Source organism: Herpailurus yagouaroundi, unplaced genomic scaffold (genome assembly GCF_014898765.1).
Source record: "Herpailurus yagouaroundi ecotype Mexico unplaced genomic scaffold, PumYag 164, whole genome shotgun sequence".
NCBI lineage: Eukaryota > Metazoa > Chordata > Mammalia > Carnivora > Felidae > Herpailurus > Herpailurus yagouaroundi.
The window spans coordinates 4523907-4595995 of record NW_024412405.1 but is presented as its reverse complement, the minus strand read 5'-3'; the positions used below and the strand labels follow the sequence as shown (position 1 = coordinate 4595995).

Here is a 72089-nt window from a genome sequence, read left to right as displayed (position 1 = left end):
TAAACTCTATTTTGTTTTCGGCGAGAAGTGAAATCAAGGCCTGTGTGCCGGCTGCCATTGCATTTTGCTCTGGTGAATGCTGAGATCCAGCTTTTTCTTACAAGTAAATGGGACCCCATTTTCCAATATAAATGTACCGTGTTTTGTTAGGTACAGTCTGGATCATAGCATGTAAAAATAGAAATTTAGAATTTTACTGCAGCTTTGATGTGCACATTTGAACTTTTTAACATTTGTAATTTTGGTGGCAAAGAGAATTTTAGCTTCTGTCGATTTTGTAAGTCTACAGCTCAACCACTAATAGCGATCATAATGACAATTAGAACTTGTTTAAGAAATAAATTGGCGAGGCTTATCATTACATGATTGTACAGACTATTTTACAGAAATTCCCACACTTGAGTTTTAAGTCCAGTATCTAGATATATCTAGCCCACAACAGCCAAGATATCATTTATTGGACTTTCTGAAAATAAAAGTTACAAAATCAAAAGCAAAAAACCTGTTCTTTGGTTTAATGTTTCAGTTGTTCTTATATAGAGCATTAAAAGACAGTTTCAGGAAGTTTTCTTTCTTTTTCTCCTCCACATCGGAGTGTGGGAATGAAGGAACTCAAGAAGTTTTTCTTACAGAACCTATTACCACATTTAACAATTGCGTGGCTAGAAGTGAGTAGTATTTAGACTTAGAGAAGAGTAAGAAAAAAAAAAGAGCCCCGTAAAACTTGCAGAACATACCTTAAAAAATATAAGCTATGGGGTATAATTGTGCTACGTTGTTTCAGGCTGTCCTCAAAAATTAGATGTAATTGAGCTCTGTACATTATGTCAGCTTTAACATAGAATATTTTGAATATTTAGCTATATTTATTGGCTTTGTGCAAGCGGCTAGAGCAGAGAAATCATGGGTCAATATTCTTGACCTTAATTTTAGAATCTTTCCATGGAGATAGGGCTAGAGATACTTTTGCCAAATAACATTCGTATTCACTTTATGTCAGTATTTAGAAAAAAATTCTAGCAAGTATGATTTCCTGTTTTTCTATAAATTATTGTTTAAAAGTCATGCTTTAAAAAAAAAGTTGGTAATGCATATCATGGAAGGCGTATTTTTATGTATAAATTCACCACAATTAAAGGATACTTTTCATCTTATTGGTCATTGCGATGTAGAATGACTCTCCTAAATAGTAGTGTATTCAAAAGAAAAAAGTTAATACAACAATCGTAGTGTACTTAGACATGAGCTTACTTGGTGCACCTTAGCTTGTATCATCTTTAAGGTTTGGAGTACCTTTGTATGTTTCCCTGTAACCATTTAGCGTAGTACTTGTGAAGGGGTTTATCCACTTTAGTTGTAATGAGTATTATGCTGATGAAGTATAAAAGCTTTTTCTTCATCAGTGTTTTGTTCTTATGCTGCTTTTTTTTTTTTTTTTAAGGTTTATAAACAAATTTTTTCCCCCCTCTAAAGCCAGGCTTTCAAAAGTTGCACAGTACTCGTGTATTCACCCCCACCTTCATTCTCTTCGGATTAAGGGGCATTTGTTCCTGCAGCAGAGGGAAGGGACTGTGTTTAGGGTGGTAGGACATCTTTCTTTCCTGGCTTCTGTATCTGAGATTTCCTTAGATGGGAAGAGGGCAGAAAACAAACTCTTGTGGTCAGAGGTCCATGAAGCCTGTGACATCGTTTTTTCACAACATGTCTAATTTTGTGGCCAAAGCAGTTGGTCTTAATAAAATGTGAATTCTTCATGAGTCACTCCTTCATTGGGACCCAGGTTTTAGTGGGAATAGAAGTGTGTCCACCTCGTGTATTAATTTCTGGCTCATTTTGCAAGAGCAGCTGTAATAAGAGTTTATGAATGAATTTTAAGTTTTTAAGCTACTGTAAACTTGGAAATCCTAGAATGATTTTAAATCTGTCAAGATACAATTCATTTAGAGAAAGTTCCGATATTTTAAAAGGGGATTATTGGGGCGGGGCGAGTGGGGGATGGCAAAAAGGACACTCAAAAGGAGATTGTAGAATATGGGGAGAAATAGTTTGTGATGCATAAAAGGTGCTAAATGAAGAGAAATGGCTGGAAAGGGATACGTGACGTGGTTCTTCAGTGTTGATCCAGGAAATGACAAAATGACTAACCGATAAGGTTGGGCGAAAAGGCTGCCTAACTGTGCAGAACAAAACGTTCGAATGCATGTCGCCTCTAACCAAGAAAGTGACTAGAGCACCTGACATTGCAAATACCTTGACTGTAAAATTGGCATTTTTATCAAAATGGTATTTTCAATTTTGTTACAGGGCAGCTTAAACTGATTTTTTTTTTTTTTTCATGATGAGCTGTAGACACTTGGTAATCACCCAAGTTCCAGCTTTGGTGATGTGTCAGTTGCATTGTGGTTCTCATTGAGAATTCATACCACCCGATGCATTTATATTCATTTCTTATTTTTGTAAGATTTGGTTTGAGGTGGGAATAGGTTTGTTTGGTCCAATACGGAATGAAGGCCATATTCAATTTTATATAAATTATCTCCCAATGTCAGTTTAAGAGAAATTTCATTGTTGAGTCCCTTTCTTCCTTAAGGTTAGGAAAAAATAGGGTAAACTTTTTAAAGGATGTCACAGAAGTCACTTTTAAAATTAGGTCATGATTGAGATGTATTGAACTCCTCCAGTGACCACTCCCCTCCATGTTTCCTATTAAGTTTGACAACAATTATGAAGAAAAAAAACTGTGAAAAATACTAGTTACAATGCTTTTGGATTATCCACTTAAGTTTGTGTATTTTCATATCACTCAGGTAAAGTTGGAAATGACAGAGCACAGACATCTATTTTTTAAATCAATAGGGTAGAAAATGAAAAGCACTTCTGTTTATTTATATTACCATATATGCAATCATCTTAGCTAATCAGACATAATATATTCATTTGTATAGCAAAATAAATGCATTCATCCTAATTATAGTCAACACGTTTTTGCCAAATGGTGCAAATATACCTCCATTTATATTTTGTATCTTAAAATTGTAGTTTAAAAATAGGACTATGTATAAGAGACACTTTTTACAAAAAGTGCCATATATACATATGTAACAGGGATGAGTGTGTGTTGTTTCATATAATTTATAACAATTTCTGTCAGTACAGTGAATACTGAAAATGTGTTTTCAACACATCTAGGTACATTCAGGATAAGAGAAGTTAACCCAGTCTCATGATGTAAATCATATTTTTGTTATTTGCCATATTTTATTTGAAGCAGTAATACAATTTTATAACAAATTTGAATGTTACAGTACACAGACAGTGTACTAGCCATAGCAAGCAAACATTTACATTGGGTTTTTCATTTACAATAGATTTCTTTTAGAATATACTTTCTATTTTTCTGTACTGACATATGCAATAAATTGATAACATTAAAAGTTTGATTAATGTCTTAAGATAGTTTGTATTTAGTCTCCCCCCCCCCCCCCAATTTTCTATTAGCCTAAATTATATGGTAGAACATTAAGGTTTCCTTAATGGTTAAATAAAATTTCTGAATTTGTGCGGAAATTAATGAATTTTTATTGTAGTAATGGTGTGGATGATAAGTGTAAGTTAGATTTATATTCTCTTTTTTCATATTATTCTCCCACAGACATTTAATTTAATAGTAAATGTTTTCTGTATATGAGCTGCTGGTGAATGAATAGGCCCCAAAGCATTTGATGAGTTAAATGAATCTGGGAATGAATAAATTTTAACTGTTCACAGTCCTGTTGTGTTCAGATTTCATAAGTGCCTTTTCACAAAATTCTGGTCTTTTATTTTTCTCCCATTACTATTGAGTTGATGGTTGAAGATGATTAAAAATTGCCTGATGCTCATTCAGTCTTCAAGAGTCTGTAGCTTGCTTTCCCTGACAAGAAACTCACATGCTTCAGTAGTGTCAGAACCAGTTGGATGATAGGAAATGTATTACAATTACAATACAATACAAAATGTCACAAACCTAAATGGCTGTCTGCCGGTGGAGATGAAGAGCACCTATTTGAGACCACCCTTCATGAACAGATGTAGGGGGAGATAGGATCTCCTGTAGATTTCCCTGAAAGACTGCCAACCTGAATCCCAAGAGGAAGTAGTTTTGAGATTCCTCAGTTCTTATTCTCCAAAAAAAAGTTTTCACATTCCCATTTCACTCTCCAACTCTTGTTTTACATTCTGTTGCATGCTAAAAGTCATCAACAGTTGGGTCTGTTCAGAGAAGAGACCAGTTACCTTGTTAAGGACAAGGGAGGGAAAGACATTTTTTGAATACCTACAAGTGTTCAGACCCGAGTGTAGAGCATGCTAGTGACCATTGAAGCCCCACAACAAACCTTTGAGTAATTTGCTCAGGAGTAATTTACTCTTTAGGAGCACTTCCAAAAAAATTGGCTGTCAATCAAAAATTAGAAATATTACGCAGCAAACCACACTTTCCCCAAAATATTTGTTTTTCTGTAGGAAAAGCTAGAAGTTAGCCTTGAAATACTTCTCATTCTCTTTTTTCAGCCCTTGATAGATAATAGATAACCAAAGCTCAAAAAAATAGGGGAGTTCTCTTCCTCGTGTACTGAAATAGATACTTTGGAAACTGATTCTTTTTCCAGTCCGATTTCTTTTGCATCCTTAACCACCACTGCCCTGAAATGATTTCACAGTAGGTAGGTCTTCTGTTGAATGCTTGTGACATGCCAGGGACTGTCCTGACTCCTTTTTGTTCTTTATTCCTGATCACTGACTAGTTTGTAGAACTGGTTTCCAACTTCACTGATCTCACTCCTTGATCTTTGTCCTGTTCTAACTTGCCAAAACAACACACCTTTCCCTCACAAAGGGCACTTAGTGACTGCCATCTCTCTTTAGAGTCAGACTTCTTGGTCCCTAGGGTCCTTCACAGAGTAAACCTAGCCATGTTCTAAAAGGTGGCGACTCTTTCAGGAGTCCGACTCCTTTCTCTTCTATGTAGTTGAGCATGCCAGGGGCTTTCACCTCTAAATCGAATGCCGTTTCACCTCGTTAGGCTCCCACACCCATAACCCAAATTCCTGGTAGTTCTAGGAATAGTTTCTCCTTTCTGTAGAGCAGTTGCCCTCACTACCTTTTATGGTTTGATACTTCGTTATATTCACTTCAGTTCTTTGTTACTCACTGTCTGATTTCCCTTTTGTATGTCATTCTTCTGCAATAAACCAAGATCTGACAGGCTGCAGTGTGATTTCTTTGTGTCTGACCTAGCACCTAGCACCATGCTGAGCCCTTTCTGGTGCTTAGTAGGTGTCCCATGTGGAATGTGTTCACCAAAGTTAGCCCACATTTTTCCTTCTCTAAGAACGAAGATGCACGAATATTTTGTATTTCTTTAAGGTTTAGACAAAACTTGTAAGGGAAAGGAAACACACCCACACACACATACCTAGCTGGTGATTAAAGTAGAAACATCAGAAGTTGCCCGGGTGATTAAATCACCCTTCAGAGGGGGGAGAAAAAGCAATAATTATGCAGGATGCATGCCACTTGCAGGCTGTAACTTAAGCTGAGCAGAGGAGGGAGACAAAGGTGAAAATACACTTAAAAAGAGACAAGGAGCAGGGAGGGTGGGTATGGAACAGAGAAGAGATGTGATCACTAAGCCTGGCAGTGACTAGTAGAAGTGGTATAGGGTAAGACAAGAAGGACCACAAAGCTAGCAGGCATGCTGGCAAAAAGCCAAAGAACCCCTTGTCTTGAGATTTCTACTCTGGTTGGTAGTGATTATGCCCCAGTTTTGTTATCTTCCATTATAATCATGTACCTGTAGTTCCCTATAAAATTTTTTTATTGTGATCCCTATTATTATTTTTTAAAACCAATAAGATATGCATCTCATGTGGCATATTGGTATGTTTGTGGCCTTTATTCCCGGGACATATTCCCTGGGGTATAAGTGAGTTCAAGGCTCCTCTAGAGACCATGCAAGCCTCTAAACCCAGAACAGACTGGGTTAGGGAGAGGGAAGCTCAAAATCTCTGGAGACCATTGGTAAACAATTGTAGCGGTTCTCCCATTGCCTTGGACACAGAGTTGACATCCAAGAAATACTGGGTGAATGAAAAATATCCCGTGGAAATAGCAAGTACTCCAATTACAATGATATTGATGGAAAATGGATGTAAATACCTCTGCGCTCCAGAAACATCTGCAAGAGCAGGCCTCAAAAGGCTGCACTACGCATTACAGGGTTCATCTAAGTATTGAAGTTAGGGTGATTATGAAGGTCATGGGGCCAGTGTAAGTGACGTTTTCATCATTGAAACAGAGAAAGGTTAGCTTGCGTGACATACTGTGTTTACCAGAATACCAAGTAGTTGGGGTAGGTGGCTAATAATGCTTTACACTGTCTTGCCATTAAAAGAAATAGAAATTCTTGAGGGGCAATTTAAACATTTTCATATACTCTTGATGAATTGTAAGTTCTAGACCATCGTCCTACAGGTCCTACTAGAACTGTCCCATGAAGACCAGTTTTCTCGGGTCGACCTCATATTTGGCATATGTATATTGCATATCTTAATTATTTGTCTTTAATTTTTCAAGGGGGAGCTAATCCAAAATACAAACCATTTGTGTTCTAATAGCGTCATGTGTTTCCCTTATTTGAATGATTGTTGCTTAGAGCCTAAAATTTAAGAAAATAGATATTTTAAAAAATTTTTTTAACGTTCATTTATTTTTGAGACAGAGACAGAGCGTGAACGGGGGAAGGTCAGAGAGAGGGAGACACAGAATCAGAAACAGGCTCCAGGCTCCGAGCTGTCAGCACAGAGCCCGACGCGGGGCTCGAACTCACGGACCGCGAGATCATGACCTGAGCCGAAGTCGGCCGCTCAACCGACTGAGCCACCCAGGCGCCCCAAGAAAATAGATATTAATGGGGAGTAACTCACTGCCCTTTAATTCTTATTGTTAGTAGAACTGGAGGAGAAGAAAGGACGAGGGGCCAATCTACCTGAGAAATAGGTCATTTTAGCGAATGGTGTTCTTATCTCATCCTGAGCTTTGGGAGAATGCAAAGGAGTGATGATCCTGGCATGTGAAAAAAGTGCAGGCCTAGATTATAATAGGGCACAGAAAATAGCCCTCTTTTTTACTTCCCTCAAGATTAAAGAGCCCTGTGGCATCTTGTTGGATTCCGCTTTCCTGCTTAAACTTCTCACTTCTTCCTCTGGAGACATTAGTCTTTCAATTCTCGTCCCACCCCCACTTGTTCATTCTCTACCCACCCTTTCATTATGTCATTCTTGTTGTTTTCAACAATCCAAAGCTTACAGAAAAGGTAAAGGTAAGGTAAAAACTTTTAAGGAAGCATTTGAAAGTAAATTCCCAAGGGAATGCCCCATCCTCTCTGAATACTTCAACATGTTTTTAGTGAACATTCTCCTGCATGTGTACTGGTAATGCAACCTATAAAACCAGGAAACTAACACAAGTCCGTTACTACACCTACTTCTCAGATCTCATTCATACTTGGCCAGTTATTCCAATATCATTTGTGGGAAAAGGGTCTCCTTATTGAGTGTAGGTGCAGAACCCCTCAACAGAATACTGTTAAACCGAATCCAGCAAAATAGAAAAAGATTACGGACCCTGATCAAGACCATGTGATCCTTATCATAGGAATGTAAGATTGGTTTAGAACCTGAGTTAATGCTATACATTAGTCAGCTTGGGCTGCTTCAACAGAATACCACAGACTGGTGGTTTAAACAACAGACATTTATTTTCTCACAGTTCTGGAAGGTAGAGGTTCATGATCAAGGAGCCAGCAAATTTGATTTCTGGAAAGAGCTCTCTTACTGGCTTGTAGATGGTCTTCTTGATGTGTCCTACATGGCCTTTCGTCTGTGAGTTGATGTAAAGAGATCTCTTCCTTTTCTTATGAGGATCCCAGCTATCAAGTTAGGGTACCACGATTATGACCATATTTAACTTTATCCCTTTAAAGGCCATATCTCCCAAAGCAGTCACACTGAGGGTTAGGGCTTCAACATAGGAATTTCTGGAGGACACAATTCAGTCCCTGATACCATATGAACAGGGAAAAGCACTTGACAACATCCAACACACTTTCTTCATGAAAAACACTCAACAAACTAGGAATTGAAGGAAAATTAAGCTCATAATGAACATTTATAAAATGCAGCTAACATTGTATTTTAAGGTAAAAGACTGAAAGCCTTCCTCCTTAAGATCAGGAACAAGACAAGGATAGATACTCTTGCCACTTCTATTCAACATTATACTGGAGGTTCTGTGCAGAGCGATTAGGTGAGAAAATAAAAAGTATCCAGATCAGAAGGGAAGAAGTAAAACTATACTTGTAGGTGAAATGATTTGTATATAGAAAATCCTAAGGAGTCCACTAAAATCAGAAGTAATAAATGAGTTCATTGAGGTTTCAGGATTCAAGATTAAGGTGCACAAATATTTATATCTATGTACCATTAATAAATAGCCCAAACATGACAGTGTTGTGGGTTGAATTGTGCACCCCCCCAAACGGATTTTTGACAAAAGTGCCAAGACAGTTCATTATAGAAAGGACAATCTTTTCAACAGATGGTGATGCGTCAACTGGATGTTCACATGCAAATGAATAATTTGGATTCCTACACCACACCGTACAAAAAGTAACTCCAAATGGAACAAAGACCTAGAAGAAAATGTAGCCACAATCTTTGTGACCTTGGTTACATTAGGCAATGGTTTCTTAGGTATGACACCAAAACAAGCAGCAAAAGAGAAAAAAAAATAGGTAAATTGAGCTTGCTAAAAATTTTTTAAAATGTGCCTCCAAGAACATTATCAAAATAACCTACACAATGACAGAAAATATGTAGGCATCACATATCTGATAAGGGACTTGTTTCTAGAATATGCAAACATTACAACACAACAATATAAACACAACCCAATTTAAAAATGGACAAAAGGATTTGAATACATTGTCCAAAGAAGATACACACATGGCCAATAAGCACGTAAAAAGATACTCAGTGTCATTAGTAATAAGGGCAGTGTGAATCAAAACCACAATGAGATAGCGCTTCACACCCACAAGGATGGATATAATCAAAAAGAAAACAATAAGTGTCAGCGAGAATGTGGAGAAAGTTTCAACACTTACATTGCTTGTGGTTATGTAAGAGGGAGGAGACGTTTTGGAAAACAGTCTAGCAGTTCATATAATGTTAAAAATGGAGTTAACATATGACCCAGGACTTCTACTCTTGGGTATATATCCAAGAGAACTGAAAATCTGGTCACAAAAAACTTGATTGTGCACAATTATTCATAGCAGCATTATTCATAATAGCAAAAAAAGTGGAACCAATCCAAATGTCCATTAAGTAATGGTGGAATAAACAAAATGTCGTGTGCCCATACATGAATGTAATGTTAGTCTGCAATAAAAAGAAATGAAATACTACTAGATGCTATAACATGAATGAACCTTGAAAACATTATACAAAGTGAAAGAAGCCAGTCACAAAAGACTGTGTATAGCTGGCCCTTGGACAACACAGGTTTGAACTGCACAGACCCACTTACACACGGATCTTTTAAATAGAAATACAGTATGTATTTTTCTCTTATGATTTTCTTAACACCTAGTTTCCTCTAGCTTTATTATAAGCATACGGTGTATAATACATATACAAAGTATACTTCAGTCAACTGTTATTGGTAAGGCTTTTGGTCAGCAGTAGGCTATCAGTAGTTAAGTTTTGGGGGAGTCACAAGTTATATATGCATTTACAGCTGTGTGGGGGTTCAGCCCCCTAACTTCCGTTGTTCAACGTTCAACTGTACCATATGATTCCATTCATTTGCAGTGTCCAAAATGGGTGCCTCTGTTGAGACAAAAAAGATGAATGGCTGTCTAAAAGAGGCACTGAGGGGAAATGGGGAGTGACTACTGATGGATACAGAGTTTCTTTTCGGGGTGATGAAAATGTTCTGAAATAGATATTATCTACCTGTATTCACTATATGAAAATGCTTCACCTTTAAACCCGTGAAGAGCGTTGCAGGTAAATTACATCTCAATAAAGCTGTTATAATAGGTGAGACCATTTAGGAATATCCTAAGTAAAAAAAAAAAAAAAAAAAAACTTGGATTCAAATGATGGTGTTGGATCTGTATAAAAGTGGCTGGATTCAAGATATACTTGGGATGTAGCTGATGGGGAGGAGTGTGGAAGAATACAGAATGAATAGTTCTGTATCTCTGCCTTTAATACTTGGATGATTAGGAGAACACAAGAAGGTCTTGAGAGAAACACCAGGAGTTCCAGTTGATTTTATAATGAGTTGGAAGTGCCTGTAAAACAAAATAATGAGCATTTTTCATTCTTTTGACTGCACAGCACCCATCCTTTGCTCTGGCAGTTCTACTGGATGAGTCAGAGCTGGTCTCCCAGTGTGGGATGCTCCTCTCACAGCAAAGGTGCAGGTTCTGTCTGTGACCCAGACTTTGTCAACCAGACACACTTGCCCCAGACTTTGAAGTGGAGGGTGGTAACATGGAAAAGGAAGGCCATACAAAATGCACACTAGGGCGGCGGTAGCCATGAGCAGCCGCCCAGAGCCTCCAGAGCCTGTGGCTCTGACGGTTTCCCAGATACAGGAATGCACATGGCGGTGTAGGCTCAAGGGCCTGTGCTAATGGCAGCAGCAGAGGTATTCCTGTGGGCCCAATTCCGCAGTGTGATCAGGAGGGGATATATAGATACAGAGCCTCCATGCATGATTCCCTAGTTCTTTACAAAGATTCTGGAAGTTACCCCAAATCCATTCAGTGCAATCCTCTTCTGTTTAGTTAGCTAGAGACGATTTTTGTCATTTGCAAAAACAAGAGAAGCCTGAGGGACACGACATCCAACAGGTCATTAGGTTCTGGGACAGAGATCTAAAGCTAGGCATTGGCGTAGCCATCAATGACCCCCCCCCCCCCACAAGAATGGGTAGTGCATGACCATGTGTGCTTAATGCACCGAGCTGTATATTTAAAAAACAGATAAAGTGGTAAACTTTATGTTATGTATGTTTTACCGCAGTGTAAAAAAAAAAAAAAAAAAAAAAAAAGAGAGAGAGAGAAAGAGAAAGAGAGACAGAAAGAGAATGTTGAGGGCAAATGTCTAAAAGGAAGGGTAGGACCTACCCTGAGGAACTTGAACATTTAAACGATAGGAGAGGAGAAGATCTCCCTAGAGGAGAAAGAGAATGAGACGTCTTGTTGGACTCTTTGCATAGCTGGCACTTGATGGTTCAGAACAGGGCTTGCTCACCATGTGAATGAATGAATGAGCTTAATGCTCAACTAGAGGGCTTCTGAGGTTGTGGATTATTGATTGCTTATGCAAATACGCATGAGTTATAAAAGTTGGTGGGTAGTATCCTGGTGAAAAAGATTAGCAAATTGGTGTCGCAGGAAAGAACGGCTTCTTTTATCACAGGGCAGAGTCCACAGGAACTAAAGTGGGGCAGGCGGCTCTCAGCCCCATCCTACTGACTCTGCATGTGACAAGAAGCAAGGCGCCACCTCTGAAGCACTTACTTGGGTTAACAGTCTTAACCCATAACCACGTTCTCAACGCACACTTTGATTCGATGGGTTGCTTGTCTATTAAGTAAGGTTTATGCATGGATTTAGGTCATTATCAATAACCTTCATTACTACTGGAATACCACACCTTTATTTAATTAATAACATCAACTTCTTTAGGTTGACAATAAAAATGATGGCAAAGTTATCTCTTTTCTTCTTTTCCTTAGCTGGATACTTAGAGGTTCCAGAAACAAACGTATTCACAAGCAAGTGTAGAAAGAGAGTGGCATTTATGTTTAGACTTTCGGTTACCTTGAAATTTTTTGGGTTTTTTTTTAGTGTTTTATTTATTTTTTGAGAAAGAGAGAGAAAGAGAAAGAGAGCGTGAGCAGGGGAGGGGCAGAGAGAGGGGGAGACACAGAATCGGAAGCAGGCTCCAGGCTCTGAGCTGTCAGCACAGAGCCCAATGAGGGACTCGAACCCACGAACTGCGAGATGAAGTTTTTGTTTGTTTGTTTGTTTGTTTGTTTTGACTTATAACCAGTCACTAACCAAGAGCAGAAGATCAAGGCAGTCTATTCCAGTATTGACTCTCTGTGCTGCCATTGTAGGGGGGCAGGGCAGGGAGGTTGGTTAGTTGAGAAAGACTATCTCTGGCCTTTTTATTTTGTTCCATTGACTTCTCTATCTTTATTTCAGTACTACTCTCTTATTGAATCTTTATAGAAAGTTTTGAAATCATTTAGTGCAAATCCTCAATATTTATTTTTTTTCAAGATTTTTTGACTGTTAGGAATCATTTGCATTTCCATACACATACTGAAATCAGCATGTTACTTTGTAAAAAGGGAAAGCCTGCAAATTGATGAACTATTTATCAATTTCAGTCAAATTAATATCCTAAAAATGTTCATCTTTAGGCTTTAAGTTCTCTCAGCATCCTTTTTAAATTTATAATTTATCTTCAAATAGTACTTACATTTTTCCTTCTCTTGCCTTTGTGCTATTTTAGTCAGCTATTTTGCTTCTATGAGGCTTATACATTTCATAATTATTATTTTGTCATCAGTTATTTATCTTTTTTGTGCTAAAAGTCACATAGCAAAATATACAATCTTAATCCTTTTTAAATGAACAGTAGTGTTAGCAATATGCACCTTGTGCTTCGGATCTCTAGGACATTTTTATCTTACAGAACTGGAGCTCTGTCCCCACTCAGTGACTCCCCTCTCCCTTTCCCCCAGCCCCTGACAACTGTCTTTCACCCTTTCGTTCCTATAAATTTGGCTGCTTCAGATTTTTCACTTAAGTGGGAGTAGGCAATGTTTTTCTTTTTGTCACTGACATTCGCATAGCACAATGTCCTCAAGATTCATCCGTGTTGCAACTGATGACAGGGTTTCCTTCTATTTTAAGGCTGAATAGTATTTATTCCATTGTATGTAGACGCCACATTTTCTTTCTCCACTCATCGGTCGATGGACATTAAGGTTCCACGTCTTGGCTATTGTGAATAATGTTTCAATGAACATAGGTGTGCACATATCTCTTTGAGATCCTGTTGTCAATCATTTTGGATGTATACTAGGAAGTGAGAGTTGCTGGATTATAGGCTAGTTCTATTTTTAACTTCTTGAGGGTCCTTCAAACTGCTTTCCATAGCAGCTATAGTATTTTGCATTCCCACCAACAGAGCACGAGGGTACCGCTTTTTACACATCCTCGCCAACATTTCGTTTTCTGCTTTGTGACCATCCTAGTGAGTATGAGGTGCTATCTCACTGTGGTTTTGATTTGCATCTCTCCGATGATTAGTGATGTTGAACATCTTTTTCATGTGCGTGTTGACCATCTGTATATCTTCTTTGGAGAAATGTCTATTCAAGTCTTTTGCCCATTGTTAACTCAGGTTGTTTGGGGTTTGCTGGGCTGTAGTTCTTTATATATCCTGGATATTGCTGCCTTATCAGATATGTGGCTAGCAATATTTTCTCATTCTGTCAGTTGCCTTTTCATTTTGCTGTTTCCTTGGCTGTGAAAAAGTTTTTAAGCTTGATATAGTCTCAGTTGTCTATTTTTATTTTTTAATGCCTGCTCCTTTGGTGTCATATCTAAGAAATCCTTGTCAAATCCAGCATCTTGAGGTTTTTCCTATATGCTTTCTTCTACGAGTTTATAGTTTCAGGTCTTAAGTTTAGGTCTTTATTTTGAGATCGTTTTGGTATATGGAATTGATGTAAGGGTCCCACTTCATGTGGGTGTCCAGTTTTCCCAGCACCCTTTGTTGAAGAGAGTCCTCTCCCCACTGTGTGCCTCTGGCAACTTTGTCAAAGATCCTTTGATCATATTCATGGCCATACGCTTATTTCTGGGCTCTCGATTCTGTTCTTAGTCTATATATCTATTTTCATACCAGTAACATGCTGTTTTAACTACTGTCACTTTATGCTATGTTTTGAATTTAAGAAGTGTGAGGTGAAGCTTTGTTGTCTTTTCCTCTTAAGATTGTGTTGGCTATTAGGAGCCCATGGAAATTCCATATGAATTTTAATATGATTATTTCTATTCCTGCAAAAAAAAATGCCATTGATATTTTGACAGGGATTGCATTGAATCTGTAGGTCACTTTGAGTATTATGGTGATTTGAAAGATATTAAGTCTTCCAGTCTGTGAATACAGAATGTATTTCTATTTATTTGTGTCTTGTTTGATTACTTTCAGCATTGGTTTGTAGTTTTTAGTGTTCACGTCTTCTGCTTGCTTGGTTCACTTTAACCCTCATTATTTCATTCTTTTTAAATACTATAGTAGGTGGGATTATATTCGTAATTTCCTTCGGATTGTTCATTGTTATTGTACAGAAGCACAACTGATTTTTGTGTGTGCATTTTATATTGTACAACTTTACTGAATTTATTTATTGGTTCTGTTTAGGGTTTTTATGGAATCTTACTGTTTTCTACACATTAGATCATGTCATCTGTAAACAGGGACAATTTTACTACTTCTTTCCAATTCTGGATCCCTTTTATTTCTTATTCTTGCCTAATTGCTCTAAGGAACATAGGAAAAGGGAAGAGGACGTGATAAGCTTTTTTCTTTTTTATAGCATTTTTAGCACAAATATAGTTGTTTTGGAATATAGGAGTTCTAGAAAGATTTGTTGGAAATTATATTTTAAAACCATAAGAATTTGGGGTGCCTGGATGGCTCAGTTGGTTAAGCATCTGACTCTTAGTTTTGGCTCAGGTCATGATCTCACAGTTCATGAGTTCGAGCCCCATATTGGGTTCCTTGCTGGGCGTGGAGCCTGCTTGGGACTCTCCCTCTCGCTGTCCCTTCCACACTTGTGCTCATGCTCTCTCTCTCTCTCTCTCTCTCTCCCTCCCTCCCTCCCTCCCTCCCTCTTTCAAAATACATAGATAAACTTTTAACAGCATAAGAATTTAATTTTTAGTAAAATTAATGTAGGATTAGGACATTTCAATATGGAGGTAGTTGGAGTAACAATTTAATTTGGTGTCAGTGTATGAACGATACACTGTTTTGTTTTCCAGGGTTAACAGGAACAAAATGTAAATGGTCGATAAGCCCCCATGCTGACAAGGGTACAAGGCAGTGTTGCTGGCGCTGTTGTGAACTGTTACATTTTGGAGACCAAATTGCATCTATGTATTCAACTTGAAGATTCATTTGATCACTTTCAACCAAGTGTTTTCACTCTGGAGTCTGTCCCCAAAATATAATTAGATGAAGGCCTGTGTAAAATTATATTTTCATGTGGCATTTTTGTAGCAGCCAGAACACACAAGTAAACAAAAAACCTGCAAAACGGCTTGAACCTCCATCAGTGGGAAATAATAGAATACATTACAGAAGGACTTAACTCTATACTTTTTGATCTGCAAAAGTACCCATATATTTACTGGAGAAAATGCAGTGCAACATGAATAGTAATAGTCTATTAGAGAATATATATATATATGCACACACACACACATATATATACATATATATGTACAGATATACACATATATATGTATATGTACAGATATAAAGATATATGTGTGTGTGTGTGTGTGTATATATATATATATATATATATATATATATATATATATATATGATGTGTGTGTGTGTGTGTATACCCACTCTTGGCCCAGTGATATACCTCACAGTGTCCTTGAGCTCAGTATATTTTTTTCTCATTAAAAGTTCAAAACAGAAATACACACATACATACACACAGAGGGGAGTGTTGGTATAGAATTCGTGTTATCTGACACACATATAATATACACAGTAGACACATTAAGCTGTTGATACTAATTACATGTCAGGGAAATAGATTGCTGTAGGTAGGAGAAAGAAGAAAGATCAGTAACTGGCATAGAATTCAAAATTGTACTGACCTAAAGTGTAAATGAAATAATGTTTAATAAAAGGGATCTTCAGACACGGGCTGAGGCTGGGTGGCTCAATCAGTTGAGCTTCTGACTTCGGCTCAGGTTCCTTAATTTGAGCCCCGCATTGGGCTTTGTGCTGACAGCTCGGAGCCTGGAACCTACTTCGGATTCTGTGTCTCCCTCTCTCCCTGCCCTGCCCCCACCTCAAAAATGAATAAACATTAAAATTTTTTTAAATAAGAAAAAGGATCTTTACACAAAAATACAGGTTTTGTTGTACTTAGTATTTAAAAGATAATGTAGGAGGGTTTTTGTGTGTGATTGCTTTAATAATTTTCCCCTCCCCTACTTTACAGAAGTCTTTTCTAGGAATACGGTGTTAGAGTTTGGGGCATTGTGGCTTGTAAAATTGCCTGAAATAAAGGAAAGTTATTTTAAATATTTCAGTTGTGATTTACCATTCTAACAACTGTCATTATACGTACACATACATCTGTATTTATAATATATTCCATGTATCCCCTATCTATCCACCCACACTGATCTCTTCTTAGAGAAATGGTAGCATTCTATACATGATTTATTCTACCATGTATTTTTCACTTAAAATACTTAGGAGTATTTAAAAAATGTAAGAGAAGCACTTTCATATGGTTGAACATTTGAGGATCTAAATATAATTTGGGTACGCAAAAGTTTATATTGAACTTCAAACTTCAAGTCCCTTCAACAGACCTGTGAAATTTATTTGCTAGATCACCAGCTTTAGATTATCATCACCTTATATCTGTGAGTGTCTATGTTGTCTAGCTGTTCAAGGCAGAAGTTCATGAGCACCAACCCCTCCACCTAGCAACCAGATAGGAAGTTAGATGAGAACGTCAGACTGACGTCTTCCAAGTGCACAGACTCTAATTATCAAGCAGGCATGGCCACATTGGATAGAGGTGCTGGGAGAGTGTTATTCCTGGAGGGGGTGTGGAAACTCCAGACCCTTTCCCACATACCTTGCCATATGCACCTCTCCCATGTGGATGTTTACATGTATGCTTCATCATATCCTTCTAGAACAAACCGGTAAACAGTAAGTAAACTGTCATCCTGAATTCTGTGAGCTGCTCTCACTAATTAATCGAACCAGAGGAAGGGGCGTTAGGGACCTCTGATTTACAGCACATCTAACAGAAGCACAGGTGACAATGCAGACTTATGATGGCATCAGAAGAGGGGTGGAGGCAATCTTGTTGGACTGAGTCCTTCCCCTGTGGGATCTGACCCTCTCTCCAGGTAGATGGTGTCAGTCAGAACTGAGTTAAGTTGTAGGACACCCAGCTGGTTTTGCAGAGAATTGCTGATGGGGGGAAACACACACATGTCTGTTATCAGAAATGTTGTGAGTGTGGTAGTCATGTGAGAGCCAAAGAGATACACGGGGCGGAGGACAGTTTTCTTTACAAGCATATTTGAGAAAATTTGCCGATCAATGAGCAAGAACTATGTGTCTGTCCATAGCTTTATTTTACAGTGTAAACCAGTTAGCATGTGTGCTATTTTTTAAGGAGATTTTTAAAAGAGCTTTAAAAATAGTCAATGGTTCTTCACTAATCAGGGACATGGAAATCAAAATCACAATGACCTATAACTTATAAAGTGATATGCTAACTTTTCTATGCTAATTTACAATGTGAATTAGAGCTAAGCCATTAGGGTGGCTTCTGACAAAAATTAGAAAGTAACAAGTGTTGGCAGGGATGTGGAGAAATTGAAACCACTTTGCACTGTTCATGGGACTGAAAAGTGGTTCAGCCACTACAGAAAACAGTATGGAGCTTCCTCAAAAGGTTAAAAATAGAAGTACCATAAGATTGAGAATTCCACTACTGTGTATGTAGCTAAAAGGATTGAAAACAGAATCTCCGGGAAGTATTTGCACACAAACATTCTAGCAGCATTACCCACAATAGCCCAAATGTGAAGCAGTCCGAGTCGATCATCATCCCTCCCTGATGGATGATTGGATAAACAACGTGGTACTACTGCCTTCACCGGGGCTCTCCAGAGAGACAGGAACAATGAGATATGTGTATATACGTACGTTGTCTGCTACAAATCCAATGACCTGAGATCCAGGAAAGCTGGTGCGGTAAGTTCCAGTCCGAAAGTTCGCAGGCTCAAGACCCCAGAAGAGCCGATGTTTTTGTTCACGTGCGAAGGCAGGAAAAGGAAGGAAATTCTGACGCAAGCCATCACAGGGATGAACCTTGAGGACATTATACTAAGTGAAATAAGCCAGTCACAAAAAGACCAAGACTCCTGTAGGAGTCCGCTTATAGGAGTATCTAGAGTCGTCAGCATCCTAGAGACAGGAAGGATCATGATGGTTATCGGGGGCTGGAGCAGCGTGGTTGTTTAGTGAGAATAGAGGTTTGGTTTTGCAGGATGAAAAAGTTCTGGACACGGATGGTGGTGACGGCTGCCTGCCAGTGGGAATGTACATAACACTACTAAACAGTAACTGAAAAGTTGTTAAGATGGTCAGTTTTATGTTGTATGTTTTTTCCCACCATTAAAACAAAAAACAAAACAATCTAGGACCAGAGGGGGCATTAGAGGCAGAGGATATTCCTGGGAATCAGAACACATTTCTCTTAACCACATAGAGTGGCATGGTCCACCATCGTTGCCAGCCTTCTAGAGCCCGAGATGATGTATAAATCCTCTTTGTGCCACAAAATCCATGACATCCAGAGGTTTCCCAAAGTACAATAGGTTTCCCTGTCTGCATTTGGGTGACAGTTATAAATTCGGAAGCCACCTGTGTTAAAGAAAAATTGAAGAGTGACTTTATAAAGGTGGTAAATTTTATGTTTTGTGTGTGTTTTTAAAGAAAAAAATTTTAATGGTTATTTTTGAAAGAGAGGGAGAGAGAGTATGAGCAGGAGATGGGCAGAGAGAGAGGGAGACACACAATTTTTTTTAATGTTTTTTAACATTTATTCATTTTTGAGAGACAGAGTGTGAGCAGGGGAGGGGCAGGGAGAGAGGGAGACATGGAATCTGAAGCAGGCTCCAGGCTCGGAGCTGTCAGCACAGAGCCCGACTCGGGGCTCGAACTCATGAACCGTGAGATCATGACCTGAGCCGAAGTTGGATGCTTAACTGTCTGAGCTACCCAGGAGCCCCCACCTTTTTTTAATTTTTTTTTTTTGAGGGAGACACAGAATCCTTAGCAGACTCCAGGCTCCGAGCCCCCGTTAGCACAGAGCCTGATGTGGGGCTCAAACCCACGAACCGCAAGATCATGACTTGAGCTGCCTTCAGACACTTAACCGACTAAGCCTCCCAGGCGCCCCTTATGTTATGAATATGTTAATGCAATTTTATAAAAAGTCAAAAAATGTCTACAGTTCATGATTTAAGATTAGTGTTCTGAAATGGTGAAGGATTATTTTTTAACTTTTATTTATTAAGTTATCCGGACTCCCAGTGTGGGGCTCAAGCTCACCACCCTAACGTCAAGATCAAGAGTCACATGCTCTACCGGCTAAGCCAGCCAGGTGTCCCTATAGAGGGGAAGGATTTTAATAGTCACTAGCAGATACAATTTATACTTTATTCGATTTTCCTTGTTATCCTTGGTTAATTATTAGTACTGCTGGTTGATAAGTGATAATGAAAATTTCACAGGACTTTTGCACTGCCTCACGACTGTTTGTCCTGAGTGTGGAAACACCAACTTGGGTCTGGATTGTGTTTAATTTTTGAAAGTATTAGAAGCTCGTTATTCAGTTTAAAATATGTAAACAGCTAAAGCTGTGGGATAACAGATTATGCTTTTGGTTAAAATTCTGGAAATCACCCTCTTTTTTAAACTAGGATAAAGAGACTTATTTTTAAGACGAATAGACAAAAAAAAATCAGTTCATTTTAAATGCAGGAAATTCAAAAGTAATTGACAATAAGACTTATGAATTCTTACTAACATATTAGATGAGTCTTAGGAGTCTCCGCGATTATCTAATACGGCTTTTACAAATTTTCTTATAAATTTGTTGGGCAATCAGACGTGGTAATAAAACAGTTTGAGTACAATAGACTCTGTAGCTTTATATTTTGAGTAGCCTGAAAACACACCAAAAGAAGTTGCCTGTTCCCAACAGAGGACTAAATGGGATTTGATTTTACTTGAGACAGTATATATGTAAGTCCTTTCCTACCGTTTCCTTCCCCAACCCCGCCCCCCACCCCCATGGATAAATTCTCAGCAGCAGGACTGTTGAGTTGAAGTGCTTTTGTGTTTTCAGTGTTACTAGGTATTGCTAGATTGGTTTCCAAAACAACTTTTTTTTTTTTTTAATTTTGCATTTTTGAAGGAGTTCTCTTTTCTCCCATTCGAACTAGCAGTACATAATTAACAACTAACCATCAATGTGTGTTACTTAATTTTCATTTCCTGAATTATTTTGGCTCATTTTGTTCCCTTTCTGATTTCTTCAGAATATGATTGTGTTTTGATGATAGCTTTGTTTTCAGTGGTCGGGTTTCAATAGTGACTATAGCCTGGCTGTTTTAATGTAAATTGTTTCCCTTCTCATTGTTTCCCAAGGTAGTTTCTTAACTTCAGTTTTGTATACCTCTTTGTTTCAGATTTTATCTGTGAACATAGTTTTACATTTTCAAGTAAACAACTCTTTGACCAGCTTTTTAAATGATTTCTATTTTTATTAAACTGTAATCAGTGCGATATTTTCGTTCTCTATTGCTAAGTGACAGACCACTCTAATTTAGTGGCTTATAACAGTGATGATTTATTTTTTTTGCGATTCTGTGGCTTTGTGGCCAATGCATCTGCTGGTCCCACTGTGGGTCACTACTGTGGCCATGTGCCTTTGGCAGCTCCGCGGGCCGCGAGGCTCCAGATGGCGTCCCTCACATGTTTGACACCAGATGCTGGCCCTGGGCTGGGACTCTGGGCTGCTTCTCCATTTATCTTCTCATCCCCCAGTGGGATAGACTGACTTTCTTACATGGTGGTCTCAGGGAAGCAGTCCAAGAGAGCGTAAACTGGAAATGGAGCGCATCTGCAATATTCTGTTGGTCTGAGCAACTCACAAGGTCAGCTCAGATTCAGGAAGCAAGGAAATAGAGAAACTCTGTGATAGGAAGAGCTATGGAATCACATGGCAAACGGACCTCCACCGGAGGGTTTATTCTCACCGTGTTCCAAAACTACTCCTCACAGCAGCTTGTACAAAAACTCTGCCATTGTGGGGCGCCTGGGTGGCGCAGTCGATTGGGCGTCCGACTCTTGATTTTGGCTGAGGTCATGATCTCAGGGTCCTGAGATTGAGCCCTGCCTCGGGCTTCACACTGAGTGTGGAGCCTGCTTGAGATTCTCTCTCTGCCTCTGCCCCTTCCCTCTTCTCACATACATGCTGTCTCCCTCTCTCTCTCTCTCTCTCTCTCAAAAACAACAACAACAAAAACAACAAACCAACAGCAACAAAGCCAAAAAAATTCTCCCTTTTGAGGGTGGTTAATGTTGACTAAATTTTGTTTTCTTGAACGTTTGGAAAAAAAATCTCTGTCATAGATAGGAGTCATTATCCTCCTTTTTAAGAAATATCTTTATGCTAATAATATACATAATGGTAAATAATGTAACGTTGAGTATTAGAGCATCAGTACCCATAACCCTAATCCACAGGATGAATAACTGGAAATGCACAGATAAAACACTAGTTGTAGGAGACTTTCCTCCATCTCATCAGTTGGTAACATATTATAAACAAGCAAATCAAAGGATATTGCAGACGTAAAAAATAAAAGTATCTGTGTTATAGTCACACAAATGAAAATATTATGAATCTACAAAGAAACGTTAAACTTTATAAATAGAAATAGGAAGAGGAAAAGATCAGAACGCAATGGAATAAACTAGAAATGGGTAAGAAAAATGAAAAAAAAATGCCTGGAAATTAAAACAAATTAGCAAATATCTCCTAAATGGCTTTTGAGTCACGGCTGAAAAACAAACCAAATTGTGAGATTTTTCTTGAAAATATGAATGATAAAAACATTGCCTGTCAAATCGGATTGAATCTTGCTAAGCAGTGCTCTTAGGACATATACTAGCCTATTTTTTGGTATCAAATAAGAAAGGAAATGAGTGATTTAGGCATTCAGCAGAAGTTAGAGCAACAAAACAAGAAAAGCAGCATGAAACAAATCCTAAAGATAACAAGTAAAACCCTCTGCTGATTTCTTAGCCAACAGTACATAAACAAATTAGTTTTAGCTATCCCTTCATGAAATAAAGGGAGAAATCTCAAGTACACAATTTAAAACACAGTAAAAGACAACCACAGATACAAAATAAATTGAAAACCAGATAAGAAGCCATTTTGCATCTCTATTATAATGCAAAATTGTTTGAAATGAATGATCTCACACACAACAGAATTTCACCTCCACGGAGCGGGAAGGTTCAACTTCTCTTTCTTAAAATTTTTTTTAATGTTTATTTATTTTTGAGAGAGAGAGAGAGAGAGAGAGAGAGAGAGACAGAGTGCAAGAAGGGAAGGGGCAGAGAGAGAGGGAGACACAGAATCAGAAGCAGGCTCCAGGCTCTGAGCTGTCAGCACAGAGCCTGATGCGGGGCTCAAACTCATGAACCGCGAGATCATGACCTGAGCCGAAGTCGGATTCTCAACCGACTGAGCCACCCAGGCGCCCCTAACTTCTCTTCCTTAATTCCTTTTTCCTTTTTCTTTCTCTGTCTGTCTTTCCTTCTCATCCCTAGCACCTAGAGCATTAATGACGGGTGAATGGTAATTCGTCTGATCTTTGCTTTCCCTGATTTATTATTTCATTTTTCTTGTACAGAAAATAGAAATAATATAAACTCCTGTTTCCCCTTATCATGATTGCAAAAATTTGTTCATCACCACCTCTTAGTACCTTTCTGGCATCTGTAATAGCTCTAGAAATGCCCGAGGTTTCATTTCTGTTAACGCAAGCTTGTACTTTCTTTTTTCCTTTGTTCTTCCTAAAAGTTACTCGTTTTATTTTTTGTTTTAAATAACCAAATTCCTTTATCCCCTCCATTGTATGGTTGCTTGCCATTTATTTTATTAATTTCTTATGTTCTTTTTGTCTTTCTTCTATCTTTAAGCTTCATTTGCCCTTATTCAATTTCTCAGGAGTCTGGCCTGTATGCCTAGCACACTGTTGGCCACTCTTTTCTAAAGTATACAATTGGAATATGTTTCTCTGCAGATCACATAAATCCTTCACCTTTCCCCAAAATACACAATTGAAGCTATCACTTTTTTCATAAAAGTAGCTTTAAATGCATCTCACAAAGTTTGACATGCTTTATTTTCTACATATCCCACGGATTTTGCTGTGTTCAGGAATCTCATCAGGGTTTCCTGGGTCTGTTTTTCTTGGAGTTACCACTTGGTGAGCATTTTCAAACTGCTTTTAGGTCTTTATGGGATTCGGAAAAAGAACTTTTCCCCTTCATGTTTTTGAATCACTGTGTCTTTAATCTACCCTCTTACATCTGCTAGCTTTTGTGTGCTGTGTTCTGACGTTTTGCTCCCACTCGAGCCCGCAGGCCAGTGTTTCAGAGCTCCAAAGACAGAGCTGACTGTCCTTTCCTCCTATTTAACTGTTTAGTAGGAAAATTATGGGAAGGTTTCTCAGTTCCTGAAAAAAAATTACCTGCAATTGAATCTTCTGTCAACTTTAAAATTCAGGTTGTCTGTCTCCTCTCTTTTGTGTCTGTGCAGGGGCATTTCTGTGTTCCGTTTCTTTGTGGGACTGCTTACCTTTCCTAAACACCTCACTGGCTCCCTTTAAGGGCAAGGTGGGCAGTCTGGGCCCAGCTGGTGGGAGATCATGTGTCTCTAACCCCGTGAGCCATCACCGAACCCCAGGGAAACCACAGTCTGCTGATGGGCACTGGGGCTCTCCTTATATTCTCCCAGCCTTGGGACATGAGGACTGACTCTACCCATGCTTGGGGCTCCAGGAGATGTGGCTCATCCCCATGGGGCTGATGGTAACCATTGTCAGCTCACCCTTTCCTTCACAGACACATGGAGCCCCCTACCCTCTGGTCTCACATAAATATGTAAACGCTCACTTGCAGGGGTGGAGGGGGGAGGAAAGCCTTGCCCCATCCATCTGTCTCAGACTAGTTAGAGCCAAGGCATCACTACTGTCTACCTGTCTGTGGGCTGTCGTGCAGTTTGGCTAGGGAAAGACAGATAATCGGGAGCTGGTAAGAAGGACAGAGAGATGGTTCACACTGCCCCCAAACACCCTGGGCTCCCCTTTGCTTGTGTGTGTGCGTGTGTGTGCGTGTGTGTGTGTGTGTGTGTGTGTGTGTGTGTGTGTGTGTTGGAGGGGGCTCCCTCCCCATACAGAGACTCACGATTCTGATTTCATAGTTTCCTTTCAGAAAGAGGTGACTGGGTTTCTTCTAGTTCCACACAGAAAAGACAGATCCATTACACATAGTAGCATTTCCAAAGGTGTTTGTTTCTTGTGTCCCAACACAATGAAATAACTGAAATTGTCAAAAAATAAGTGAAATCAGAAAGAAGACTCTTAGTGAATGAGTCTGTTTTTCCCAGCTGCGGGTGCTGACCTTTTCTGTCTTTACATTATAGTTCTAAAAATGTGGACACGTGGAAAAATTCTGAAAGCATGTTCAAAACTGTTCAGTACAGAAAGTCTAATTGCAGGACTATAAACATCCTCTAGCTAGCAGAGCTAGTTGGGACATCTCTGGGTGCATCAACGTCTAATCATGTAGCAAATTGGCTTAAAGAATCAGGAAAATGTAGTACTTAATATGCGAAATCCCCGAACAGGGAGCATGACGAGTTGATTAATTCAGCAGCAGGTAGTGCCATTAGAGACCCAGATCTCTTCCTGGACCCTGTGCCCTCAGCCTGGAAGCCTGGCACACTGCTGGCTGGGTTCTAGATTGTCATATACAGACATGTGATGGAGCAAGTGTTTCCTTTGTTTCTCTTTAAGCATGATGAACTCCTTCTCATGAGCCCCTTACACATGGTTGTTAGAAACCTCGCTAGTCTGTCCACACTTAGCAAACAGGGACGACGTGCATGGAGTCACCAGGGCAGCGTTTTCAATGATTAGGATTTAAGCATCCGATTGGGCAGCATCCCACCAAGACAGACATCTAAACAAAATCACTTTGTAGATTCAGGGCAGGGAAGTGTCTGTCCAGATGGTGAAGCAGCCCGGGGCGCACAGACGTGTCTGACTCAGCCTGTGCCCTTGGCCCCTATCATTTTTCTTCCAACATTGACGGAGCAAAATAACAAAGAACTTATCTTAAATGCTTGCAAGCTCTGCCTCAATTTTTAGAGGCAGAGAGTTCTAGTTCTTGCCTGGGTAGAATTGCTCTATCATTTCGCCCAATGTCTTTGAGGTGGTTCAATCGGACCAGGTTTTATTCAGGTGTCCCGATGTGTCAGTGTGTATTCTGTGTCTGTATATGTGAAATAGAAAAATTCATCTACCTATGAAGGAGGCAGATGATGGCCTCGATTGATATATATCCATTTTAATACTAAGTAAAATTTTATTTGTGTGGGTATTATAAACGTAAAGACTGCAAACTAAACCTCTGTAATTGAAAGTAGCATTGAGGTAAACAAATTTTCTAAAAGCTCACACTTAACCACCGTTACTCAAGAGTGTTACATCTGAAAGCGGTCCCACAACGAATTAAGGACATTGACAAATGAAACTGAATTCTTACAAAAGTGGATGTTTTTCCCACCAGTTATACAAACTAAACTCCAGTAAATGCACATTCCTCTTTTTAGTAAAACTGTTGAGAAATAGAAATCATCATTGCCAACATCATTTTTCATATGTGAAATGACTAGAGGTGTGTATTTCCGATAACATCTCATCAGTTCATGGTTAAATTACCGAGTGATTAGCATTTAGCCTTCCAAATCAAGTTTCACGGACTGCGTATATATTTCCAACAGAAAACAATGCGATTGTTTCTCAAATGTAATAATTATTTGTATCCTACTATTTGCCGTATTTTGAGCACTTTCGGAAGCCAGTTTTACTGAGATCTATTGTTAGGTCTATCCACATGTCTAGAAGAGTTGTTGTCTACATGCTAGAATGGTCCAGTTCTTCAGGAAGGACACTTTTTTGTCCTCATAGAAGGTGTATAAGAGAAGCTAATTCGTCATAATACTATCAAGTTAGAAGGTTCTAAATAAACTCTGTGGATATTTTGAGGTTGTCGGTTAAGAAGCAAGCAGCCAGAGTTTCTGTTTGCTTTATTCTCTGGGTCATACGCCTGGATAAACTCAAAAATTAAATTCTTTTTTGGGGCGCCTGGGTGGCGCAGTCGGTTAAGCGTCCAACTTCAGCCAGGTCACGATCTCGCGGTCCATGAGTTCGAGCCCCGCATCAGGCTCTGGGCTGATGGCTCGGAGCCTGGAGCCTGTTTCCGATTCTGTGTCTCCCTCTCTCTCTGCCCCTCGCCCGTTCATGCTCTGTCTCTCTCTGTCCCAAAAATAAATAAACGTTGAAAAAAAAAATTTTTTTTAATAAAAAAAAATAAAAAAAAAATTAAATTCTTTTCAAATATACTGTTCCATATTCCCATGTAGGCAATTCTGAGCGGACAGGACAAGGAACATGTATTTGCTTATTACATCTGGCATAGCTGTTCCGGGGGAATGTTTTACATTTCAGGTGAGAAAAAGAAGTGGGTAAAAAGTGGCTAAGTCCGGACAGAGAACATTCTAGTGTTCCTTGTCTCAGGTATGCCAGCTTCCTTCACTGAATATCCTTGTGGTGGGGCCTGTTGTTCAACGAATGGCATGCAATTTGCATAACAGAATTTCAGTTAAATTATTGTCAAGACATTTCCTTGACAGGAAACAGATCTTTGATTTATGGAGTGATAACTTCCTTTTGTTCCTCTAATAAGAAATCCAGGAGCACACGAACGCCACGTAGTTTCTACCTGCCTTCAGAGAAATTCGATCGTGTGATCGCTGTGGAGGACTGCACATGGCAGTGACCGCTACCCTCATATCTGGGTGGAGGGAAGCTGCTGCCCTCTGCCTTCCAGGGAAGAAGCCCCAGCCCTCCCTTTCTGTGCTTAGGGTGCCCACTGCTTGATCCAAGAGGAGACACTACCTGCCCCTGAGCTGGTCGGTGGCGCTCTCTCCAGTCAGTTGGGCATGAAGGCCTCTGCCCACAAGAGCAACAAAAACAGAGTTAATTCTCTAACACAATCAAATTATTCCCTCTCTTTGGAATTTTTACAGCAGCATCTGGAGAGCAGAATCTCCCATGAGAAGCGGAAGAAATTTGATTTCCAGAAAGAAGCCGCAGTGGCCAAGCATCCTGAGTAAAAGAAGAGAGTCATCAGTTTCAGGCACTGCCTTGAATTCTTGTAGTTCTGTATGAATTTAGGTAATATTAACACGCACACATATAACCTGAGTGGGTTGTACTTACTGTTAGTCAGAAGGGTTTCATATAATCCCCAAACTAATTCTTTTTTCTTTTTTTCTGTTCTTTTTTCTTCTCTTTTCTTTCTCTGTCTCTTTCTTTCCTTCCTTTTCTTTCTTTCTTTCTTTCTCTCTTTCTTTCTTTCTTTCTTTCTTTCTTTCTTTCTTTCTTTCTTTCTTTCTTTCTTTCTTTCAACTTTATGTAGTGTGTGTCAGCCTGATTGGCCTGAAAACAAGGGCTGTGGCAGAAGACTTGAATTACACAATGTCTGACGTGAAGGAGTGTGCGCACACACTCACAAATGATGTCCTTCCAGGCCAGAGATTAGACAACAGCTGACTTGGGGGACCAAGGTAATCATTAAAAGATCATCTTAGAGTTTTTTTTAATGTTCTTTACAAGTCATTTTAATTTTTTTACATGTTTATTTTTGAGAGAGAGAGACAGACAAGTCATTTTAAAAAGGTCTCAGAACTCGCAGACACAAAGGGAAAAGATAACATAGTCCTAACAGGTAAAAACAAATGTCTCATGACATGATGCCTAGTGACACAGTGAGGAAGTGGGAACTCATCCACGGGCAGCTCCGTGATTCCCGATGAAGGTGAAGATGTGCCCGTTCTCCAGCAGTTGTTTGGGAAACCCCGGCAGGTGTTACAAGGAGACACGTACAAAGGTGTGTGTGCTAGTGCTGTGTGTAATAAAGAAAAGTATTTCATGTAACGAAGGAAAATGGATGAAAAGTGGGAGCATCGCGAATATAGTTTGTTCCATATTCGTATACACCTGGTTAGAATTCCCGGGGACAGTCACCATCCCATTTCACCCATGAGGGAACTGAATCCCAGAGGCCCCAGGAGAGTGACGGGTGGAGCCAGGACTCATACCCTGGCTGGGAACCCTTGTCCTCACTTACACTATCTCAGTCACTTTCTTTCTGAAGCTGGCAGTGAGGTGGGACGAGGCTACTGCTCAGTAGCCCTAGCACACGGGGGAGTCATGTAGCCAGAATTTGGCAAGTGGTCGGTAACATTTGTCCAAGTGTGAGCTCCTTACACAACCTGCCGGTGCCGAAGGCAAAGAGCCAGAAACCGGGAAATGTCCAGGAGCTGGCCATGGAGACCAGGCAGGACCAGCGTCTCTGCAGTAACTCTGGGTCCACCAATAGAGATTTGAAAGTGAAGTGAGCCGAGCTGGGCTGTTCACATAGGCATTCGATTCTGGCAGTCAACCTAATAGGGCCCAGTAGAGAAGCTGCTTTAGGGAAAGGGCAGTTCATGCTGGGTCTGGACCGAAGCGTTGGAGCTGGAGTCGAAACCACTTCTCCTGGCCAGCGTGGGGCTGAGCCGGCCGGGAGCTGCGGGGAGCGCTCCTGGGGTTGGTTGCAGCATCCCCTGCATGTAAAGACCCCCTCGCATCCAATGTAAAGACATCTCCAATGTGTAGCCCCATTCTTCTTAGGCAATGCTCCAACGGTAATAAAGAGAATATTCCCCAGTGGACGTCCCTGCGGCCTCTGAGGACATCTGGTTTTCTTTCCCACTTAGAGACCGTTCATGAATCACTCTGCAGCGGAGTGCACTTCAGTACTAAGCACTTGGCTTATCTGACCTGCTCATTAATTCTTTGTGTTACACCAGCAGGAACCTCGTTCTTTCTCCCCTGCCCTCGCAGAGTGGCCCCCAGTGGCCCAGCTCGGGCCACACCGCAGGGAGCTCCTGTAGTACCGCAGGGCTCCACACGTCCCGGGTGGGCCGGTCCAAACCCTGAGTCCCGCCTGGCGGGGAGATGCCAGGGGCCCGTGTGTGTGTGTGTGTGTGTGTGTGTGTGTGTGTGTGTGTGGAGATGCCATTAGAATTCTTACAGATACTGAAAGTGAAATGAGGAAATGATTGGGCAATCGGATGGAAGGGCCGGTGCCAGGAAGACCTATCACCCACTGGGGGCCGGGATGCAGCTGGGCAGACGCGGGGAGACCCCGGGGAGCTCTCCCGGGGGCCACGGCACAGCCAGGCCATGTAGTCGGTGTGGGACCTCAGCAAGCACCGCTCACAGGAAATGATCCCTTCCCTGCGGCCACTTTCTCGAAAGGCCCGGACCTTCCAAGTCCCCCGAGTGCCATGGAGGGCTGCGCGGAAGGCGAGCGGTCACGCCTTCGTCCTCGCCCGGAGAGGGGAGAAGAAATGAAAGTGAAGGAGCCTCCCGGCTCGCGCCCCAAAGACGCAGCGCTGCTGGCCGTGACCCTGCTGCTGGCGCTCACGTCCTGCTGCCTGTCGGTGGTGTCCCTGTGCAGGGTGGCCGTCTTGCAAGCCGAGCTGGGGAGCCTGCGGGCGGAGCTGCGGGGGCTCCGGGAGCCCCGCGAGCTTCGGGCTGAGCCGGGCCCTCCCAGGGCGGGGGCCGCAACCCCCGGGGCGTCCGGCGCGCGCCTGGCCCCCGCGGTCCCTAGCGCGCTGAAAGTGAGTGCAGCCGCCGCAGCCCGTCCCCCGCCCCCCGCCACCCCCGCGCCCCTGCGACACCGGGCTGTAACTTGGGGTTTCTGTCTCCCCAGGGGATCTTTGCACCAGCCCCGGCGGGAGAGAGCAACTCCAGCCAGAGCGGCAGAAGGAAGCGCGCCGCTCTGGGTCCCGAAGACACAGGTACGTTTGGGGCGCGGAAGCACTTAGCAGACGGGATGCCGGAGTCCGCGGGTGTGCGGGTGTGGACCCCGGCCTCCGGGTTGGGGACCCCCTCCCCTCCACGAGCGCTGAGCGGTGCCCGGAGGCTGTGCACGTGGCCTCTACAGCACGTGTGGCTTTTGTGGCACAGCCGGCGCGCCGGCAGGTGTCTGTCCCCGACGAGCGGACTTGGAGGGCTGGGCCCTGCCTTAACCACAGAGGAGGGGAGGGGGCACAGGGTCTTCCTCGGATGGGACACACCTGCGTCAGAAGCCCTGTCCGTCACTCGAGGAGAAGAGCGCCGCGCGCTGTATCCACCTGAGTCCCGGAGGGTCAGGTAAAGATACACCTTCTCTGAGGGTGCGCTGCGCGCCCTGGGATCACGCCGGGAGCAGGTGTGCGGCCGCGATTCATTGTGTTTATTGCTCTAGGTTTAAAACAGACTTTGTTTTACACACACACACACACACACACACACACACACACACACACACACGATGCTCTGACTGTAAACGTATTTTTCACTGACTGCCTTATTCATGGAAAAAAGTCTTTCCTGTTTTGCAAAACCATGATTTTTATAAATGCTTTGTGTCAATTACCTTTAGTATCGCTTTGTGTCTGTTAGACACAATTGACTTTAAGCAAATATAGACTACGAAACACTCATATTTTTACTATACTTGAGCAGGTGAATTGTTTTCATACTTTGCATTTTATCATCTGTACTTTGTACACAATTGAAAAAACACACCATATATATACTACAGCATATTTTTGCGTTCACTTATCGTTATACAATAAGCATTTTCCTTCTTTCTAAGTACTTCTCACACATCCACGTTAGTTCGTTATCATACAGTTATGTCACATGATCATTTCCAAAGTTGGTGCGCAGATCTCTTATTTCCGAGGAATTTTATGTGTTCCATATAAATTCCATAGATGAAATATCAGAACTAAAGAGGATGAACATTTATTACTGCCATGTTGCTTTCAAAGTGAGTTATAAATGTGTACAGTCAGAAATGCAGTGCACAAGGTCTCCACATTCTTACAGCATTTTATTAAAATTTATTCTGGCTAGTTTAGTAGTTGTCAAACAGTATCTCAAATGTAATCTGTTGCTTGCTCTAAGAGAAGGATGAATTTGTTTCTGCATATTTGGGTAACTTCTAATTTTATCACCTGCTAATTTTTATTTCTGGCTTCCCTCATTTATCCTAATATTTTTGTGATTTTGAATAAGCTCTATGTTAGACATACTGTTTAACAAAATTTGGGTGTAACTGTTTTCATATTTTGCTTTTTAAAATTCCTGCAGAGATTTTACATCTGTGTATTTAATGTGATAAACTTTTCTTTTTGATTTTCTCTACTATATCAAAGCTGAAAATATATGTATTTGTAATCTCTTACACAGCCTAGTCTATAATCTGCTACTTTGACTTTTTCATAACTTAGTGTTTTAGTTTGGTACTTAACTCCTTAATCCTTGTGGCGTTTATTTGGTGGATCACATCGCACCAGTTTTATCTTCCCTTCTTCTTTTATGTTTTCTTACCAAACTGCTATTAAATATAGCTAATTTCATGGGATGCTTATTTTCAACTTGTTTGCATTGGAAAGCTTACTGTGTTAATATTAAGTCTCTCATGAATCTATTTTGAGACTGTTTTTTCATTGATTTATTATTCTGTTTATCTGTATTAAATAAAATATTTTAAGTATTTTGTAACATAATGAGCTTTAATATCTAGTAGGGTCAGAATGCCTCAATCATCTTCAGCCTCTGTGCTACTACTCCCCAGCCTCTGCACATTCATCTTACAAATAAGCCTTAACTTTACCATTGCAGAGAGGATACGGGCTCATTACAGCAGATTTAAGAAGAAAGGACGTTGAGTAAGAAATTAATTAACTTCCGGAGTCCCACTTTCTCAAAATACCCTCTATTATATTTTAAAATTTCCTCCCATGTGCACATTTTTACAAATATGTGATTTGATGGCATCCACAAATGATACACTGATTAAAATTTTTCCGTAAATAATTTGTAATTTTTAGGAAGTTTGGAAAGTAAGAGAGAATTCTATCAAGTGAATCAAAATTTACTTAGTATCTAAAACCCAGATGTAATTGCTATTGTCATGATCATGGTTTGCCTAAGATTTTTATAAACCTTTCATATAGTATATACATATATATATATAGTATACATATATACAGTATGTATGCATATGGATATATCCTATATGTGTATATATACAGTATATAGTACATCTCTCTCTTTCTCTTTCTCTCCTTGTATATATACTCATAACATTCATAGATGTGAGATGAAAGGTTTGAAGACGAGAACCTTAGTGACTGCTCATATCTGCTTTCCTTCCTCATCAGTGAAACTGGCTTGGATGTCGTTTTAGACGCCATTCTCTTTTTTTTTTCTCTCTTATTTCATATATTTTCTATTTATTTTTCCCCGTAGTATATTTATCATATTCAGTAAAATTTCATAATATGTTTGTTTGTTTTTTAATATGAAATTTATTGTCAAATTGGTTTCCATACAACACCCAGTGCTCATCCCAACAGGTGCCCTCCTAGATGCCCATCACCCACTTTCCCCTCCCCCCCTGCCCCCCCCTCCCGTCAACCCTCAGTTTGTTCTCAGTTTTTCTCTCATGCAGGGAAAACATATTTTATTTAGCACTAAAAAAATATGTGTATAACCAAGAGGGTTTCTGAAAGCCCATGATTTTATTTTTCTGTTTGGTAGCATCCTTTTTTTTTTTTTTTTTTTTTTTTTGGAGTTGAGAAAATGCTGAACAATTTGAATCTATACAGCTTTCTTTGTTTCTGTTTATTCTACTCTATTCTGATTTAAGTAAGGCTCAAAAAACCTTAGGTTCTCCCTTTTACTTTCAAAGTGTCCATTTATGTTCTTATGTATTAATTTTCCAAATACTTTATAGATCGATTGACATTTTTGGTTGGAATTTTATAAAAATTGTAATTCTGTGGAAGAAAATGCACTCTTACGGTGTTTTATTTATATATCCAAGAATGCTTAAATGCGTGATATCTCCTTACTAAATATCAAAATTTAAATTTCCCAATTGTATATAATTTTCCCTATGTAGGTTTTACGATTCTTTCATAGTTAGTTAGAAAAGGTTTTCTTGCAATTTTGGAGTCCTGGGATTTTCAAATGGCTCATTAAACTCTTTAAAAATGTACAGAATTCTCACGGGGCGCCTGGGTGGCTCAGTCGGTTAGGCGTCTGACTTTGGTTCAGGTCATGATCTCACGGTCTGTGAGTTCGAGCCCCACGTCAGGCTCTGTGCTGACAGCTCAGGGCCTGGAGCCTGCTTCGGATTCTGTGTTTCCCTCTCTCTCTGCCCCTCCCCCAGTCATGCTCTGTCTCTCTTTGTCTCAAAAATAAAAAAAAACATTAAAAAAGTAATAAATACTGATGCATAGGGGCACTTGTACCCCAATGTTTATAGCAGCACTCTCAACAATAGCCAAATTATGGAAAGAGCCTAAATGTCCATCAACTGATGAATGGATAAAGAAATTGTGGTTTATATACACAATGGAGTACTACGTGGCCATGAGAAGGAATGAAATATGGCTCTTTGTAGCAACATGGATGGAACTGGAGAGTGTTATGCTAAGTGAAATAAGCCATACAGAGAAAGACAGATACCATATGGTTTCACTCTTAAGTGGATCCTAAGAAACTTAACAGAAACCCATGGGGGAGGGGAAGGAAAAAAAAAAGAGGTTAGAGTGGGAGAGAGAGCCAAAGCATAAGAGACTCTTAAAAACTGAGAACACACTGAGGGTTGATGGGGGTGGGAGGGAGGGGAGGGTGGGTGATGGGTATTGAGGAGGGCACCTTTTGGGATGAGCACTGGGTGTTGTATGGAAACCAATTTGACAATAAACTTCATATATTGAAATAATAATAATAATATTAAAAATTAAAATGTACAGAATTCTCAAAAACGAATGCAGCATTCAATCACATGGTTATTTTTAAGCCACATCCACACACATATTGGATGTATACCTAACAGAAATATAATTTTATTTTAGATTTTTTTTAGAATACTCTGCTTTCTACCTCTGCTACTCAACGTCAGTTGCCATCATTTTATGACTATGTCAAAAAGGTTCAGAGCTAAGTATTGCTAAATGACACTCCAGAATGTCGCCCATTTTTATTTTTCTAGAAGTCCAACCTAAGTTTCACACAGGCACTTCAATTTTCCTGCATGTATATTCGGTTTGTGAGTAAGCTCCGGCATGTTGGGCTAGAAAGCCTCCCTTCAGCACACAGCATGCCTAGAATCACATCAGTATTTGGTGTCACATGCTACCTGTGGGGTTTTTGCCTTGTCATTTGTACGTGTCCTGTCTGTACAACTAAAGAGTAGAGGCTTCTGTGGTATGGGCCATATTTCCTCTACACATTCATCGTGATATTTGCACACAGTGGGTGTTCTATGAATATTTGCTGATGGATCTTGGGCTCACTATGAAGTAAGATGCTGTGATTTGGCAATCATTGGGAGGGGGGGTTTTCCCATATTTCTTCACTTCTCAGGTTTTGATCAGAGGCCATCTTATGCAATTTTTTAACTTGACATTTAAAACAACGAATTCACCAAAGAATGAATTTGATCACAAGGCGAGAGTCTCAGGGAGAGTTTGAGAGCCCCTTGCCCCCGCCTTGGTTCACCGGGTAGAGGCACAGTTTGGGCTCACTAAAAGTCATAGAGACACTCTCATAGTCAGCAATCTAACTCTAATTTCGTGGATTTCTGGTTTTAATGTTTTGGTTTTAACTGAAGTATTGTTTACATACGGAGAAGGGCACATGTCTTAAGGTTACAGCTTGGTGGGTGTTCACAGACTGAATGGCAGTAGTTGAAGGGGCGGACATCACTGTCAGCCTGCGTGCCCACTCGGTGCTCCACCCACTCCTCCCCGGGGTAAACGCTTTTATTTAATTGCGCAGGCTGGTTATTTGGCTCTTGTTTTGTTTTTCTTTATGGTGTTGTGTTTCAAATGGAGGTCTTATTAAGTTTTCTGTGTTTCATAAGATAATTTCTGATTGTAGTAGAACAAACAGAAATGTGGGGAAATCCAGGATCAAAGAATTGCCAGATGGCTCCTATTAGCCAAAAAGCTCACTTTTAAGCCCGTAAGTGTATTTGGAGATATTCCTGATTAAAAATAATAATGAGGGGCGCCTGGGTGGCGCAGTCGGTTAAGTGTCCGACTTCAGCCAGGTCGCGATCTTGCGGTCCGTGAGTTCGAGCCCCGCGTCAGGCTCTGGGCTGATGGCTCGGAGCCTGGAGCCCGTTTCCGATTCTGTGTCTCCCTCTCTCTCTGCCCCTCCCCCGTTCATGCTCTGTCTCTCTCTGTCCCAAAAATAAATAAATAAACGTTGAAAAAAAATTAAAAAAAAAATAATAATGAAAGCGCTATGGCTTTGAAATATTACATGTTAAAGTTTCTTCACAAATGGAGTCATAATGATCAATGCTGTCAGCTCTCATGTTCGCTCTAAGAACCTAGAGATAACCATCCTAAGAATCCATCAGGACGATGAATTCTTTCAAATGGATACCCGCTGAGCTAAAACAGTTTATTAATAAACAGTTTATATTTATTTAAGTTTATTACTAAACAGTTTATTAATCAAATCAGGTGACCTTTATATTTCCCCCCTTGTTATTCAGTAGGGAATTTAAAAGTTAATAGAAATACATGTGTTTTAGGGCGCCTGGGTGGCTCAGTCGGTTAAGCCTCCCACTCTTGGTTTTGGCTCAGGTCACGATCTCATGGTTTGTGTGCTGATAGCGTGGAGCCTGCTTGGGATTCTCTCTCTCCCTGTCTCTCTGCCCCTCCCCTACTTGCACTTTCTCTCTCTCAGAATAAATAAATAAATAACTTAAAAAAAGAAGCTCATGTGTTTTAGATGATAGAAGTACAAAAATTATTTTTATTGATAATGTTTATTATACGTGTCTCATTTATAATAGCAAAATAGTGTTGACAACATGGAACAGAATATAAAAACAAGAGTGGGAAAAAAATTACCCATCTTTCTTTCCTCTGCTAAATAAATATTTACTGTAAGATTTTGGTCAATCCGCTTTACGTTCTTTTTCTCTCCTTTTATAAACTTTTTTAGTTGGGAATTATTTTAGAATTACAGAAAAGTTGCAAGAACACGGCAGAGAGTTGCCATATACCCCTCATCCAGTGTCTCCTGTTGTCTTACGTTACCATCCTTTGTCATAACTGCGAAACCAACGTTGGTACTTAACTAAAAGCTGAACTCCATTTCGGAGTGTTCTTTCATGAAACCCATAGTCCCTCTCCTTTGTAAGGAAAGGTGGGAGGTCGGAAAGATCTGTAACATCCAGGCTTTGTTTCACTGAGATTTCCGGCAGGGCTGTATCTTACAAGACTGGAAAGTGAGTGTTGAAAGCATATATGGTGTAGAACTCAGCCATCCAAGTTGTACCAGAATTAGGCTAACTGGAGGCTCTTACCCAGTAAGGGTGTGTTCCTTCCTAGAACAGAAACAGCTGGCTGTTGTCATGGTGATCTTTGACCAGAATCTTCCCCAAGTGCTATTTTCCCCCCCTGCTTCAATAATGACTTCTTTTTCAGTGTTGCAAGAGCTGGCTCCCATTCAATTCCAAAAGCAGTAATAAAATAAAATAGTGACCTCACAACCAAATATCTGAACCCTGTTCTTGTCAAGTTTAAAGTTTTGGGAAGCAGAAGAACCAGGAAATGAGTCAATCAAAGCAGCCAAAAGTGATGTTGTGTCTCTTCCATGTATGCCGCGGGCCTGCTAGCTTTCAAACTCTATTCTAGGTGTTGAGTGTTGATTAGAAAACACAACAGATAAGTTTCCTGCCCCCTGGAGATTGCATTGCAGTGAGGTGGAAAGACACAGAAAGTAGTCAATAAACATGGTTAATGAGTACGTAACAATACTAGAAAATGGCAAATATCATGAGGAAGTGAATGATTTAAGGGGCAGAATTAACAGATTCGGCAGTGTGAAGGATGAGGAGGGGAGAAGATGTGTAAGGAGAGGTCAGGAAAAATCTTTCTGTCTCTTCCTGAAGATTCAATCATTCTTTATTCTATCACCTTAAAAAACTTTTGTGGGAATGGGTAGATATTTAAAAAATAAATCCATAATGTTGAGGAATGTGTTGTTCTCAGTAACCCTGTAGGAATGGATATTGGTTTCAATGTTTATTATTTTTATAAGTCAAGTCCTATTTAAAAGAACTGTATTGGACAGCTGTATCTTTGTTACGAACAGATTTTGATGGGGCGGGGGGACGGGCTAGATGGTTGATGGGCATTAAAGGAGGGAACTTGTTGGGATGAGCACTGGGTGTTGTATGTAAGTGATGAGTCAATTCTACTCCTACTTCTGAAACCAATATTGCACTGTATGTTAACTAACTAAAATTTAAATAATACAAAATAAAAATAAATAAAAGGTATTCTCATTTTTTAAGAGCTAGAGAAGAAACAGATTTTTCTCAAATATACAGGAAGCATCCACTGGGCCAAGGTCTGGGGTGGAGACTCAAGAATATATAGGAAAGTGGAGAAAAAGACTCAGTTACTGGGTGTTTTCCACGCACAAGCTCTGGGTTGGGCTCTATGACATCATTTACCTTCTCAGTAACCCCTGTTAGGTTGGCATTATTGTCCTCATTTTAGACGAGAGACTTGAAGCCAAGACATAATCAGTCCCTTCTCTCCACAAGCTAAATATTGAGTTGGAGAAATTAAACAAAATTAATGTAAATTTAAAAATAATAAACAAACTCTTTAGCCTTTACGAAAAGCATGTGTAAACTATGACTTCACTTGGTTCTCGCAACACCACTATGAGAAAACTATTGTTATTCTAGAGATAAAATATTTTAATTTCATATTAAGTATTAATTTCATGATTAAACAGCTAAATTGGTTTGAGAACAAAGGTTTACATTCGTTATATGCTAACTATAAATTCTGAGTTGTTTTCCACTGTGCGAGCTATATGCACTTAATGTTTGTGTAATACACCAGATCTGACAAAAACTGTTGGGTCTCGAAGAGATCTAGACCGTTATTAACATTAGTACCAACAAGAGGACAACGGTCTATGGTATTATAGGATGTTAGTTCAGATCACAGATTGAAAGATTATTAAGACCATGATGGATAAGAGCTGAGCTGAGTTTTGAAGACTGGCTCAACTCAGGGAAGAAGAGACAGTATTCCAGGGCATGGGAACAGTAATGGAACAGGAAGTAGAAAAGACACAAGAAGAGGTCTTACTGTAGTAGGTGGAACCATCAAAATACACACTAACACCTCGGTATCGTTCCTTTGCTTGGATATTTGCAAGTGTTTATTGACTGCGATGTTTTTACAAGTTCAGGCTTTCTCCTCCTCTTTCTTTTTTCTTTTTCAAGCTTTTAAAAATTTTTTTATTTAAACCCAAGTTAGTTAATGTACATTGTAGTGTTGGTTTCAAGAATAAAATTTAGTGATTCATCACTTCCATATGACACCCAGTGCTCATCCCAACGAGTGCCCTCCTTAACGCCCATCACCCATCTAGCCCATCCCCCACCCACCACCCCTCCAGGAACCCTCTGTTCTCTGTATTTAAGAGTCTCTTATGGTTTTCCTCCCTCTCTGTTTTTATCTTAGTTTTCTTTCTCTTCCCCTATATTCATCTGTTGTGTTTCTAAAATTCCACAAATGAGTGATATCATGATATATATCTTTCTCTGACTGACATATTTCACTTAGCATAATACATTCTAGCTCCATTGACATTGTTGCAAATGGCAAGATTTAATTCTTTTTGATTGCTGAGTATTATTCCATTATATTCCATTATACATATATGTATATATATATATACATATACATACATATGTATGTACATATATATGTACATATATACATATATATACATATACATATTCCATTATATATGTATATATATCTTATATATGTATATATATACATATATATATACATATACATATTCCATTATATATATACATATATATGTATATATATCTTATATATATGTATATATATATATATATATATATATACCACATCCTTTTTTAAAATTTTTAATGTTTATTTATTTTTCAGAGAGAGAGAGAGAGAGAGAGACAGAGTGTGATTGGGGGAGGGGCAGAGAAAGATGGAGACACGGAATCCAAAGCAGGTTCTAGGCTCTGAGCTGTCAGCACAGAGCCTGATGCAGGGTTCGAACTCACAAACCGCAAGATCATAACTTGAGCCAGAGTCAGACACTTAACCAACTGAGCCACCCAAGTACCCTTCTTCTTTTTTTAAAAACTTTATTTATTTTAAGAGAGAGAGAGAGCACAAGCAGGGTAGGGACAGAGAGAGAGGAGAGGGAGAATCCTAAGCAGGTCTCACGCTGTCTGCACAGAGCATGATGCAGAGTTTGAACTCATGAACCATGAGATCATGACCTGAGCCAAAGTTGGACACTTAACTAACTGAGCCACTCAGGCATCCCTATACCACATCTTCTTTATCCATTCATCAGTCAATGGATATTTGGGCTCTTTCTGTAACTTGACTATTGTTATATTTATATTGCTATAAACATTGGGGTGCATGTACCCCTTTGAATCAGCATTTTTGTATCCTCTGGATAAATACCTAGTAGTGCAAATGCTGAGCCGTATGGTAGTTCTATTTTTAATTTTTTGAGGAACCTCCATACTGTTTTTCAGAGTGGCTGCCCCAGTTTGCATTCCCACCAACAATGCAAAAGTGTTCCCCTTTCTCTGTATCCTTGCCAACATCTGTTGTTTCCTGAGTTGTTAATGTTAGTCATTCTGACAGGTGTGAGGTGGTATCTCATTGTGGTTTTGATTTGCATCTCCCTGATGAGGAGTGCTGTTGAGTATCTTTTCATGTGTCTGTTGGCCATCTGGATGTCTTCTTTGGAAAAGTGTCTGTTCATGTCTTTTGCTCTTTTTTTCATTGGATTATTCGTTTTGGAGCTCTCCTCCTCTTCCTAAAGCCAGGCCATTTGAGATAGAGAGGGGAAACAACTGTAGATAACTGCTCTTTGAGCTTCTGACATGGACTGTGAAGTCACACTTAACAGCTCACCTTTTTTCTCGTTTCTGCTGCTCTAGAACATCTTCTGGGAAATAAAGAGTAAGAAATTTTAGAGAAATACACAACCATTTGCTTGAAAAAATGTATCATAGTGTGCTACCATTCTACAGATGAAAATTCAAAATCCTTATTATTGAAGATTATCTGGTATGGAAAATGTTTTTCAAATAACCCTGAGCCCAAAGATTGATTATTAGAGGGTCCAGATATCATGGAAATGATGGGGTTTTTTTTTAATAGAATCTATTTTCTCTAAAGCAGTAATTTAATTTGACTTAACATGTATTATGAAGTTGGATATAAGGAGGAGGGTATTTTTAAAGTTTATTTGTTTTGGGAGAGAGAGAGAGAGAATACAAGCAGGGGAGGAGCAGAAAGAAGGGAAGAGAGAGAGGGAATCCCAAGCAAGCTGTGCACTCTCAGTGCAGAGCCCAATGCAGGGCTTGATCTCACGAACCACAAGATCATGGCCTGAGCCAAGCTCGAGAGCTGGACATTCAACCAACTGAGCCACCAAGTGCCCTTTAAGGATGAGGTTCTTAAGAATCATTTGGAAAAATTGCATATTGTTATATCTTTTTTTTTCTGAATTGTGCCACAGATTTTTTGTTTTTAGTCTGATATAAACCAGATGCTGTGCAAATTTGTAACTGATAGTTCTTAATGTCAAGTGACTCAGCCTAGGGAAAGAGACAGTAATAGAAACAATTAGGATATATAGTGAAATGTTATTTCAATAGATGTATGTGCAAAGTGTAGTGGGATCAAATAGTTAGCTGGAAGGATCAGGGAAAGAGTTGATATTTGGCCTGAGCCCTGAGGGATGGACGGGTTTCACCAGATACTAAGGTGAGGAGTATTTAGCCAGGCAGAATAGCACATACGCAGTCTTGGGAGCGGGAGGATGAACTTCTGTGCTTCTAGGTGTGGGAGGGTAGAGGTCGTGGGGTTGTGAAGGGAGGTTTGGGTTTTGTGTGCAGGGGAACCCCCTTGAAGGAGTTATAAGCATTAGAAGGACAAGATAAAATTCTGGTTTAGGAAGGCAAATCTGAGGAAACGCAAGCGATGGAGTAGAAGTAGTAGAAAAGCTAAGAGGCACAACTTGGTGAGCAAGTGTTAGCGTCAGGAGAACAGTGAGAATAAAGATCTGAACAGACCCACCACACTTGCTCCTCTTGTCGGGTTTGATTATTCTCTCGGTCTCTGTCTGTCTGTCTGTCTCTACCCCCTTCAGCCATATTGCTGTATCTCTCCAACTTTAGCCTTTGTGTATATTCATGACTATTGACTTTGTGTGGGATGTTCCTACCCCCTTCTTTCTTCTTTTCTTTTAAAAAATATTTTTTTAATGTTTACTTATTTTTGAGAGAGAGAGAGAAAGAGAGAGAGAGAGCGAGCAGGGGAGGAGCAGAGAGAGAGGGAGACATAGAATCCGAAGCAGGCTCCGAGCTCCGAGCTGTCAGCACAGAGCCCATTGTGGGGCTCAAACCCATGAACTGGGAGATCTAGACCTGAGTTGAGTCAGATGCTTAACCAACTGAGCCACCCAGGCGCGCCAAACCCCTCCTCTCCCCCCGCCCCCACCCTGCCGCCCCTTCTTTTTTCTAATTTCAGTTTAAGTGTCACTGTTCAGGGAAGCCTTCCTGATTGGGTCAAAGTCTGGCCACTGTATTGCTCTTACAGCTGCAACTTCCAATGTATCTTTCTGATTCTCATTCATACTTGTTCCTCCCCCTAGATCGCAAGCTCCACGGGGGTAGAGATAGTGTCTTTTCTTTTTCTTTTCCTTTTTTTGCTATTCCGAGCACAACGCATGACCTAAATTTAGTGCTCAGTAAAACTGTTGGATGAGATAAACGACAGACGGAATCCACACTGAGCAAAAGTTGAAAAATTCAAACCATTAGAACTTGATTATTTGTTGGATTTCAGGATTGCAGAGGAAGGAATCAGGCATGTTTACAAAGTTCCTAGCTTGGGCAACTCAGAGGATACTTATATCCACTAAGAGAAAACAGAAGAATAAGAGGCGTGTGGGTGTGAGGAAGACAAAGAAATAAATTTGGGTCATGCTGAGTTTGAATTGTCACTGTGGCAGCCAGGCAGAGATGTCCAAGGCGACTTGGAAGGTGTAAGGGCTGGCTGTGCAATTCACTGATAGCTTTCTCCAAGCATTAGGTATATTTTTGTGTTTACCTTCCTTGGCTTCAAGTATGTGTGCATATCGTATCATGCAGCTAATTTTCATCACTGGTAAGTTACCTATACCCAGTGCCTTCTGAGTATACACCATTAATAATGAGAAGTGTTCTAAAGCGATGGAAGGAATTCATGGTAAAAGGGGGAGGGGGAAGCCATATCCTGTGGAGTTGATGACTCAACTATAAAATTAGTCATTTTAAATTAAAATGTTTCATCAATTGTAAAATGAAATAACTTAGGAAGATGGCATTTTGTTTCCTGGGGTTTTGTTTTGTTTTGTGTTTTACTCTTAGTGTTTATGAGCCAAGACAAAGGACTGCCATTTTATATATCCTTACAGTGCTTTAGGCATAGAAAATACTGAAATCAGGAGTGGTACCTGGCAGTGTGACAATGTCCAATTAATGCTTAGGACTCTGTACACACACACGCACGCACGCACGCACGCACACACACACACGCACACAGACACAGTCTTCCATTCAGATAATATCTTTCTTTACTGCTATCAACTGTCGTGATTTCTGTTTTGCTCTGTCAACTTCTTTCCAAAACCCCCAAAGAACCAGCACCCCTTTTTACTTCCTCAGGGCCATTGTAGTGCTACCACCTTTCTGAATTACCCAGAATTGAAAACTTGTTTTTATTATTAGTTTTTAATTTTCCTTCAAACACACACTCAGTCACAAACTTTTAATTTTTTTTCACAATTTATCTTGGATGCTGTATTTATATAATTGCTTTGGGGATCAAATCACCCTTATATTATATTTATGCCAGTCAACAGCTGAACCTTTGTTCTCACTCTTGTCCGTGTGGCAACTTAGTCTCCACAAGGACACATGTATGACGTTTCTCAAGCACAACATATATCAGGCAGGCCCCTGTGAAGATTAGGAATTTCTATTTTCTTTTTCCTGGTAAGTCAAATACATACTTCTCAATTTAGCTCTCTAGACATACTTTTAAAACTCTGTTAACTTGTATTGGCAAACTGGTTATCGCCAATCAAATAAGAATTTATAATCTAGTTTTTCACCCCTAAATTCTTGTATTCCCATTCCAATAGAAATGTTTTTCCCCAAATCATGCTTTCTTGAGTTTCCTCATAAACCTGTGTTCATCATTAGGTCAGTATTGGGGTCTTTATGGAATTTATCCTGGTTAAACTTTTCCAGCCACTGATTATTTATTCAAAACTAGCTCAGGAAAAATCAAACTGTGTTTCTCATGACCTCATACACTGAATGGTAAGGTATACAGAAATAAAAGAGAGACATCGCCTTCAGGGTCCTCATTCTTTAAAACCTGTGGTGCACTAAGTAAGAAGACAGAAGGAGGAAGGGACACAGGAAAATGCAGGAAGGACATCTCATCCAGACTGAAGAGCTTGGAAGAAGGTTGAATGAGAAGAGTAAAAAGGACTACGAAGGAGGAGTAGGTGTGGATCATATGGATGGGGCAAATGTAATGGGAAGCGCACTGTGTTTTCCACTGGAGTTATGTATAATCTGCGTAATTGCAGTATTTATGCTGGTTGATATTAGATCGAACTTTTGTTGAAATAAAGAGAATAAACCCGATCCCAGTTTGAAAAGGTTCGGATCCAATACAGAAAACAATACAGCAGATACCAGCAATCCCGTAAACTTTCCAATCCCTTTTTCTATTTAAATGGTGTTTCAAATGTAACATAAAGGTTATACGCAAACAGATGGCTTTCAAACTCAAGATGTTTTCCGTAGGGAAAATATTTCAACGCTAGTCTAGTTGTGAGGTTGGTTGGATTTTATTGTAACAGATATTGAGCAATAGCAAATTATTTTTGTTCTGAAAACTCTTATTTTAGGAATTCTCTTTTGTGAACTGTTTTGGCCGTCAATATCATATATTTGTTTTAGAAATATTTTACACAAAGTTTAATATTATGGATAAATATTATGCTGTAAATTTGTACTTAACAAGATCAATTTTCCTTTTTTTCCACACATCATTATAATATATAATATATACATTTAGAAATATGCGTGACCCCATCACACACAGGAAAGTTTTAATGTATGCTATAGCCTTGATTCGTTAAGAAGATAAATTGTTCTCAGACTCTTCAAATTTCCTTCCGTTGTAGTAGAGGGAAAGATGTATGAAGACTTTTAAAAACTAAACACAATCGATGAACATCATACTTGCTACCAATCTTGTGTTTCTTACAAGACTGTGCATTCTCAGAACTCTTGTGGTTGGATATCTTTGCTACTGGGAGAGATGAAAAAGTGTTGCTTTTTTGACCCACTTTTTGTGAGTGACAATCTATAGTTTAAGGTCACATCTGTGTTGAATGGGAAAGTCCTAAAGGACTATTGTACGAGAGAGAAGATGACAATGGATATAGAATTTTCTAAAAAGGAAGAGCTGAAAGTGAAGAGGTAAATAACATTGATAAGGTTGATAGGACCCAAGCAGCATCTCTGGAAGCCAGAATGGGAAGTCCTCTGCTGATTTCCAACAAAACTCCTTCAGAAGCCCGGTGACTTTCTCTGGAGTAAGGAAAATTAATGAATGGCACTGGCTTCAGTGAGCATAATTCAAATACTGTTGTTGAACTTTTCTTTTAATATTCCATTTTCCTTTCTGAAGAGTATTTCTTGAAACACACTTTTCCCTCCGTAGTGTATTTTCTTCTAAAAGTTAGATTCCTGCTACTACATGATAGAATAGATCATTGTTTCTTGACGTGTAGGTTGTAGCCAACTGGAGTTGGGCTGCGGAGATTAAAACTTTAGATGTTTTCTTATCAGTTTGGTAGCCTCAAGGCATCAGTCTTTCTCCAAACTCCTGTGGAGTTTTGGGTAAGTGGTCAAGAAAAGGGTTAGTTGAAACAGGGGGTAACCTGGTTATCTCTTTATTGGGTGAATCGGATCTTTGTGCTCTCCTTGTGGGCTTCCATCATGGGCCCAGTTAACTGGGTTCAGTAAAGAACAAGAACAAGAGTGCTAACACGGCGACTGCCGTAATAACCAAGCTTGATTTCGCAATTATTGCCTATCAGGAGTAGTACGCAATACTCCACATGCATTATCTCATTTAATCTCTGTGTACACGTACATGTGCCGCAAAGGAAAGATGGAACGTTTGGAAATTTGACTTTGACTTGTGTCAACATCTGCCTCTTCTTCTGTGTGGAAGAAAGATTAAAGCTTCACATGCTCTGATTGACCCTTGCATCTGTCACAGAACTGAGCAGTAAGCCCTTAAGAAGTGTTTGTTAGAGAGATAGGAACATGTTTCAAATAGGTTTAGCAGGGCTCCCCTAGATCCTGTGCACGCTCCTCAGACTTTCACTGCTTTGGCTGTTTCGTTAAATCCTTTCTCTCAAGCCGCCCTTATTCATGACCATCTTGCTACTGTTGATGCTTTGACATATTTGTCGTGGCAGAAGGTCTGTCAGCGTAACAGCACTGGCTCACATTTTCCCTATGGCATAGACATGGCTCCCGTTGTTTTGCAGATCCATAAAAGAATCACAGAATAGTCCAGAATGTTCTGCCTCTGCCAAAATCAGGTTTACATGAAAACGTGCTAGAAAAGTTTCAGAGTCATACAAGAATTGCAGTTGTTCACATGATATTTCCACCTTGAAATACCAAGGGAAACTTGATAACAGATTTTCTTATGTGAATACTCGCTGTATTCTTTGCAGGCCTGTGTCTTTACACAGCTTGGGAAGAACTTATCACGATTACCTCTGTTACTCCGTGTTGTAAATATCAGAATGTTTTCAGTTAATCAACTGAAGCAGAATTCACTGTGTCAAGCTCTTAAAATGTGTACAGAGAGAAGCATGCTCTTAATATCCCACTTCAACTCGGAATAAAATACTTACTGGATAATAAAAACTCTAAACTAGTATTTTCTTAATATCAAGTAGGCATGCTTAAATTTCTGTTTTATGATTTTCAGAGATATTTACTGCTTTGTTTTCTGTTCCCATGGAAAATGTCCTTATTTTGCGTTCACCTGGAGGCATTTGTCTTTATTTAACAGAATAGTTCTCTCTTTCCTTGAATATTTTCTGGAATATTGTACATGTGATAAGTGATGCGATGCGAACTGATGCTTCCCAGAAGTTTTACTGATTATGCGGTTTCAGGGAAATCTCCCATTTTATTTTTAACGATGTTCCCTCTTTCTTTCTTTCTTTTTTTTTTTTTTTTGGTCCAAAACACTTTACCAAAAGCCTGACTTTGGCTCCAGAGTGAAATGGGCATGGTTTCAATTCTGGCCCCGTCACTTCCCGCTGCAGGCCCCGAACAAGTTGTTTACACTTTGCAGGACTTAGTTTCCAGGATGTAATTTTTAGGATTTTTGTGAGATTGCCTGTATTTATATCCGCTCAATAAATGTTAGCAATTGTTTTTATTTTCAGTAATGTTAATATTATTAGCACGACCACTGACTTATTAATTAGCGTTAGGGATTTTTTTAAACAAAAAAAAAATCACTTTGGAATATTCTGGTAGTTTGGTTCATGTCTATGATAGACTTGAAAAACACATAATAAACTCGCTTTCTGTCCAGGCATAATATTTGAAGGCAAGTTACGGTGAACAATAAAGATGATATACTTACCGTTTTTCAACAGTGTGTAGGGTTTTTCTAAACCATGAGCTTCAAGGACATATTCTATTTTAAGTAAAATTTATAATAAATATCTGTGGGCAAATTTCACAAAGTAATTGTAGAACAATGTGCAGGAACCGTAGGAGGTAGAATTGGCTCGGTGTTTCTGGAAAAATAACTTTGTGGACTCAGGCACTTTTCTTCCTTCCCTTAGTGTTCCTATTCAAGTAACTAAAAGGATATATTTTTGCTTTTCAGTCATTCAAGACTGCTTGCAACTGATCGCAGACAGCGACACACCTACTATACGAAAAGGTAATGAGATGGCCCCCCCCCCGTAACTTTTCTACTCACACCTCTAAGATTCTGTTCAAACTTCATCACGAATCAGCTGTTTTCCTCAACTTCTTAGAATCAGGTGTAAAGTAAGAAATTTAACCATTATCAAAATGATTGGGTAATAAATATTTAGGCGAATGTAATAATCCAACAAGCCGACTTATCTTAGAGACACTAACACTTAGAGATTTAAAATAATTAGCCTATGATCAAACAAAATGAGTACTAAGCCGAACTCAATTTTTTATTTTTTAGAAATCATTTTGGCTTCTCTAATGACTTGAGATCTTCTTCACAAGTATTAATTCTCCTATTTGTTAGGTTTTAGAGATCTTAACAGGATGAAGATAGAACTGAACAGGTCATAAATATTTTATATTCATTAATTTATTAATAAATATATCGTATGTGCAAATAAACATAACACTTTTATGACAATCCAATGAGAGATGATTGCTTTCTATTTTGCGTATAGTGGTTAAGGACATGCAACGTCCAGTTACTGTGTGGGCAGTGGGGTTTAGCGATGAATAAGATACATATGTTCCTCACTTTCACAGAATTTACCTTTTGATGACGGGAAAACAGGAAAAAAGAAAAAGCAAATGAACAAGTAAAATGTAGAATGAAAAGATTAAGTGCGATGGAGAGAAATAAAGCAGGCGAGGGGCTGGGGAATGTCTGGGCGGTGAACCAGAACAGGGAGTTCATGAGTGTCAGAGGGTTAAGCTGGGGGTCAGGAATGGGGAAACAAGAAGAAGCCCAGAGAATGAATTTGGATTGGCCTTTGTAATGATTGCCAAGGGTGCTATCTTCCATCTGTGTTTTTCTTTGTGACTTTAATTATCCTGAATGTAACGCAGATACTGAACTATTTGAAATTCTATTATTTATTGCTCTGCATTTTCCAAAGTCATATGGTTGCAACCTTTAATAGGCAGCAGACTGTTTACTGAGGATTAAACTAAGGTCAGAAGAAGATCTTAGGACCAACGATAAAATCTTTAACATATGACTTAGAAAAGGCTTGTTTCACACATTTGGCCCAAACAGAAATGCCGTGAATCACTCTAAAAGATGAGGCTGCTACTTGATCGTGAACATGACTTGCACAGAGTAGTATGCATGATCTCCACGGACTGAAGGGTGCTTGTGTGGGTGCTTCGCTCTTTGGACCCATGGGTCAGCCTTATGAGAGCAGCAAGCCTTGAACAACATGTATTTGCTAGTGGGCATGGGCACTTAAGCACCATTGCTTTCCTGCATCCCATACGTTTTTGTATCTTGTGTTTCCATTTTCCTTTCGTTCAGGATATTTTTTAATTTACCTTCTAAATATATATATTTTTAAATATTTATTTATTTTTGAGAGAGAAACAAAGCATGAACAGGGGAGGGGCAGAGAGAGAGAGAGACACACACAGAACCTGAAGCAGGCTCCAGTCTCTGAGCTGTCAGTACAGAGGCTGATGCAGGGCTTGAACCCATGAACCATGAGATCATAACCTGAGCCAAAGTTGGACACTCAACCGACTGAGCCACCCAGGTGCCCCTACCTTCTGATTTATCTTTGACCCATTAGGTGTTCAGGAATGCATTGTTTAATTTCCACATATTTGTGAATTTTCCAATTTTTCTCCTGTTACTGATTTCTAGTTTCATACCATTGTGGTTGGAAAAGATGCTAGGTATGATTTCAGTCTTCTTAAATCTATTCAAATTTGTTTTGTGCCCTAACATTTTATTTATCTTTAAGAATTTTCTTTGTGCATCTAAGAAGAGTGCATATTCTGCTACTGTAGAATGAAACATTCTGTGCATATCTGTTAAGGGCAACTGCTCTGTAGTGTTGTTCAAGCACACTATTTCTTTATTATTTTCTTTTGGATGACCTATCCTTTATTGAATGTAGGGTATTGAATTTTCCTACTGTTATTGTATTGCTATCTATTTGTCTCTCCAAATCTGTTAACATTTGTTTTATACGTTTAGGGGCTCCAATGTTGAGTGTATGTGTGTGTGGTGTGTGTGTGTGTGTGTGTGTGTGTGTGTGTGTGTGTATACATAGTTGTTGTTTTATCCTCTTGATGAATCAATCCACTTGTCATCATGTAATGACCTTGTTCATCCCTTGTGACATGTTTTGACTTGTTGAAGTCTATTTTGTCTAATACAAGAGTAGCCACTTCTTGTCTCTTTTGTTTACCATTGGAGGAAATATTGTTATCCTGCCCTTCACTATGTGTGTCCTTAAAGCTGAGTGACTTTCTTGTAGACAGCATATGGTTGGATTTTGTTTTTCTTTCAAATCATTCAGCCACTCAATGCCTTTTGATTGGGGAATTTAATCCATTTACATTTAAAGTAATTATTGATAGTGAGGACTTATTATTTTCCTTTTGTTAATTGTTTTCTGGCTGTTTCGTAGTTCCTTTGTCCCTTTCTTACTGTCTTGCTTACTTTGCTGCTTATTTTGTGTACTGGTAGCTTTGATTCCTTTGTCTTTGTATTTTGAGTGTCTACTACAAGTTTTTTATTTGTGTTTACCATGAGGCTTACATAAAACAGCTTAGTTACAGTAGTCTATTTTAAGCTGGTAGTGACTTAACTTCAATTTCCTATAAAAACTACACTTTTACTTCTCCCTCCCCCACACTTTGTTACTGATATATGCCTGTTTACGTCTTTCTATGTTGTGTATCTATTAACAAATTACTATAGTTATAATTCTTTTAATACTTTCATCTTTTAACTTTTATACTGGAGTTGAAAGTGATTTATAATTCACGATAGCCATTTCTTTCAGGTTTATGAAGATTTGTTTTATCCCTTTATTTATGTTGGGTTTTCTTGGTTCTTCATGTTCCCTGTAGAGTTGCTTTGTTGCCTCTGCATTTGAAGAAGCACTACCTCTCCTACTCCCTATGGACTGACTTTCCCTGGAAGACACCTCCATTGGTCAGCAGTGCTTGATATCAGCCACTCTAAGGCCAGACAGGAGCAAGGTCCCCTTTGCTTCCTCCTTTCCCTCCTGGAGGAAAAGAATCTGTTCTCTGCTTCTCCTCAGTCATACAAAACAAAACAAAACAAAACAAAACAAAACAAAACAAAACAAAATGCTGGGTATAAGAGACTGTCCTGTCCTTTTCTTTGTTTCTAACTGTATCAAGCACCAAGCTCTTTTGGTTATTCCACACTAAGTACAGGGTGAGATGATGGAAACCAGCTCCCTAGAAGGCACTCTGAGAGGCCATAGGGCACAGGTGCACCCTTCAATCTCACCCCCCAATGGAGGACTCAGGCTGAGGCAGCCTTCTTGGTGCTGAGCTACGCCTATTTGGGGGAGGGACTAAGGTGAATAAATTGAAACCGCTCCTCTTACCTATAAAAATGTGACTGCTTCTCAGTTTGTGCTCTACTACTTAGCTTCTACTTCTTAGCTGGATTCTGGATTTCTTTTCAAGGTATCTCAGCACCAATATTATTGTTAAATCAATGTTTCTGTGCAGGGATGATATGTAAGGCTCCCTACACTGCCATCTTGCTGACATCATCCGTCATTTGGAACATTTGTTTATTTATTTATTTATTTATTTATTTATTTAAACGTTTATTCATTTTTGAGAGACAGAGAGAGACAGAGCGTGGGCAGGGGAGGGAAAAAGAGAGAGGGAGACACAGGATCCGAAGCAGGCTCCAGGCTCTGAGCTCTCAGCACAGAGCCCGACACGGGGCTTGAATCCACGAAGCGTGAGAGCATGACCTGAGCCGAAGTTGGACACTTAACTGACTGAGCCACCCAGGCACCCCGATTCCATTCTTTTCTGTCAAGCCATCATTCTCTTTACAAGCTTTCATTTGTTTGGGATTTTACAGATAAATATATTCAATACCCACTGCAGGTGCTTGCTTGTACTGTGCTTTCCTCATTCATCTCTTACTTTCTGGAATTCCATTCTTGAGTAGTTTACCCAAAATGGGCTCATGAGAAGAATGCTCACAAAGTTTTTGCACTGATAAAACTGTATCTTTGGGGGTGCCTGGGTGGCTCAGTAGGTGTGAGCGTACGACTTCAGCTCAGGTCACGGTCTCATGGTTCATGAGTTCGAGCCCCGCATCAGGCTCGCTGCTGTCAGTGCAGAGCCTGCTTGGGATTCTCTGTCCCCCTCTCTCTGCCCCTCCTCTGCTCACTCTCTCTCTTTCTCTCAAAAATAAACATTTAAACATTTATACATTAGGGACAGCTGTCTAGATACAAAATTCCCATTTCTTCTCTTGAGTTGTAGGAATTTCTCCACTGTCTTTGGGCATTAGATGCACATTAAAGAAAACTAAGGTAAGAGAAATTTTTCTTCTCATAAGTGGCTTGACTTTCTTGCCTGACCGTACAAAGAGTTGTTTATTTACCTTAAAAAGGCAAAACTTATTTGGCTATAAATGTCAGGGTTGACTATTATGATAGGTAGAATAACAGCCCTCAAAGACGTCTACAGCCTCATCCCTGAAACTTTTGTGAGCATTTTACTTCATGTGGCAAAGGAGACTTTGCAGATGTGACTGAGATAAGAAATTTGAGGAAACTACCCTGGCGAGCCCAGTGTAATCACAAGGGTCCTCACAGAGGAAGCTGGTAGGGTCAGAGTCCAAGAAGGAGATGCGGTGATGAAAGCGAAGCTCGGAATGATGTGGTTGCTGCCTGGGAAAATAGAAGAGGCCACAAGGCAAGGAAAGTAGGTGGACTGGAGGAGCTAGGAGAGGCAATGGATGGGTTTTCCAGCTTCCAGAAGAAGCACTATCTTGCCAACACCTTGAGTTTTGCCCAGCGAGACTTCTCATGTTTTGCACTGTGACATAATACATGTGTGTTGCTTTACGCCACTGAGTTTGTGGTAATTTGTTACAGCAGCCACATGGAACTGGTGAATTTTGGAATCAACCTTTCTGGGCCCAGGATGTGTTTGTTTTGCTTGACTTTTGTTGTTGCTGTTTTTTTCAGGGTTCCAGTTCTGTGTAGGATGGTAATTCTTTACCTGTCTTACATATTCTATAGCTCTACATTCTTTTCTCAAATTCTAAACTCTTTATTTCCATCTTCTTTTGGGTAAAACCCACTTTCCGTTGTGAAACTTTTTATTTTCATTTAAATGAGGATTTTTCCTCCTCGTCTTCCAAGTTCTTTTAACCCGCACTGAAATTTCCAGGATGGTAAGATTCTAGATTTCTGTGTACATGTGAGGGCTTCTTCACCTTTAGGGAGTTGACTTTTGCTGGCTCTTTATGAAGTTGGTCACTGCCGGGACCTGTCGCTATTTTCTCTGCCTCCTCTCTGCCCTTCCACACCCAGCCCGGTGTGAGCTCAGTGACTTTGTTACCCTTTCAACTTACTCTGGAAAACATGCCATTTCTTTCTGTCCATTTCTTTCACATGACTTAACAGAGGTAAAGAAAGGGCAGATGTATTTTCCTCAATCATGTTGATGGCGGAAGTCCCTTGTTTATTTCTGCTTTGCTACGTAATTGTTTCGTAATTATTTCGTAGAGGCGAGGATGAGATTTACTTTTAATCTCCCAGTAGAATTTAACACTTGATGACTGTTTCTTCTAGAAACTCAGGCTTCCTGAAGTTTGTTTCTCTAACCATTCTCTTTTTGGCGTCTCCTTTTAAATCTCTTTGCAAATTACTCCTAAATGTATCTCCTCCATATTGATGTGTTTCAAGACCTCTGATGTAGTCCTGTTCTCTTTTGTTTTCACCTTGTTTCTGTGGTGTTCTTAAATACTGTGTTGTGTTGTCATATAACAGCCACATGCTGATGGTTTGGATGTAGATCTTTAGCTCGAGCCACCAAGCTCCAAGCCTGTACACATCTCTTCCTTTACAACTTGGCGGCACCTCAGCCTCACTGTAGAACTTGTCCCCAGATCCCTTCCTGCAGTGTTCCTCTGTCATTTAGTGTGATGGCTGTGTCCTCGCTTCTCTAACCCACAATGCTGGGTGTCATTCTTGACTGTTCCTGCTAACACCTTACGTTAATCGCAAAACCCTACGAGTTATTCCCCATGAATCCAACCTGCATTAATCCATTTCGCTCATTCCCATCTCACCATCCTGGTACAGACGGCCATCATCTCCCACCTTGGCTGGTTCTTTGCCCCCATTTTTGTACCTTTTCTTGCCTGGAAGCCGCATCGTGATATTTCTAAAAGATGGAATAATCATTTCTCTCCACTGCTCACAGCCCTACAGGGGCCTCCAGTTGCCCTCCATACAGCTCTGCCCCTCAGCTCTGCCCGGCTGCATTTGTTTTCTCCTGATTTCCCTTGCTCCACCTCAACTATGGAACCAAGCCTACGATAACTATGGATTTCCAGGCCACACTATACTTGCTTTATACAAAAAAATCACGATGTCTTGATTGGTTTACTTTCTCTTTTTAAAAATGTGTTATCAATATGTTATCCCTTAAAACTATTTCCGGCAGCTGTACGATAATAACATTTAAAAATCAAGAGAAGTCACCAATGTAGCAGCTCTGATCGACACCTGCTGTCTGAGCCATCTATTTCCAGCTGTTGAAGGAGGTAACACTGGGGGTACAAATGTTTGCAAGGAAACGTCCAATTGATAAAATAGAATAAAAACCAAATATTAATGAAATATGTCTGATTCTTCTATAAAATGTTGTCAACCTAAAATTTATGTATTTGTTATATGTCAGAACAGGAAAGATCTACTCTTTTAAGAGCAAACACTTTCAAGTGCACGCGTAAATTATTTTCACAAACTAATACTGGCATTCTTTTTATTGAATTTCGCAGGTCGTTGCACACATTAATTTTCTTAAGTTTTCAAAAACAGATCAGTACATCAAGTATGTACAGCTGAGTGGAGGTGGGAAGTTCAGCCTTTTTATACACCACAGCACATCTGTATTTTAGCTGTGGACTAGCAAAGATAAAATAAGCAGTAATACTCTTGGAGTGTACTTCCGAATTTTCAAATACTGACTATAAGTAGTAATGCATTCTGGTTTACAAAAGCATCCTACAGGGGCGCCTGGGTGGCTCAGTCGGTTAAGTGTCTGACTTCGGCTCAGGTCATGATCTCGTGGTTCATGGGTTCGAGCCCTGCGTCCGGGCTCTGTGCTGACAGCTCAGAGCTTGGAGCCTGCCTTGGATTCTGTGTCTCCCTCACTCTCTGCTCCTCCCCCACTTGTGCTTTGTCTCTCTCAGTCTCTCAAAAATAAATAAATGTTAAAAAAAAAAAACGAGGGGCGCCTGGGTGGCGCAGTCAGTTAAGCGTCCGACTTCAGCCAGGTCACGATCTCGCGGTCCGGGAGTTCGAGCCCCGCGTCGGGCTCTGGGCTGATGGCTCAGAGCCTGGAGCCTGTTTCTGATTCTGTGTCTCCCTCTCTCTCTGCCCCTCCCCCGTTCATGCTCTGTCTCTCTCTGTCCCCCCCCCAAAAAAAAAAAAGTTGGAAAAAAAAACCCAAAAAAAAGGAAAAGCATCCTACAGAATAGGCACTTCGTGTGTATTTTTTCATTAGCATTTCTCTGTAGTCTAATTTGCATGTGAAAAATCTAAGCATGTTTTAATATGTAGAAACACGTTATAATATTTATGCTTAAGTTTATAATTACTTTTAATTTACTGTTTCGTCTATTTGCTTAAAGGATTCGACACTCATTCAGTAGCACATATTCACTGAGTGCATATACTGTGCTGGGCTGTATTCTTGGCATTTGGCCTTAGGGAGTAGAATTCGTGTGCGCGCATGTGCGTGTATGTGTGTGTGTGTGCTGTGTGTGTGTGCAGTGGGGGAGAAATGCAGACAGTACATTAAAACAGGTAACCATGCACTGACTCTCTTTAATGAGAACATTCCCAGCAAGATAGGATGAAATGCCAAAAGAAAATGCCGAGAGGACGTAAGAATATATACCTAGTAACTATTTGTTTTTCTTTCTTTGCTGACAATACAGCGGCGGAATTGGGTAAAAAGCACCTCACTGATTTTATAGATATAAGTATGGTGTAAAGAAATAGGAAATCAACCTACGACATTGAAAAAAAATGTTTAGTAAGTAAACATCTCTAGCCAGTTTTAGAACTCTGTGTGTTACTTTAGTTCACGAGTGATGTCGCATTTCACACGGTTTCAGTAACTAGCTCACAAAATGCTTTTAAAGTAAATAAACAAATACGTAAATAACAGAATGCTTTTAAAAAATGATCGGATGCTTGCGGGTAGTTGCAGAGAACGCCCTGCCATTTTGAATTAGCTTATGTTTAAAGTTGAATTCGTTAATTCGGTAAATATTTGCTGCATGTCTGCTGGAGGCCAGGCATGGTGTCAGGCCCTGGGCAAATAGCAGAGAACCAAACATTAACAGTGTCTGAACCCAGAGAAGTCGGGATCCGACATGTGTACTGTTTTGAAGGGAAAAGACGCCTTTCTTTTGTCAGAGCATCTCGTGGGCAGCCGCCTTCAGTAAGAACAACCAGGATGATTAATTCTTCCTCGCATTTTCAGCTCTCTGTCTTTGAAAGTGCCTTGGGTACATGATCTCATTTAAACAAATGTGAAACTACCTTATTGTCATCTCGTCACTGAAATGATGCAGTATCAAAACGGGATGATGAGTTGGTCTCTGTGACTTGTAACTGGGGAGATCTTTTATCCAGGGACTGTCACCATCCAGAGTGGCACTGGTGGGTTTTACTGAAGTGAAGCTTCCTCACAGACCTTGGGAACAGCAAAGCGAGGTGGTGTGGGGGTCTGCCGGATACTGTGGGAGCATTGGCTCCCCTGGGGGACTGATGCAGGTCCTGGGAATACACGAGAGGAGGGACAAGGGCACCTGTCTCTCCTCTCTGGCTCTCCCTCCCAGCGCCCGCCCTGCACCTGTGGGCATGTCAACTGGGAGAGCTGCCTCAGGGAACTGAACTCAGGTTCAAGGGGTAGTTTGCTTTGTGTGATCACCTCGGGTCCTTTCCTCCTCCAAACATTCAGAAAATGCGTAGTTTTCGTTTTCTATTTTTCCCTCAAGAATCCCATTTGGAAAAAGTTCAGATGTGACGGGTTGGCCTTCGGGGAGCTCGCTGAAGTGGGTGCACGCACTCAGCAGTTGTGTTTACGAATGTGAAAGCGTTACCAGCTGCTGCGTCCTACCGTGCAGCCCCTTTCAGAAATCCCCAGGGAACATTTTCTTTAAACTCAGTCTAGGACAAGTTGTTTTTTTCTTGAGCTTCTGGCATATTGTCCCATGGACTCTGAATTTGATTATTGTTTCCCTTTTTGCTACGACCGAGGTGAAGCTTGGGGATGCGTGTGGTCCAACATGACCAATCATATGGGAACACTTGTTATACTATTTTAGACCACCACAGTTTCATTTTATTATTCTCTCTGTATGTTACCATTTCCCTCATCTTCTTTTTGATTATTTTATGCTATTTTGCCCCCCCCCCCCCCCCTCAATCCCACAGTTCTTAATCTGGCCTCAGGGTTCGCCATTTACTCCAATCTTTACATGACGGTGAGAAACCCAGTGACTTCACACTGTGGATTCACAGGAGAGGAGCGTTTATACCCTCCTCAAGGCCGTCTGTCCCAAAGCACCGTGTTCTGGCACAGAGATCGGGTCCCCTCCGGCCGACCCATTTTCTGTAGCTGCTGGCTGCTGTCTGCACCCTTCCTGGGGTTCTTCCACACCGCAGCTCCCCTGTCACTCCCCAGGGAAGCCTGAGGGGTCCCAGAGGAGAATTCATGTGCTGAGCACAAACCACTTTACGTGAATATTACAGAGGGACATTGCCAAGTTCCTTGACCATGTCCTAGGAAAGGCTATGTCTTGGCAACTTCCCACGCTCTCTGGAAGCTCTCTTCTGTTGCCCAGCGCGCTGGGGAGGGGGCTTCTCCCCTGATGCCCTTCCCTAAATTCTCCCCCTGCTAGCCCCCTCCTCTCTGGGAAGCAAGGAAAAACCAGAAAACTTGTGTAAGTGTGTTATTCAGAGACATTTGGTGCATTTTTTTTTTTCTTTCGCCTCCAACTCTGCCCATGCAGACCGGGCTCTGTGATGACAATTGCTGCAATGCACAAGAACAAAAGAAAACGCAGAACATTCTTAGGAAGTGTTTGCCCTCAGGTTCCTGACTCCGATGGTTGTCCGGGTTAATGTGCCAAGCACAGCTGAAAAACCAGCAGAGCGCCCTGATTTGTTTTCTTTTCCTTTTTTTTTCTTTTTTTTTTTTCCTTGAAGATGAAATTCAGTTCTAAGTTTCAGACTCGGTCTAGCAACTAAGTGGAGGTGAAAAACCGCTTTCCTCACAAGTTACTCTCTCCATCGTAGGAGCCTACACGTTCGTTCCGTGGCTGCTCAGCTTTAAAAGAGGAAGGGCCCTGGAAGAAAAGGAAAATAAAATCCTGGTGAAAGAAACCGGTTACTTCTTTATATACGGGCAGGTAGGTTCAACGCCCCACCTGTGCCACCGCCCAGTGCCTCCTTTTTGTGCTCGCTTCTGACAGAGTTCTTTGGTTTGTTCCTCAGGTTTTATACACGGATAACACCTTTGCTATGGGACACCTAATACAGAGGAAAAAAGTCCACGTCTTTGGGGACGAACTGAGTCTGGTGAATTTGTTCCGATGTATTCAAAATATGCCTGAAACACTACCCAATAATTCCTGTTATTCCGCTGGTAAATAACAGTTCTGTATAAATAGACAGAAAGACACTCTTTGATATGCTGTGTGTTTTTTCTCCTCTTGAATGATGAGCTGGTTCCTTTTAATTGAAACAGAAAAAATCGTTACTAAGAGTTCTATCCCGTTTCTATACATTGAGAGAGGGCACGAACTCAGAGCTGTCGACACTGAGAGCAATTCTAAACTGCGTTTTCTTCAGCAGGTAAAACTGTATAATAACTACAGCAGTGGTAATAGAATGAGAACGGTCACCACGTGCCCGACGACCTTGTCTGTCCCTTACCTGTGCTCCTTCACAGGATTCGCCCTGTTCAAGGGAGGCGGAATCCAGACACAGGGAGGCAGCACACGGTGTCCTAGCTTGCAGAGTTTCTAAGTTCCAGAACTTGGCATAAACCACCCGGTGTGACCCCAGAGTGGGAGCCCCCAAAGCTTTTCTTTTTTCTTTTTCTTTTTCTTTTTTTCTTTTTTTTTTTTTTTTTTTGTTTTTTTGTTTTTTTGTTTTAAGGGCTGCTAGAGAATGCCCTGGTCAGTTTGAGGGTCTGGTCAAGTTGCACAGTGGCTTTCTCTCAGCCTCATACAGGTGACCTCTGGTGGAAAGGGACAGCAGACGGATGGCTTTGGGGTGTGAACATGTAGGTGCAAGGCTGCTGCAGCCCAGGGGCCCTGAAGACGCAGAGAGAAAAGAGGAAGGGTGGGATTTGTTCATGTCAGGCCTTTGGGCTGTATTTGCCTACATAGTCTTTATTTCGTGGTGGGGGTGAATTCATCAAAGCTGGTGGTGGGCGGGTGGGGGGAGCCCATATTTGCCTTAAACACATTGATTCCTCCCTGGTGATTTTGACAAATCCAATGGAGAACCCTGAGGAATGTCTTCAGTTCCAGACTGTTCCCGTGAAAAGACAGCGTGAAACACAGGCCCGGGACTGGCCACGCTATTTGTTTTTGTTTTTGTTTTTTTTAATTTTTTTTTTTAACGTTTATTTATTTTTGAGACAGAGAGAGACAGAGCGTGAACAGGGGAGGGGCAGAGAGAGAGGGAGACACAGAATCGGAAACAGGCTCCAGGCTCTGAGCTGTCAGCCCAGAGCCCGACGCGGGGCTCGAACTCACGGACCGTGAGATCATGACCCGAGCCGAAGTCGGACGCTTAGCTGACCGAGCCACCCGGGCGCCCCTGGCCACGCTATTTGAAGCGCTAACTCGCAAAGCTATCGGCCGACAAGTGCACAAGAAGCCAATTGGGAAGGAAGGAAAATAGTTCATAAAAACGGAGACGATTGTCATTCTGGATCCACTGCCTTAAATAGCTGTTACGGGATGACGAGGAAGTGTGTTAAATTGAAACTCCCTCATTTTCATAAAGAAAAGCTCCCCTGTGCCCAGCGATGACCAGTGTCCTGCCGTTGCAGGATCCTTGGAAATGGCGAGGCCGCCCCCTGTCTGTGCTGTTCACATGCAGCAGTAATTACGACTTCGCGAGCTGCTCGTGGAGGCTTTCTGGTCATCTGCCCCTCCGCGTTCACGGTCTCGGCCACACTTCCTAGCTGCCCGCTTTTTTTTTTTTTAAACAATTTTTTTTTCAACGTTTATTTATTTTTGGGACAGAGAGAGACAGAGCATGAACGGGGGAGGGGCAGAGAGAGAGGGAGACACAGAATCGGAAACAGGCTCCAGGCTCTGAGCCATCAGCCCAGAGCCCGACGCGGGGCTCGAACTCCCGGACCGCGAGATCGTGACCTGGCTGAAGTCGGACGCTTAACCGACTGTGCCACCCAGGCGCCCCCTTTTTTTTTTTTTTTTTTTCCTAGCTGCCCGCTTTTTAAGAGTAGTTAACTGGGCCGTAAAGCTGAGTCTCAATGCCTGTGGCATAGTATCATCCATGAGAACCGTTCTCTAGGACACCTCAGGTTTGCAATTTTAATCTGCTCTGGGGCAAATCTGTTTAAAACCATTAAAAACCACAGATTTGTATCTGAGTGCGTGAAGCGCTTCCATACAGAATACCCTGGAAAAAATGTAGGTGGTCCATGTGAGGAGCCCAGCAGAAGACCAGGTGCCTCTTTTACACACTTACTCACTATCTCATGAACAAACTGAGTGTGTCTGTTGTAGAAGGTACAGCTGATAGCTATCATCTGGAAGACTCGAAATAGCCAATAACTCAGCATTAGAATTTTAAACAGAACCTACTTGAAAATAGTTCACACTGACTTTATTTTGAGAGTTAGCATTACTTAATGCTCTGTGATCAATAGCCTTTTCGAAATACTAGATTATCTTCAGCCTTTATAACAACTGATTTCTTCAACAAATAAATTCCAATCTATTTTTTTGTCTTTCTACTATTTAATGTAGTCATCAAATGCCTTGCTAATCCTGAAAAGTGTACAATTACCCTTCACAGTACCTGAAACTATGTTCTTTTGTTTGTTGTCTGTCTTAGTCCGTTACAAAAACAAACAAGCAAACAAACAGACAGACACCCAAGATCCTTGGAGACAGAAACTTTTGTAATTCTGATCACAGCTCTTGTGTGTCTTGAAAGGTGCCTGGCATATCATTAAGTATTCAGTAAATAAAAACTGACTGTCAGGAGATCTGGGTGCTTTGGGTTTGATGATGGATGTTAACATATGTAACATAGTTCCTATAATACATTTTCACTGCATATTCATGAAAACGCAACTACCTTTTAAATTATTGGTTGAAAGTATTAGCAGTTTTGATATTATTTTGTTTGTTGGTTTCTTTGTTTTTTCTCCTCCTTCCTTTTCCCTCCTATTTTCCTTTTAACATGGGGTCTGTATTGGGGTCCGCATCGTCGTGCTTACTGAGTGTAGTTCCCGAGTTGTGTTTTGTATTCCTGAATCACAGGATGCATCTCTGTAAACTAGGCACACACAGATTTATCGATCAGTTTTGAGAAGCTAAGTGCTTTCGTGCTTTTGGTTATAAAGTCAGATATGGTCATTTAAGGAAACATGAAATATAGAAGGCTGTAAAAAATAATGCAAATGAGCCCTAATCCTATGGTCTGGACTGTAGGGAAAACTATGTTAGCATATAGGCTTAGCTAATGAATGGTTCTTTTTTTTTTTTTTAACAATGTGTACATTTTATATGCACATTTTAAGTGTGTACGTGCAGCATACCCACACTGCACGGTGTGTGTCGTTTTTTTCTATCTCTATTTTGTGTTTTTGCTTAACGTTATTATAAATAGTTTTCTTTGTCAATACAAGGAAGCAAAACCACTTTTAACCATATACTATCCCATCAAGATGACGTGCTATGATTACTTAACTTTTTTTCTTACCACCAGACATTGGTTTCCGTTCAGCGTCTCCATTTTATCGACAGTAGGTGGTAAACACAGTGATATCTGTTGTCATTCTTTCTGCTCATTTGCTTTAGCTGTTTCTGTTTTCCGGCTGGTGGAATGGTGTAACTGGTTCAGACGTCTACCGGTGTGATTTGAGGTGTGCATGCAGACGTTAGCATTTTCCCAACATGACATAGTTTTATTTAATACACGTCCCCCGCATCGTACAACCACTTAAAGTCCCTGTAAATCACTGTTTTCCAGGCATCGCAAAGCTGGAAGAAGGAGATGAACTCCAATTGGCAATACCGCGGGAAGACGCTAAAATATCGCAAGATGGAGATGGCACGTTTTTTGGAGCATTGAAACTTCTGTGACCTACTTCTACCTTGTTCGCGGCGAATTCCTTCCTTTCTCTGTGCCTCTAAGGAGAGAACACTTCGCTGGAAATGCCAGAGGAAGAAAACCAGGAGTTACCGAACTCTTTTCTGTGAGCTATTTGTTTTGATTTGCTGAACCTAGAGCAAAACAGGAAATTGAACAGACAGCCGCAGCCCAGGGGTGTCATGTGAATTACAAGAAATAGAACCCGTTTGAGGAAAGATAGAAGTAGCCCTCTCACTATAAAAGCCACGTTGAGCAACTTAGGCATCGCGGCTTGGCTGGTAGCAAACACAGGTTTCCGAGGGGCGATAATCCTATTTCTTCCTAAACGGCATTCCGTTGTGCGCCGGGGAACAAGTGCCCATGTCCGCAGGACCTTAATTGAGACATTTTGGGAAATCTCAGGATTCATCCCCTCTATATTAAATATGCCCCTCCCCCACCTCTTCCAGTTAACGTTGTAGGAAGTAAGAAAAAAAAAAAAACCTTACAGAAATCTTGCGTTCAACACTTAAAAAAGTAATTAAACAAAGCTTCCATTTAAATGTATTATACGGTTGGACTTAAAATAAAATACAAGCACTATTTAAAGGTTTTTGGTTTATTTCAAGTTTGCACTTTTTGTCTGTAATATTCCGTATCACCTGATGGAACACCAGATAACACTTACCACGTATTTTTCCTAGCTTATTCAGTTACTTCAGAAACTTTTCCTGTAGGGTCATTCCAATTCTCATGCACATAAGCATTCAGCGAAAAAATACCTATAATTATTCTGTAAAAATAAAATCTCCGGTAGAAGTTAATGAGTACGTTTATAATAATGGAATGTATTTTCTCTTGATCTGTTCTTTTTTGTCAACTGCTGCTGGTATCCCAGCCTTTCAAAAGAGCACTCATGTTATTAGGTTTACGGAAGTCGAGGCTTCACTAAGGTTCTTGGCATCCTGAAGGATGTTACGTGCCGTGTGCTTGTTAAACGGATCCTGATACGCTGGGGACGCTATCCTTATTTTTGTCTAATAGGGAATCACGTGTGTGGATGCTGGCGTAGCCATCTTATAATGTCAGTCTCCCTTGTTTTGCTTGTCTTTTTAAAAATGTCACTGGTGTAAAGAGTTTATACTTCATTCAACAATGTCCTTCTCTAGCTTAAACAGTAAATGCAAGAATAGACCCTGGGCTACGATAATTCACTCCAGTCTACACCGAAGTGTTGTTAACAATGTGCTTTTCAAGACAACACAAAGAAGGATTTGTATTTTGCGTTCAAGATTAAACTTTCTTTAGAACTCTGATTTCCACGATTTTGACTTTTTGGTTAAAGTCAAGTATATTTTGCAACGTATTTTGTTTTACAAAAGTATAATTAAACAGTATAGGCAGAGCAAGAGTCCTGATCGAGGAGGTGAGTCATTTTCCTAGTGTTGCTGCTAACGTGAGTCACCAAATAAAAATCTTCAGTGCTTTCTGCCTGGCTTTTTTATTGGGTTTGGCTGACACTACCCCTCTTTTGGTTTGCCCCCATATAACTAAATGTCATTTTAAAAATTCAGGCAATGGAGTGCCTGAGTGGCTCAGTGGGATGAGCGTCACGCTTCAGCTCAGGTCATGATCTCGCCGTTCCCAAGTTCGAGCTCCGCGTCGGGCTCTGTGCTGACAGCTCAGAGCCTGGAGCCTGCTTCCGATTCTGTGTCTCCCTCTCCCTCTGCCCCTCCCCTGCTTGTGCTCTGTCTCTGTCTCTCTCTCTCTCTCAAAAATAAATAAACATTAAAAAAATATGTTAAAAAAAGTATTTGAAATTATGAATATTTTACATATTTCAAACAGGATTTGTTCACATCAATACTATATATATAAAGATCTACACTGAGTATTTCTTGGAGCATATGGTTAAAGAAGGCCATGCTACGGATCCACAGGCTTGCACACCAAGCTACTGTGATCGACAGCTGGCCGGCCGCCTTGTTCTTCTTTGATGACTTAGCATCATTTATCAGCAGGTGCAGAATTCAGCCACATAGACTATACTTCCAGTTTAAACCAGCATTGCAATGTGAATCCTGTCTTCCTCGAGTGTGAAACTGTGCAGAAAGTGAGACTGGTTCAGGGAGTGTATTTAGCAGTGAGGACGTGGGTCGGAGGTGAGGTGACGTGGTGCGGGGGGTGGGGGGGGGGTTCCCAGTGCAACGCACCGGTGGCCCCGCTTCCCTCTTTTCTATCTTGCCCCCAGTTGACTTTAGGAAAAATGAGGTTACCCTAGGACTTCCTGTGACAGCGCTTGCAAGGTTAAGTGTGTGGGCCCAACCAGACTCTCTGGTCTTAAATGCGAAGTCAGGATCGGGCTAGTAAACAGCTCCTCGAGGGTGTGGACTTGTCGCCTGTCAGGGACAGTCCATCCAGCAGCCAGCAAGTGTCCACGATGAAGTGACGTGCCGCCCACCTGACGCCTGCAGAAATCAGCTGTACTTCTCAGTCCTTGTGCAGAGAGGGGACCTGCCAGCCTGGTTTGCTCTGGGGGGCATCAGCTCACTGATAGAAGAACCGAATAAACCCTTTTGTAGTTTGGGTTAGGAATCCGGCTTGCCCGCCCCGGAGGAGAGGTTGTAACCCCTGAGCAGCGCCGCAGAACGGGCTTCGGCTCTCTCCTTGCTTTATAGTTTTCCACTCGGTTGCTAAGACAGAAATCTAGACTCATGTGAAACAGGACGTTTAAACTTCTTTTTTGAAATACGGAGGTTTTATTTCAAAACATGCATGCAATAAGATGCCATACCTCTGGGGTGCAACTTGGTGACACGTTTTTACAAAGTGGGCATCCCCCTGTAGCCACCCCCAAATCTAAATAGGGAACACTGTCAGTCCCCCACCGTCACCCAACCTGGCCCTTCTTGCGGAAAAACACTTATTTGGAAACAATGCTGGGGGTGTGTGGCCACAGCAAACCCCCTCAGGCTTAAGGTTCCTCTTAACAATGGAACAGACCCCACCTACTCCCCCTCGGGGTTCCCTCGGGAATTTGATGAAAGACATACTTAAGGCCAGAGACCACCCCTCCTACAATGGAAAGGAGCCCATCAGGAATGGACAACCCAGCACCTAGAGCGATCCAGCCAGTAAGGGTAGAGCCTGAAAAGGACCAAGGGGGAAGGGATGGCGGAGGGGGAGGGCTGACCAGAACCTTATAAAGCAAGGACCCTCCCCTACAGTCCTGGCGTTCACTTTCCAATGTCCCCTCTCAGGAAAGAGAGCTTTGCTACTACTCTTCCCTTCTGATCTTACACTTTTAGTAAACTTCTGCCCGATGCTCATTCTGTGTCCCCCTCTTCCTTCTTCCAAGCAGCGAGACAACAAACCCCAGGTATTGTGGTGAAAAATCTTGCAACATTATCCTGGTGTGATCCTTACCAATATTTAGAATATAGGACACTTCATGGGCTGACTGGGGGGCTCAGTTGGTTATAAGTGTCCGACTTCGGCCCCAGTCATGATCTCACGGTTTGTGAGTTCGAGCCCCGCATCGGGCTCTATGCTGACACCTCGGAGCCTGGAGCCTGTTTCCCATTCTGTGTCTCCCTCTGTCTCTGCCCTTCCCCTGTTCATGCTCTGTCTCTCTCAAAAATAAATAAACACTAAAAAAATGTTTTAGAATATAGGACACTTCGTTTTGTATGTGTGAAAAGCTGTTAGGCGGGAGGTCCCTTCTACTTGCTAGATGAGATGCTGTCTGAATCATTTCATAAAGCTAATTAGATCTTAATAAGTGAATAAATTAGGAAAGAAGGAAAGAAAGAAAAGAAAAGAAAAGGAAAGGAAAGAAAAGAGAAAAGAAAAAAGAAAAGAAAAGATGTTAGGCAAATTGTTTTGTTTTATCTAATTTTTTAGGGCACACTGGATTTATTGTTTTTTCGGTTTCTTTATTTATTTTGAGAGAGAGAGAAAGTGGAGAGGCAGAGTGAGGGAGAATCCCAAGCAGACCCCGCACCGTCAGCACAGAGCCTGACATGGGGCTCAAACCCACAAACCGTGAGAAATCAACCTGAGCTGAGATCAAGAGTCAGACACTTGAGCAACTGAGCCTCCCAGGCGCCCCCACACACTGTCTTTAAAGCTAATCACAAAGATGGGAACTGATGGGGTAGGAGGGAGGGGTGAGCCCTGTCTCCTGAAGCCACGGTTGATATCCTGTTATGACACTGTCCTGTCCATTGAGACGGGCCCAGGGGCTAGTCGTTGCAGAGAAGCAAACAACTGCACTACCGAACAACCATATGCCTGGTAGGCAGCAGAACAACTTAATTTCTGTGTCTCCCTCTTCCCTCTCTATAAAACTGGCAGTAACTTCTCACAAAGGCGCACACAGGCGCACACACACTTCCACACGCACCCCAGGACCGCGCGACCGAAAGCAGCACTTGGCGTCGGAGCTGGCTTCTGGGGCCGCAGAGGCTGCTGTTCCTGGTTAGTCCTCTGCTGTCCCCATCTTGAAACTTGTCATACTTTTTGAACAAGGGGCCGTGCCTTCTCATTTTGCACTGGGCCCTGAAAATTCCAGAGGGGTCCTGCCTGGAGCTCGCGGAGAGGAGTACAGGGTGGTGAGTAAGGGCTCCTCTCGAGGGCGGTGCCCCTGGAGTTCAAGGCCCTTCTGGGCTGTTCCCTGGCTGGATTGTTTGGGATTCGGGGGTAGGGGTACTGCTCAGGTGACCGAGTTGTTGGGAGAAATGAACATGTGAAAGAACAGAATGGTGCCTGGCATGTTATATGTGTTAAATGTTGTTGCTTAAAAGATACACACACACACACACACACACACACACACACACACAGAAGAGGGGTTGTCATTGGAATTCAAAAGAAGTAAAGAGACACTCACTGTTTGGTTTTATAAATTAGCAGGAAATTGAAGAAATCTGGTTTTGTTGTTTGGTTTTAAGTTATCTTGAATAGACCAAAACTAAAAGAAGAAGAAGAGGAAGAGGAGGAAGAAGAAGGAGGAGGAGGAGGGGGGGGAAGAGGAGGGAGGGGGAAGGAGGAGGGGAAGGAGGGGGGGAGAAGGAGGGGAAGGAGGGGGAGGAGGAGGAGGAAGGGGAGAAGAAAGAAAGAAACAAGAAAGAGAGAACAGCCCTCTGCCCCCCCCCCACCCCGGTTTGGGAACACCACTCCGTCCAGCCCTTCTTCAGGTCCCAGAAGAACACCTGTCCTTACCCAACAGTGCCAGTGAAAAACAGTTGTGACTACACCCTGCCCTGGACACTAAGCATTTCCAAGGTTCAGGGACAGGTGGGGCAAGAGCATCCGTAGGGACCCGAGGTCATCCTAAATGTAACCTGATAGGAGCGAAAGAACCAGGATTCAGGGGATCAGGTGCCAGTGGCAAGAAACTTGGAAAGGGGGTGGGGTTTGGTGAGAAAGAAAATGTCCTCAAAAAAGATTCTCCTGGGTCTGGGGACACCCATGCAAGCCCAGCCTGCGGTGTGAGCAGACCAGGGGGCTCTGCCCACACCCCCTCAGGATCGCCCCGACTGCCTCCTTCCAAACCTGAGGAACAGCTGATCCCCATGCGGGGTCTTGCTCATCAGGGAGGGAGCATCCCGTTGGGGTCCCCGGTCACTCACTGGACTAGAAGCCACCCTCGGTGTGAACAGGGCAGTGTGGGTAAAGCGTCACCTGGGAACGAAAAACAGCCACATTTTTATTCGCATTTCAGATAGGTCTACTGCATAACACGTGGCAATTTGACTCCCTTGGAAGATGAGACAAATGGATTCATTTTTAAAGGGTAAACCACAGAGTGGCCAGGGCTGCCAGATAGAGTTCAAAAACCACAGCAAAAATGAACAAGATGTTTCTTTCTTTTTTTTTATAACATTTATTTATTTTTGAGTCCGAGAGAGACAGAGCATGAGCAGGGGAGGGGCAGAGACAGAGGGAGACACAGAATCCGAAGCAGGCTTCAGGTTCCGAGCCGTCAGCCCAGAGCCTGACGCCGGGGCTCGAACCCACGAACCGCGAGATCATGACCAGAGCTGAGGTCGGTCCCCCAGGCGCCCCTGTACAAGATGTTTCTAAGCAGCCTTGCCTGCTGAGGTTCCCTCTCCACCACCCTGGGAGCTGTCGTCCAGCCTCGGGGCAAACTCCTGCAGACCAGACAGGCTGCCTTCGTGTGGGCATCCGCATGTCCTGCAGGCCAGCGGGACCCGGTCTGTGCTCCCAGAGGCCCGTCTCCCCACATCCCAGGAGAGCAAGCCCGGTGGGAACATGCACAGGGGGTGGCTGCCTCCCCGGCGGGATCCGTCCAGCCACCTGTCCGCGTGGGGGTAATGCTCGTCTGTGAAACGCGAGACTAGCTGGAGTTCCGGCTGCTGGCTGGGCATCGTCGTGGGGAGCGGGCACCACCCCCGTCTCATGAAAGCCCATCCTGCCTTTGCCTGTGCCGTGGAAGTCCCTGCATTCCCAGCATGACGCCTGACGTCAAAAGCACAGAAATTGTCAACGAATGAAGCATAAAAGAAAAAGAGAGAAGAAAAAGAAATTTTCGATACAAGAGGACAAGATTAAAAAGAAAGACCTCCCCCCGCCCCCAGAAACCCAAAACAAGAGAAGAAGAGGAAGAGGAAGGATGAAAAGAAGGAAGGGGGTGACGGGAAGAAGGAAGACACATTTTCCATATTTAAAGGGCTAGGGAATCAAATTAGAATCAATGCATAGGCCTTACAGGATTGCTTTCTTTTAAAAAATTGTGTTAAGGTACAAATTCCATCCTGTAAAATTTACTCACTTAAGGTGCAAAACTCAATGGCTTTTTAAAATGAATTTGAGGAGCTGTGCAGAAAGTTACATAATTTAATTAAAAACATTAGGAACTTGAAATTATATTGCCAGGAAGGAAGGGGAGGGGCCTTGAGGAAGATTTAAAAAAAATATTTTAAAGAAAATGTGTGGGGCACCTAGGTGGCTCAGTTAAGTGCCTGACTTTTGATTTTGGCTCAGGTCATGATCTCAGGGTGCGTGAGTTCGGGCGCCGCATCTGACTCTGCACAGACAGTGTGGACCCTGCTGGGGATTCTCTCTCTCCTTCTCTCTTTGCCCCTCCCCTGTTCATGCATGCTTTTGATCTCTCTCTCAAAATAAATAAATTAAACTTAAAAACATTTAGAAAAAGGGAAAAGAAAATGTGTGAAGTATATACATATTTTTTAAATTTTAAACTAGATTTAGGTTTATAGGAGGTTACAAAGGCAGCACAGAAAGTTCCAGATACACCTCACCCAGGCTCCCCTACTGTTAATGTCTTACATCCTCACAACCGAGAAACTAGACGCATTGGCTGAACTCCACACCTGGTTAGGATTTCCTTGGTATTCCCACTGCTGTCCTTTTTCTTTGCAGAATCCAATCCAGGGCTGCCACACTGACCTCAGCTGTCCCGTCCCCTTTGTCTCCTCTGGTCTGTGATCGTTTCTCAGACTTCGCTTCGTTTCACGGCCCTCGAAGTTTGGGGGAGTGTGGGGCAGCTGCACTGCAGGATGTCCCTCGGTCTGTGTTTGCCTGATATTTTCCTCACGGTTGGAACGGGCTTAGTATGCCTCTGGGGGAAGAAGACCGAAGGGGTCAAGTACCCTTCACCTCCTATCAAACCAGAGATACAGGACCACCTGGCCTGGTAGTGTTTACTGAGTTCCCAAGAGACCGCTTTTAAAGTCACATGTTTCTCTAGTCGTGAGACTATTTCCCTGTATATGCTGCATTTGTTTGGAAAAAAACAAAACAAAACACAAAATGTTCTTTTGGGGCAACGGAACGGAGTCCTGCCTTTGCCTTGCTGAGATGTTATACCCACGTGCAACCACGAGAGGGAAGCACTAGAACAATGAACGTGAACCATCTGCCTTCTACTCCAGGGCAGTCAAAGGGAGAAATATTAAGAATGATAAAACCAGGAACTGGAGGAACGGTAAAAGGCAAACCAGACCCCGTTAGTGTTTTCTCACGTCGTATTCAACTTTCAACGAACATTTGCAGTCTCACAATCTCTACTCTGTCCCTATGTGACGGCCATTGATTCCTGTTGAGTTGTACGAAATGGTTTGCAAACCTGGGAACCTTGGCAAGGGCATTATCCCCAAAAGTTGGGAGCAGAGGGAGAGATAATGGCAGGGAGACAATGGCGGAGGGAAGTTGAAAAGCAACTCTCTCTCCTAAGTTGGCCCAGGATTTGTAGAAATCTCTTCTCATCTCTGACTTCTTTTACTAGGAAGTGGTTAGCGATGTAGTCTGATGCCGACACGTGACGTACGACGTCTGTTAGATTTTTAAGCGGCTTGTATATTCACTGCACTGAACCAGTTTGCACTGGTTTCATTAATTTGAGTGAAAAAAATCAACAGACCATTTTTAGAGCAGTTTTAGGTTTACCGAAAATTAAGCAGGAAGTACAGAGTTCCCACAGGCCCAATCACCACTGTCAATTCCCCCTACTGTTACCATTAGTATTGGTGTGGTAAATTCGCTACTATTATGAACCGACACTGATGCACGATTATTAACTAAAGTTCACAGGTTACGTCAGGGCTCACTCTTGGTGTTATACATCCCGTGGGCTTCGACAAATGCAGAAAGTCACGTGCCCACCGCTTCAGTGTCACACGGGATCTTTGGCTGCCCGGAAAGTCCTCTGTGCTTCACCTATTCACCCCTCCCCACTCCAACCCCCTGACAAGTCACTGATCTTTTTGTTGTCTGCCTAGTTTTTTTCTTTTCCAGAATATCATACAGTTTGGATCATACCGTATGTAGCTCTCTTCAGACCGGCTTCTTTCACCTGGTAATACGCATTTAAGGTTCTCCAATGCCTTTTTGTGGTTTGTTGGATTGTTTCTTTTTACTGCTGAATAATATTCCATCGTATGAATGGTCCAGGTTGTGTATTTACCTCCTGAAGCACTGAGTTGTTTTCAAATTTAGGCCATTATGAATAAAGCTGCCATAAACATTTGTGTGCAGATTTCTGTGGGGACATACGTTTTCAACTCATTTGAGTTGAAAGGTATCAAGGAGCACGATTGCTGGAACATTATGGGTAAGAGCATGCTTAGCTCTTTAAGACAAGGCCACACTGCCTTCCAAATGGAGGCGCCATTTTGCATCCCCTACAGCCATGAATGAGAGTCCTGTCGCTCCACACCCTCCCCAGTATTTGGTGTTGGATTTGAGTCATTTCATAGGTGAATCCAGTCATCTCACTGTTTCCATTGCAATCCCCTCACCACACAGGATGTGGAGGAACTTTCACATGGTTATCTGACACCTGGGTGGTCTTCTTTGGCGAGGTGTCTGTTCAGCTCTTTTGCCCACGTGTCCAGTTGGTAAGTTCTTTTTCTTACTGCCGAGCTCTAAAAGCTCTGTGTGTGTTTTTGCTACAAGTCCTTTGTCAGAGGTGTGTTTTGCTAAGATTTCCTTCTAGTCTGTGATTTCTCTTCATACTCTCTTACCTAATTTAGTGCGTGCAACAATTCAGTGATACGGGGGTTATTATAACTAACGGAGGACATGGGATCCCGGAGAAGTTATGTGTCTCATCCAAGCTCTCAAACACTCTGAACTGTGAACCCTGACAGGACAGTCTGTTGGGCGGGCGGCTTCTTTGCTCCCATAGTCCGTGCTCATTAACTGGGCACCACGGACTGTTTGTGCTTGACTGAGGTCAGTAATGATGATGAGACCCTGATACTCGTCCGTTTTCCATTCACATTACTCTAGATACTAATGCCTGTTTAGAAATGCAATAGGGGTGCTTGAAAATAGACCTTTAAGTACCATAAAATCAAATCCAGCCTCAAAAAAGTTACAATCAGACCAACAGTGGGGATTTTTCAATGTCAGGGAACAGAATGGTTTCTGGAAGGGTTGCAGAAAATTCCAATGAAACTTAACCAAGGGGATTTTAGTTGTTTTCTTGGAGGAAATGGTAGTGGATATGCAGGATTAGAAGCGTGGGGTCAACCAGCATTGTTTTTCAGACACTTTGGCCTGGAAATTTCTAGGGAGAGAG

General features: G+C 41.3%; 2 protein-coding genes across 2 annotated transcripts in view; both read left to right on the top strand.

Annotated features, from left to right (window-relative positions):
• ABHD13 (abhydrolase domain containing 13) overlaps positions 1–5244 on the top strand; it is a 24922-nt gene extending 19678 nt beyond the window's left edge. The window contains exon 2 of the mRNA XM_040487094.1: positions 1–5244. This exon is cut by the window's left edge and continues 1596 nt beyond it. The gene's annotated coding sequence lies outside the window, so the exon portion shown is untranslated.
• A 24037-nt stretch (positions 5245–29281) lies between these two features.
• TNFSF13B (TNF superfamily member 13b) lies at positions 29282–62520 on the top strand. The gene is made up of 6 exons (XM_040487093.1): positions 29282–30030; positions 30123–30210; positions 47539–47595; positions 57974–58086; positions 58172–58322; positions 61919–62520. The coding sequence occupies exons 1-6, from the start codon at positions 29479–29481 to the stop codon at positions 62029–62031; spliced, it is 1074 nt and encodes a 357-aa protein (XP_040343027.1). The 5' UTR covers positions 29282–29478; the 3' UTR covers positions 62032–62520.
• The last annotated feature ends 9569 nt before the right edge of the window (positions 62521–72089 follow it).

Excerpts from the sequence above, each read along its gene's own strand:
- TNFSF13B (XM_040487093.1), top strand. The coding sequence starts at position 29,479 with ATGGAAGGGCCGGTGCCAGGAAGACCTATCACCCACTGGGGGCCGGGA. Across the intron at positions 30,031-30,122 it reads CGGTCCCTAGCGCGCTGAAA|GGGATCTTTGCACCAGCCCC; the intron begins GTGAGTGCAGCC and ends CTGTCTCCCCAG. Across the intron at positions 47,596-57,973 it reads CACACCTACTATACGAAAAG|GAGCCTACACGTTCGTTCCG; the intron begins GTAATGAGATGG and ends TCTCCATCGTAG.